At 42.0% G+C, this 72,089-nt stretch overlaps 1 long non-coding RNA gene across 1 annotated transcript; it reads right to left on the bottom strand.

The window, feature by feature from the left end:
* Positions 1-18,681: 18,681 nt before the first annotated feature.
* On the bottom strand, positions 18,682-31,600 carry LOC129038585 (uncharacterized). Its single transcript, XR_008503179.2, has 8 exons — positions 31,505-31,600; positions 26,504-26,681; positions 26,212-26,373; positions 24,847-24,951; positions 22,758-22,869; positions 21,594-21,750; positions 21,005-21,249; positions 18,682-19,144 (listed from the first exon to the last, which is right to left on the bottom strand). It is a non-coding gene; the product is annotated as an uncharacterized LOC129038585 (long non-coding RNA).
* Between the last annotated feature and the right edge of the window lie 40,489 nt (positions 31,601-72,089).

Below are 72,089 nucleotides of genomic sequence, written 5' to 3'. Positions count from 1 at the left end.
AATTTAGGTGTTCAGTGGTCCAAGGAATGCTAGAGCATCCCTTCCAAAATAAATAATAAATTATTGCATTTTGCACATTCTGCCAACAAAGAAGGCCAGAAACGCCTTGTTCCAGTGATGGGTACCAAAGACACATTCAACTCTCTCCTCACACATGAGGGTCAGTAGAGTAGACAATGCAAGTATTCTTAAAAGCACTCCCACTCAGAAAGGGCTAGCAGTAATCTGACTATAAACAGAAGGACTGCAAGCCATCTCATCCAAATGTATCCGTAACTCACTTCCCCTTACCAGGATCCCAAAAGGCTTCTGCTGCTGCAACACCACCCAACACGAGAGGAAGTTAGAGCGCACATTTTTCTTTAAAATTCTGTCCAAGTGAACAAACACATTGCTAGGGCCCCTCCCAGGTCCTTGGAAGGGGACTGTACAAGTGAGGGAGCCTGGGGATTAAGCATTGTTAGTTTCTAGGTCCATTCACTCATGGCTGGGAGCCAGGAGAATGAGCATGAAAGTGGGACTGGAGGAGGGTGGTGTCAGGCCAAGGCTGGAGCTGGACAGGAGTGCTTAAGGTTTAATGCACTACCCAGAACGTCTTTTCTATTCCTCTATAAATGTTTTCACCCTATGACAATTGCCAAGGGCTTTTTGTTTGTTTATTTTATCAAACTAGGTTCCATCAAATACTCTTGTAATTAGGAACAGTTGGTGAAGTGCAGGCGCTGGGAGAGGAGCCGACTCTCCATCCTCATCCAAAATGAGAGTCATGGAGACCAAGAGTTTGGCTCCTTAGCTGCTGCTCTGGGTGGGAATTAGAAATATCTGGACATTCTTGCCATGGTCTAAAATTCAAGAGCTCTAGACCAAGCCATGGGAGCTTGCGGCTTCAGCTTTCCTCATCTGCAAATCGATGATAATTACTAGTCAGTGACTGCTAGATGAATGGCACTATTGAACTGCAAAATATTAGTATTATTGCTTTTCCTCTTTGATCTCATGGGGCAAGATAAATTTATGACATCATAATTGTTTCTATGGCAGCAAATCATATTGTCCCAAACAGGGGACTTCATGACTTCATGGCTGGATTGAGAAGAAGAAGAAATCAGATTGGGAGTGAGAATTTTGCTCAAACATAAATATCTTCAATGCTAGCACGGGGAATAGAGCAAATTACAGACTGGCAAAATTGCTTTTGCTTTAAATGTTCTTCTCACAAGTTCATCCCAGTGCAAAAGCCCCTTTCCAGGCATGTAATTTGTGTAATGATGCCTCCTTGCTTGAATTCACAGAAGGCTAATGGTGAAGCTCATCTATTTCAGGGAACAACACTTCAGCAATGTTAATACTAATTGTTTTGCAGCAAATATCTGGGTTTCTGCTGTAAGCAGTTTTGTTTGGCTTTTCTATTTGTTTGTGTGTGTTTTTACTCCCTCAATGTTTTATCTCTACAAATATATTTGAAATAAACCAATTTCCAGAAAAAATATTCAGTTTTTATCATCTGAAAATCTGTCAAGAACTCTCTTTCCTCGCTAGAAGCATCTGCTTTGTCTCACTTAGGTTCCTATTGACTTTATTTTCATATTTCTGGAGTTTATTGTTAGTTTCTGTTTATTGCCTGAAAAGAGCACAAAATGTCTAACTTTGAAGCCATTTAAATTGACTTCAGTTTCATTTAACCATACACCACAAACAATGACTTGGGATTTTAAACTCTAGAGATCTCTCTCCTCCTCCTCCTGTGCTCTCTCTCTTTCTCTCTCTCTCACCTCCCTCCCTGTTTTTCTCCCCACTCCCTCTACCTTCTTCCCTTCTCTTTCTCTCTCTTCTTTCTCCTCCCTCTCTTCTCTCCCTCTCTCTCTTTCCTTTTCTTTATATACAAACATTTCCAGTACCTTCTACCAGTGATCTCCTCCTCTCATCCTTTTAACCCTAAAATTTCCAGAACCTGCAAGTTCTTGCTGATTCATAAACTTCTTGCCGAGGACCTCACCCAGGAGCACCATATGGCATCAGTTTTCCATGCACCCTGGAAATTCACTGCTTCTTATCCAGGCCTCTCAGTGACCCTTCTCTGCTCTTACTCTGGAAACTCCATCTGTTGAATTTCTCACTATGACTCCACCAGTAAGTGCAATGAGATGGTCAATTTTATGTGTCAACTTGGGTAGACCATAGTACCCAGTTATTTAATCAAACATTAATCTAGGTGTTGCTGGGAAGGTATTTTGTAGATGTGGTTAACATCTACAGTCAGTGGACTTGGAAGTAAAGGAAATGGCCTTTAATAATGTAGGTGGGTCTCATCCAATCATTTCAAGGCCTAAAAAGCAAAAACTGAGGTTTCCCAAAGAAGAAATTCTGCCCTAATACTGACACATCAACTCCCACTTGAGTTTCTAGCTTACCACCTGCCCCACAGATTTAGCACTTGCCACATCCCCATAATCACATTAGCCAATTCATTAAAATAAGTGTGTGTGTGTGTGTGTGTGTGCACGCACGCGCATGTGTCTCAGAAGAACCCTGACTGGAATACACACATAACAAATATACTAGGTGTATTTGTTACAATGATGTGCTGAACACTATGCCATGGGAAGTATAAAGAATGCATAAGATGTCGTCCATTTCCCCCAAAGAGCTTAAAACTCATGGGAGAACCAAGATTAACTGTGTCTGAAACAACAACAACTTGTTAAAAATTATAAACATAGGGTTTAGATGTTTTGTGTAGACGCCCAGGAGCTCAGCAGAAAGAAAGCCCAGTGAAAGCTGGAGGAGTCAGGGACCATTTCATGGAAAAAGTGAGTGTTGAGCTGACACGCCCTTGCTTCACCCTACTGTCAATTTGACTTCCTAGGAGAGGCCCTTATTTCAGAACCCTGGGATCCTCCTCTCTCCAACTTCTTCTCCATGCTCCTACACTCCACCAACAGAACAATCTCTTATGACACCAGTTTCATGCAAGTTTAGATTGAGGAGTGATATGGTTTGGATTTGTGTCCTGGCCCAAATCTCATGTCAAATTGGAGGAGGGGACTGGTGTGAGGTGATTAGATCATGGGGGCAGATTTCCCCCTTGCTGTTCCCATGATAGTGAGTGAGTTCTCATGCGATCTGATTGCTTAAAAGTGTGGGGCACCTCTCCACCTCTGCCATGGAAGACATGTTTGCTTCCCCTTTGCCTTCTGCCATGATTGTAAGTTTCCTGAGACCTCCTACCCATGCTTCCTGTACAGCCTGTGGAACTGTGAGTCAATTAAACCTCTTTTCCTCATAAATTACCCAGTCTCAGGAAGTTCTTTATAGCAGTGTGAGAATGGACTACTATAAGACATCAAGAAATCTGCTTATCTGGATCTGTCACTAACTTGCCCTGGGTGCTTGGGTAAGGTGCTTGAACTTCAGTCAACCTCCAAGATCTCTAGATCTCTAAATTCTAGGATTGCTTTCTACCACATCAAGCCTACACAATCCACCTGGTGTTTGTTGGGACTCTCCGTAGGCCATTCTTAGTCTGCCTCTCCAAAACCTTGCTTTCCAACCTCTCCAGATGCTCCCTGCCCTGGCCAGTCTGGTCACCTCACTGTCCCAGAGCCAGACTGTACTGATTCCCACCCTTGTGCCTTTGTCTACGTTAGTTCATTTTCATGCTGCTGATAATGACACACCCAAGACTAGGTAATTATTACAGGAAAACGGGTTTATTGGACTTACAGTTCCACATGGCTGGGGAAGCCTCACAATCATGGTGGAAGGGAAGGAGGAACAAGTTACATCTTACATGGATGGCAGCAGGCAAAGAGAGAGCATGTGCAGGGGAACTCCCACTTATAAAATCATCAGATCTCATGAGACTTATTCACTATCACAAGAAGAGCAGAGGAAAGCCCTGCCCCCATGATTCAATTACCTTCCACTGGGTCCCTCCCACAACACATGGGAATCCAAGATGGGATTTGGGTGGGGACACAGCCAAACTATATTACATGGCCTTTCTTGCCTGGTGCCTTCTGAACTGTGCAATGCCTGTGCAAATCCCCATATCCCCACTGTGCCAGCTCAACACTCACTTTTTCCATGAAATGGTCCCTGACTCCTCCAACTTTCACTGGCCTTTCTTTCTGCTGAGCTCCTGGGTGTCTAGACAAAACATCTAAACCCCATGTTTATCATTTTTAACAAGTTGTTGTTGTTTCAGGCACAGTTAATCTTGGTTCTCCCATGAGTTGTAAGCTCTTTGGGGGAAATGGACATCTTATGCATTCTTTATACTTCCCATGGCATAGTGCTAACATAAATCCAACAATTTTATCTCCACTGCACACTTTCTCATGCCTCTGCAGCATTTGGCAGTGCCAAGAACTCCTTCCTGAACTGCTGTCCATGTCTTCTCCGACACTCTCTCCTCCCTTCTCTCTTGACACTCCTTCTCTGGATCTCCTCGTCTGCCACATCAGTGTAGGCGTTTCACAAGAAATGTCTTCTCTTCCCTTATTAGAAACATCCTGGCAATCATCATTGATCTGTTGCCCTTAACTCTCACCTTGGTTGGGGAGAAAATTGCTTTGTACAGGTCTGCCTGTGGTCATGATTTCCAGGCACATATGTTAACTCCTTACTGGAGCTGTGAACTTTCCACCTGGATATCCCACCAGCACCTCTAACTCACTGGGACTGAAATTAAACACATCCCTTTTCTTCCCAAATCTGATTATCTCCTCCTCCCTATTTCTGACTTGGAGATCAGACACTTGGGTCCAACATCTCAGCATTTGTTTGTTACCGTTTCTTCTTCTTCACTCTCCATGTTCAACCAGATGCTAAGCTCTGTTCATTCTCCCTCACCAATATCTCCTCCACCTCCCTGTGCCTGCATTTCCGCTGCTACTTCTGCTGCCCACATTTAGGCTGCCATGTTCTCTAGCCTAGCTGATGATCCTCTTTTTATTTCTCCTCTGCAACCCATTTAGAGGCTATGACTAGATTAACATTCCTGAAACACAGCTCTGATGCATTATTTTTCTGATCAATGTTTTTAAATCTCTTCCCAGTGCCTTCAACATGAAATTAAAAGTCCCTGACCTCTCTCTTCCACCTTGCTTCCCATTCTTCTCCCTCATGCACTCTAGGACCCATCTGAACTCAGCTCTGACTCTTCCCCTCACCAGGCCTGGTTGTCTTGCTTCTGGGGTGTTCTGTTCATGCCATTCCCCCTATCCGAAAGGCCTTCCTCCCCTAGGATCTGCTTGTCCAAATGCCACCTGATTTTCAAGGCCCATCTCAAATATTCCGTTCCCTGAAGTCTTCTCTAATCCAAGTGAAAGTATTTTTCCCTCTTTTGCATTCTCATAAACCCTAACTTTAGACTAATTATTTTCTGCCTTAAATTATAATTCCTGAACATGCTTTTCTTCTCAGCCTAGATTACAAACTCCCTGAGGGAAAAATAGGAAACTTTATACCACACCTCCCCTAGGTATTTAGCATGGTGTTTTGCAATAAATACATATTTCCTTAATTAATACATTCTGAAGGAAGAACCCGTAGGACTTGGTGTTTACTGGGGAAATAAACATAAATAGAGGAATAACAAGAACTTGAAAGTTTTGAAGCTTAGCTGAGCAGAAGGGAAATCATGACACTGGTAGGGATAGTAACTCTGATGGGGAAAGCAATTTGGGAGTTTAGGTGACAGTAAGTCATCTCATGGAAACGGCCACCAGGCAGCTAGAAATATGAGACTAGCAGGGAGCATAGATGTGAGACATTTGGCTCTGAGAATCCATATGATCCCCAATGAATAAAGTGGAGAAAGAGAAAAGTATGTGTTAAGAACCTGAGCCTTGAAAAATAAGAGTATGGAAAACAAAGAAACCACAACATAAGAGCTAGAGAAAAGAACTAAGATTGTGAAGAGGACAGCATTTCCAGAAAGAGATGTCAACAATGTTAAATATAGACGCTCACTGAACTGATGTTTACTGAGCACCTACTAGGTGCCTGGTTCTTTTGGATGTACTGGAAATAGAATGGCCAGGAAAGGCCTCACCATGGAGTTGACATCGAAGAAGAATGCTGGACGCGAGGGAGCAGGCCATGCAAATGTCTGGAGAACGTGTGTTCCAGGCAAGGAACAGCATGTTAGCTTCCTATGGTTTCCATGGCTAGATATAGTGTGAATCTCTGGCTTTTGATGGTCAGCCCTAAGGGCGGCTCCTGCAGTGCTCTCTGTCACTTATTGGCTTTCACACATGGATGAGGGATTAGGTCTTTGTGATTTTCTATGCTTAGGGGCCCAATATGGGAACCACGTTGGGATTTACGGGTTTTTCTTTTAATGGTGAGTTTATGGCTGGATCCTTGAGGACTACTTTGGACACTGTCTAATTCTTCTTTGCTTCTTCAGCACTGATTGTAGTAAACGGTGCTCAATATGTGTTCAACCAGTGTGGACCATTTTTAAATGGACTATCAAAGAGAGACAAAACTGGACACTAAAGTGGAAAGGGCCTATTTTAAACATTAATAACAATTGCAATAGAGAAAAGAGTCTAGTGTGAACTGAACTCACCCTTGATTTGCAGATGTGGCTGGATATTTCAAAAAGGGATTGAGGGAGTAGAGGCTCAGTAGAGTCAGAGAAGTGAAAAATTACAAAAAGCGAGAAGGAGGTGTTGATCCACGTGAAACCCACCTGGATTCGCTAATTGGCACTTATTGAAATTAGATTCCTACCCTACTACAGAGATTGGGTGAGTGGGGCCCTGTCTTTAGGTGTTGGCGGGAACAAACAGTAAATTCTTTTAGTAGCCTTGAGTTCTCTCAGGCAGGTGCTTTATGGGGGCTAGGGTCATCTGAGGGGTGCAGCCTTGAGTTTTTTGATACTTTGTTAGTGTTTGTTCAAGTGTTTATAGATCAAGGTTGAGGCCCAGTAGAGAAGAGGGCTCAGGGGAGTCTGCTAGTTTGGTCAAGAAGAGAATTTTTGTGGGGACAATGGTTGCTGCTAAAAGAAACTAGGACAAGTCTAATAGAAATTGTACAAAAGGTATTCGCATGTAATATACTTCTTACTTCTGATGTGTAAATTTTCTTTTTTTTTTTTTTTCTTTTTTTTGAGACAGAGTTTTGCTCTTGTTGCCCAGGCTGGAGTGCAATGGTGTGATCTCGGCTCACAGCAACCTCCGCCGCCCAGGTTCAAGCAATTCTCCCGCCTCAGCCTCCCGAGTAGCTGGGATTACAGGCATGTGCCATCACGCCTGCCTAATTTTTTTTGTATTTTTAGTAGAGACGGGGGTTTCTCCATGTTGGTCAGGCTGGTCTCGAACTCCTGACCTCAGGTGATCCGCCCACCTCGGCCTCCCAAAGTGCTGGGATTACAGGCATGAGCCACCACGCCCGGCCTGACGTGTACATTTTCATAACTCTGAAAATGTCTCTGTAAGTTTGTGTATTGATAGGGCAGGTGGATTAGGCCCTGAGAGTTAAGGCCCTTTAAGCAAATGCTTGGGTCCTTGATCTAATACTACTGGGAGGAGGAAGCACAGGTGAAATTGAGAAAGCCCCAAGCACCATTATGTGCTCGTAGCTTAAAACACAACAGCAAAACATGGAGGATTTCTACGTTGAAGCTTGGTTAAAAGGCAACAGCAGGCCAAATCCAGTTATTACATCAAATATGTACTGCAAATCTATCTGCCTTCAATTGGTTGAAGTTACAGGAAAATGTATTCCCTCATTCCCTAACCCTCAAACCCCTTGCAAAACACTTCCCACAAATTCCCATCCCCAAACAGCAAAGTCACGGGCCATGAACTGTGATGTTAGCCTTTCTCTAAAGAATCTCCTCCTGGCTCCTGACAGAGTTTGGAAGTCATCCTCTGGCCCCATTCTTCGCTGGGAATGAGCGCCATCAGCCTGTGCACACATTTGGCCTGCGCATCACCCTTAAGACTCAGAACCTGGCTTCAGAAGAGTGAGAGGGGCAGAAGACGGAAGCGGAGAGCAGGGGCGAGGGCAAGAACCCCCCGGAGCTGATTGCTGCTCTGTGGACGCACCAAGGTCAGGGGAAGGAAATCTTCAATAGTCGACAGCCTCAGGTAGAAATGGAGAGCAGGCCACCTCTAGGGAGCGGCTGTCAATGAAGAAGGGTGAGCGGGAACCCCTGACCTCCTCACAGCGCCCGGGGACATTGCTCTTCTCTCCCACTCTCCTGTCTTCAAACACACACACACACACACACACACACACACACACACACACACACACACCCTGCAGTAAAAGAGTCGATGCTCTTCTATGGGAACTCTCTGGTTGAAACCCTAAAGGCAAGTGAAAGGGCTTTTTAAAACCAATCCCAATGATCCGTTTGAGGGAAAAGAAATAAGGCAATGTTTGGAATAGCATCTCCAGCACTGATGGGAGTAAGTGGTGCCAATGAAGTGAAATCCTCAGCTGTCAGTCCTGGGCTTCTCTACCAGGCAAAACAATGAGAAATGTCTACCTCGCCTTTGTTCGTTGGAAATTTGATCAGAATTCCCATCTCTGCTATTTTCCTTCTGTACTCTTAACCAAATGCAAATTCTCAGGTTCACGCTAGAGGTCGCTGTTGATCACATCCGAACCTCACCTCCCAACGCAGGCGGGAGAGGCAGGCCCACCGCCGCACGTCTTCACTGCAGTGGGAGCAGCCTGCAGGCTTTGGTGGCAGGAAGATCAGTTTGGCCACACCCGGTTCAGGTACAGCGCATCGGCCTGCGAGGACGTTGCTTTTTATTTCACAGACAAAAGTATAAAACGAGGATAAAGCGGATCATTAAAGGTTCTTCAAATTAATTTGAATTTTTTAAGTACTGCATAATTTATGACCTTTCAACACTTCCCTTCCCCTCCCTGTCTGACCCCCCAAACATATCACCTCTTCCCCCACTTCCATTAAGCAATTTGAGGAGCGTACAATATGAAGGACTTGAATAAAAGCCCATGCTTAAATATGGACCGTACCTGCAGTTAGCCGCTATCACTGACACCACTGGGTTTGTATCCTTCCCAGCTGGTTCTACGCCCAGAATATAAAGCAGCTAAGAAATAAAATGACAAGACAACAGGGCCGATAACACTGTAAGCAATTACAGCCTCTCTTGATGCTGAGATTTCTAAAGACGCCACCCAAAGAGCAGTATTCTAATCGAAGGCCATTATTAGTGAACCAGATCTCTGCCTGGCTGACTCCTATTCTGCCTCTCCTAATTATATTCATCTGCTCCTTCTTTGGTCCTAACTTTGGAAATTGCTTTCAGCACAGACCAATCCCAAAGTCGAGCTGCAAGCCAGAGCTGAAATAAAAGTCGGCAGTATTATCATTTTGAGGCAAGTCACGAAGTATTTATTGTTTGCTGCATTTCCACTTCTGCCCTTGACTCTAGCTAGACCCAAAGTAGAATTGCAATGATGATGCAGTGACATCACACACAGACACTGGTGCAAAGCAGTGTCTCATTCAACATTAAGATCGTGGCACTGACGGCAAGGCTTAGAAAAATTCCTGAAAGATAGGGTCCAGAGCACTGGTGTCAACTAAAAAAGTTTATTGGTAAAGAGTGTGGCTTTGACAGCCCCCCACATGGGAAGTGAGCAGAGGCTGCAACAGCCTAGCAGGGGCCAGGATGCAGCCACAACCATGGCTTCTGTGAGGAGGCTTATTACATGAAAGCAGCCGAGAACTTATTACAAGAGGCAGCTTACACTTGGGTCCCAGGCGGAGGTGCTGTCACTGAGTAGGATGAGAGGAAAGGAACCTCTAACAGTGTTGTAGCGGGAGGGACATGGCATAAGTGTGGTTTAGAGAGAAGGAATCTGACTGTACATATTTATTTATTTATTTATTTAGAGGGAGTCTGTCTCTCTTGCCCAGGCTGGAGGGCAGTGGTGCAATCTCAGCTCACTGCAACCTTTGCCTCCCAGGTACAACCTGGGAGGTACAACCTCAGCCTCCCAAGTAGCTGGGATTACAGGCACCCACCACCGTGCCTGACCTAACTTTTGTATTTTTAGTACAGAGGGGGTTTCACCATGTTGCCCAGGCTGGTCTCGAATTGCCGACCTCAGGTAATCCACCTGCCCCAGCCTCCCAAAGTGCTGGGATTACTGGCATGACCCACTGTGCCCAGCCCACCTTTTTAATATTGTGGTAAAATATACTGCTATGTTCTGAATGTTTGTGCTTCCCCCAGATTCATATGTTGAAATCTGACCCTCCAATGTGATGGCATTAATTCAGGGAGGTGACTCAGTCATGAGGGCGGAGCCTTCATGAATGGGATTAGTGCCCATATAAAAGAGGCCAGGCAGAGCTTGTTGTCCTTCTGCCATGTGAGGACACATACAAGGCATTGTTTATGAGGAACAGGCCCTCATCAGACACCAGATCTGTAGGTGCCTTGATCCTGGACTTCCCAGCCCCTAGAACTGAGGCTGTTCTGAGAGCAATAAATTTCTATCATTTATAAAATGCCCATTCTAAGGTATTTTGTTATAGCAGCCCAAACTAAGACATATATATATATATATACACACACACACATAATAAAATTTACCATTTTAATCATTTTTAAGTGTTTAATTCAGTGGCATTAAGTAAATTCACAATGTTGTGCAACCATCACACCACCCATCTTAAGAACTTTTTTATTATCCCAGACTGGAACTCTGTAGCCATTAAAAACTAATTCCCCATTTTCCCCTCTTCTCAGTTCTTGGCAACCACCAGTCTGCTTTCTGTCTCTGTGAGTTTGACTATTCTAGGTACCTCATAAAAGTGGAATCATACAATATTTGTCCTTCGGTGTCTGATTTATTTCACTTAGCATCATGTTTTCAAGGTTCATTCATGTTGTAGCATGTCAGAACTTCATTCCTTCTTAAGGCTGAGTGATAGCCCATTGTCTGTATGTACTACATTTTGTTTATCCATTCATCTATCAGTGGCCATTTAGGTTGTTTCCACATTTTGCATAGTGTGAATAATGCTGCTGTACATACTGGTGTGCAAGTATTTGAGTTCCCGATTTCAGTTCTTTGGGGTGTATGCCTAGGAGTGGAATTGCTGAATCAATAGGGTAATTCTGTGTTTCACTTGTTGAGGAACTACCCAACTGTCTTCCACAGTAGCCACATCATTTTACGTTCCCATCAGCAAAGCACAAACGTCCCAATTTCTCCACGTCCTTGACCACACTTGTTATTCTCCTTTTGTGTGTGTGGGATAACAGCATTTTAATGGATATGATATGGCATCTCATTGTGGGTTTGATTTGCATTTCCCTAATGACTAGAGATATTGAACATCTTTTCATGTGCTTGTTGGCTATTTGCATATTTTCTTTGGAGAAAATACCCATTCAAGTCCTTTGACCACTTTGAATAGCCATAACACTTTTAAACAGAATGCTTCTGTCCTGACTCAGCCACTTCCTTGCTGTGTGACCCTAAGCTAGTTACATAATTTCTCTGTGCCTCAATTCCTTCATCCCCAAGATAGAAATAGTAGTATCTATCTCATAGGATTGTATGAGGATTAAATGAGTTTGTATCTGTAAATCATATTGAATAGTGCCATAGTAGACACTCAACTAATGTTAGATTTATCTCTACATAAGGTGGCTTGGAAAGGGGAGAGAATGGGTGAAGGGAGCAGTCAGGAGACAGTTTCCTGCCACCAGTATTGATGAGAATGGCCTCGGAGATCTTCTAGACCAGCGCCCTTATATTACAGGAAAGGAAAGAGATAAAAAGATAACTCCTATGCCCGGTATCAAGGGGGACCCTTAACACCACCTCTCCAACGTCCAATACTCTTTTCACCACACTTAGATCTTTCTCTCCTCTAACTTCTGCTTAAGACTGAAACCTCGTGTTAATATCCTCATGGGATATGACTTGAACATCTTCAAAACCACCTTGACAGCCTGGATTGGCATCACAAGCTTGTATCAATGCGCTTGCAAAAAGTTGTGATTCCTGAGGATCAGAGTGGTAGCTGATGTGAGCAAGAGGCAGTGAGTGTTGCCTCCAAAGTGTCCTTTGGGAGAAAACAAGCCCCAGTCTCTCCTCAGTGTTCAGCCTCTCTAACTTTGCAGTCAGTGTCACAGGTTCTTAATGACCTGCTCCCACCTTCCCCTGTTACCTCCTACATATGCAGGAGAAACCAATTAGAGTAGTGACTTGGGACTACGAGACCATCTCTCTCAGAGAGACCACTCTTAGGACCCCCACAAAGCACCCCAGTATGCAGGCAGCCTCACCCACTTCAGACGATGCTCTTAACTGAACAGAACCCTGCTTATCTTTGTGCAACTCCAATTATTCTTGCCTGCCAGCAGGTGTAATAATGCCAACTGCCTCTCAGCCCCCACGGTGGCAGGTGCCACAGAAATAAGTGGATAAATGGACAGAAAATGAACCGAAGCTACACAGTCTGCCAAAGGCTTTCACAGCCCCTTGGAAACAGAACACCTGGCTTCACTGTCTTGTGAATCAATATGGCCTTTTCTCGTAGTACCTAAAGCTGAAATTCATCTCCAATTTCTTAAACTGTCCTTCTCCAGGAGCAGAATTCATTTACCATCTGCTTTACAAGAATCTGGACACTCTGTGTTTCTATCTTATTATAGATTCAGCTAATATGATTTCTCCCATCCACCATCCCTAAACAACGCAACATGTGCTTTGTCTTTGACTAAGCCCCACAGCCTTCTCTCCATACAGGGTGCTTTCTGATGATTCACATCAAATTTCCTGTTTGGTTTCCTTTATGGGTGCATGGCTCCTAATGTTTTTACCCATCTTCTCATGGCGCATCCGGCCCAGGAAGCTTTACTGCGCTTGTTAGTTTAGCAGCTGTGCTTCTCCTCTGAGGCTACCCCAGGCGGGAGGCAGCTGGAGAAGGACAGGATAAGAAATTGGAGATGAACTTCATTGTTGTTGTTATTGTTGCTCATGCTGTTGTTTTAGAGAGAGGGTCTCACTCTGTCACCTAGGCTGGAGTGCAGTGGTGTGACCATAGCTCACTCCAGCCTCAAACTCCTGGGCTCAAGGGATCTTCCTACCTCAGTCTGCTGAGAAGCTGGGACTACAGGTGCACACCAACACAACCAGCTAATTTTGTTTTAACTTTTTGTAGAGACAGGGTCTCACTGTATTGCCCATGCTGGTCTCGAACTCCTGGCTTCAAATGATCCTCCTGCCTCCCAAAGTGCTAGGATCACAGGCATGAGCCACCACACCCAGCCAACAATGTTTGGATTATTTTTTCTTCCTTATACTTTCCCCATTTTTTTTCTCAGACTTATAATAGTGAGTTTCTATGACTTCCAGAGTCCTAGATACATCTTCTGTGATCGCATATCCAATGAGCACAAGAAAAATCAACAAGATCCATCACCAATGCCTCCCCTGGACAGTGGGATAAGGCCAAAGAAACCACAGCACAAAGGGTGGCCCCCAAGTCTTCGATTTTAAAAAAAGAAGTTAGAGATTTTGTGTTTGCTCAAAGCAACCAGAAAGAATGATGAACCCCACACACAGAGACAGCTGTGCTATAGACGAGTGTTTTTCAAACTGTGCTCCCCAGAAATGCCTTGGGAGAGAGAAAAGTAGAAAACAAGAGAGAAGCAGGCTCTGGGGCTTCCTCCCATAATTCAAGCAGAGCAACCTGAGCTTAGCTGTTGTACACAAGCTTTTTTGGAAAAAGGCTTCTGTGGCCCCAGACATACAAAACCACTAATGTACTGTAAAGGTCGCTGTCGTGGGAGGCAGGGTCCTGGTCCCATCTTACCTCTATAGCCTTTGGCAAGACACTAAGCTTCTCAGGGCCTCCCTGGCACATCTGAAAGGGTGAGGTGTGGACTAAGAGATGGCCAGGATTCTCCAGTTTTATGATCTTCTCTTCAACGTTATTTGTAACCTTCAGATGACTGTGTCAGTTCCAAGTTGGAAAGACTCGGGACTGAATTCTAGTTCAGCTACTCTTCAGCTCTGTTACCTATGGTCGGGGGAGATCTCTGTAGGCTGAATGACCCTGTATGACAGATGCATCTGAATGTGTGCTCCCAGCTATGGAATCCAGGAGTGGCCAATCCAGAGATTTATTCCTTGTCTATGAGTAACATCTGAGCCCCTAACCCATCCCATGGGACACGGGCCATACAGAGGATTGAGGCCCGGAGCCTCAATGGACATTGCGAGAGGCAGAGGTCATTAAGGGGAGGGTGTTAGTGAAAATGCTGTATAAACTGCATGATGTTTGCAAGCAACTGTGGTTCTCCTACCCATCCTGCTGCCACCAGGCCGTACAGATATCTTGTCCAGCCCACTGTCATTGACTCTCTCCCTGCATGTGATCCCCTAATAAAACCCCAAGTCTCGTTTTCTGGCTCTGGGTCTCTTCTTCAGCCTCTTGAACCTAATGCCTTCCCTACGGAGGTTAACAACAGCCTCCTCCTCCCTGAAGTTCAGTTCACCCTCACCTGTAATCACTAATACTATCAATGACCTTGAAAGATTGTTGTGAGGATTAAAAATAACATATAAAACTTTTCTTGGCCCAAATTAGTTGTTCAATAAAGGGTAACTATGACCTACCATGATTTTTATGCATGCAACATTTAACTCAACCAACCCAGTGCTAGGACTTTAACTTATGGGTATATGTGTAAAAGTTCATCAAGTTGTTCATTTGAGGATATTCATAGCAACAAAATGTGTAATACCAAAAAATAAATAAGTAGGATGTGTCCATCATCAGATGGTAAATAAACAAATTATGCAAATATACCTGTTTGTATATTTGCATTTTATAACCGTTGACAGGTTTTTAAAAACTGATTTATCAAAATTGAGATTGTAGCCTATCCTTTTATTTGTTTAACCTCTTCATACTTCTCTGTATTAAAGGTGAGTTCAAAAAATACTATTCTTCATACAAGCATTTTATATTGTGTATCTATTGGTTAAAATAAGTAAACATTGATGATGATGAGGCTGACGATGAAGGTGGCAATGGGTCACATTCAGAGGATACAGGAATCCTGGGATGCCTTTCGGGGCAAAATGACCAACAAGGATGAGGCTCTGCAGATGGATTTTCTCTGGCCAGTCCTTTTTTCTTACCACATCCGCTCCACTTGATGAATGACTTGGTCCTTCTTGGGATCTTCAATAAAAATAGCTCTCTGACCCTTGTTTTTATTTTTCTCCATTCGACAGCAGAGAACTAGCAGAAAGGAGAGTTTAACATTCTCACCATATCTCAAAACAGTTAACTGAATGCTCAACTGGACATCACTAGGGTTTACTCTCAAGACATAAGCCTGACTTCTCAGTTTTCAATGTGGGTTTCTCAGCAGTTGGGTTTGAGCGTGGTAAGACTCTAGAATCCCCAACCAGATGATCTGTCTCACCTAACAGAAAAAGGTGATGCTGCCCTTATATATGAAGCTCAGATCTTTGAGGTGTCTGTTTTGTTCAGAATATTTCTTTTCTAACCACCTTTAAAATAAAATATGTATTCTTCAGACATACAGGCCAGTGCTAACCAAATATTTTCATCATACAGATTAAAACCTCTAGAATATTGAGCCAACACTAGTCCCAAAATGCAGGATTTCTGGTCTAGGAAACAAATTTACGAGTAGGTCATCATATTGTTTGGTCCCCTTCTCACCTGTGAATGCCCGGCACATACACACATTGAATGTCATACTATTTCCTCTGGTTTCAGGGCTCCATTACAACATCCTGTCACACCTGATTTCTTCTGAAGTGTGTCAAGCTCTGCATAACTTCTCCTTCTTCCCCCAACACCCCATACCTCTCAAAGCCTCCTACCCCTACCCAAACTCGAATTTCTCCCTCCTCATGTAAATTTCAGAAGGCAAGTAAGCTGACTAGCTCATTTCATTTACAGTGTGACTGACTGGTGGCCTGATACTTTTCTCAAGGGAAGTGAAGGTCTTCACAGGGGCATTTCATACAAATCTTTACCCTGCTGAGATTACAAATCCTCTGTGTTTCCTTTCTTCTTGCCTAACTCAGCAGAGAATTAGATGTTAGCACAAAATCTGTTGTAGGAGGGGTCCTGAAGGGGTCCTAGGATCTCAGTTTATGGAGAAGGCAGCCTCTTAACCCTGGCCTGTTCTGGGATCTCAACTCCTTTCTACTTTAAGTATCATGTGTTCTTTACTCCCTTTATGCCTTCATTTCCCCATAGCCCAGAGCCCATAGGTTCTTATCCTCTCTCATTCATTTCCATTCAAGCATGCATTCACAGGCATTCTCCTGCTTGGTATTAACCCACTTGCCATACTTTCTCTTTCTGGTGGCTGTTTGGTTATCTGGGCTGATATCTGAAGGACTCATTTTTTATGACCATGGGCCTTTCTGATGCCAATCTTTTATGTATAACCATGCATCCCTGGGTTTGGGGAATACAGTGTAGAGAAAAGTAACTAGTAAGTGAGCTAAGCGCACCATTCATGAAATCATCACTGCTGCCTGTGCAAGAGTTCCTGACATGTCCTGGGTGTACTCTGGGCAGCCAATACTTTCCTCCTGCCTCTGCCACTCTCTACCTTCAAGGGTCTTCCTGCAAGGACCTCTGCCTCCTGGCTGTCCTGCCGCTCCACTAGTTACTTTGTTGGGTTTCTATGAATCACAGTCTAGAAGTGGAGTCCTTCTTCCACTAGTGCTTAAAGGACTTTATTATTCCAAAGTGTGAGACAGTTGAGCCCAGTCAGTGGCTTGGAGCTGCCAATGGAACCACTTTTTCATTTGAGTAAAATTCTTATCTTTTTAGTTTCCCTTACCATTGGAACATAGCACATGTCCTCCAGACTAGGAGATATTGTGGAATGCTGGCTGTGCAAACTATCACCAAAGCAACCTGTTGATAAGTCAAAGCTAAGTTTATTGCTTACGGGAGTAAAGAAAAATACTGTTCCCCAGAGTCTTGGAAGCAACTTGAGAGGAGAGGGCTGAGAAGGCATGTTTATTAAGATTGTAAGATCTAGTTTTAGGTAGGTCTTTCAATGCAGGCGTATGGTTAGGTTTGAGCAAGGATCATGATATTATAATTTAGGATTGCTGGAAAAAAAAACAAGGCAGGATTTTGAGGCAAGAGGTTTCAAGAGTCTTAGGATGTAAAATGTCATTTGATGTTTTATCTTAAAGAGTAGATAGGTCTTTCAGGTAGTCCTGCTAAGGTCAATGAAGTTATCTGTAACTTCTTTCTCTCTGGCGAGAGTTGCCTGGAATAATAAAGTTACTTTGATGAAAGCAGTAGAATAAAGTCATGTGTAGACAGAAGCCTGTGTAGAAGGTTTGATTCTCAATAGCAAGAACACCCAATAGTGCTGTCCTTAATTACATCCCAACATTCTGATCCCATACAGCCAGCCCATGCTTTCTGCAGAATCTACAGACCTAAAAGTTTCAGCCCTTCTTCTTCCCTCATAGTGGGTCCTTCCCCATCCAAGTCTCTGCATGTGAAGTGGCCTCGTTGTCTAGGGTGACATCCGAGGTTTGTTGTCTCACAGCCAAGGAGACCAAGGACGCAGACACACAAAGAGTGAGGTTAAGAACAGAAGTTTAATAGGCGAAAGAAAGAGAATAGCTCTTTGCTCAGAGAGCGGTCCCAGAAAAATGAATTGCCTATCTGTAGTGAAATGCAGGGAGTTTTATACATGAGCTGGTGGGGAGGTGGTGTCTGATCTACATAGAATGCGAAAAACTGGTTAGGACCAGGTATGCCATTTGCGTAGAGTGCGGATCTCTGGCCGTCTCCACCCCAGTCTTTTATTATGCAGGCGGGTTTTCAGCCTGAGCTGCACCATGTTGCCCACTGTACACATGCTAACAAAAAAGGGAAGATGGAGCTTCCATGGTGGACATGCCTGGCCCCCCAGGTAGCCCTTTTCTATTGGCGCAGTTGCTGGCGTTCCCTGGTGCAAACTCTCAGCTTCGTTGTTTATGCTTGCAGCTCGATCTTTCAGGCTGCTCTTTGTTAGAAAAAAAAATTATTTCTGGGGCTGCTTTTGTTAGAAGGGAAGTTCTCCTAAGGACTCTTTTGCCCTCACTATCTGCCTAAATATTTTCTATTTCCTGTATCACATGGAAAGCAAAGGGTTCCTATCTTCATTCCCAGCTCAGCCACCCACTGTCTCTCCTTGAAGCTCATTAGGATCTCATGCAAACAGATTTCCTTCCAGCCTTTGGACAGGCCCTGACATGCCTGAACCCACATGCAATAGGCATGCAGCATAGTCCCTTGCTCTACGACTTTCCCAGACACTTGAAGATTTTGTGTAAGGAGCAGAAGGTGAAATTTGGGCACCTTCTAAAGTGGCACTAGGGTTTAAAGGACCACAGAAAATAATCAACATTCATTACTTTCATTACCAAAGGAAATGGGACAGAGATTGCTAGATATTTACCAACAGTTTTACTCCCCCTTTCCTAATACAGAGGGTCCTCAGCTTACAATGGTTCAACTTCCAATTTTACAACTTTACAATAATGCAAAAGCAATACAGATTCAGTAGACACCATACTTCAAGTGCCCATACAGCCATTCTGTTTTTCACTTGCGGTACAGCATTCAATAAATCACATGAGATATTCAACACTTTATCATAAAATAGGCTTCGTGTTTGATGATTTTGCCCAATTGAATGCTAATATAAGTATTCTGAGCATGTTTGAGGTAGGCTAGCCTAAGCTATGTTGTTTGGTAGGTTAGGTGTAGAAAATGCGTTTCAATTTATGATATTTTTAACTTACAATGGATTTATTGGGACAGAGCCACATTGTAGGTTGAGAAGCATCTGAAGACAGTTACTGCTGATAACTGGCTGCCCAGCCAGAGACCATGTTTCCCAGCTTTGTTTGCTTCTAAGTGTGGCCATGTGGCTTGTTCTCACCATTGGAATATGTGCAGAAATGTGCCTTCTAGATCGGAACTTCCTATTCTCTTTCCATTCTGCCCACTTGATGCAGATAATGTAAGATCCAAGGGATGGTAGGTAAGACAGAAGAAGTCTGGGTCTCAGGATCACCCAGGGAAATGCCATTTGCCATGTAAAAACTGAGGAAGAAATAAAGTTCTATTATGTTAACCATGAAAAACTGGTCTATTTGTTACAACAGCTAACAAAAGAAGTAAAATGATCATAACAGTCCCCTAAGGAAGAAAAATGTCCATCATTGTTTTTAACTGAAGAATCACACCCAGTGAAAAACACCAGGTTCAGGCTTTGGGTAACCTTGATGAAGAACCAGAACAAATCAATTTGGCTTTCAGCACATTAATAAAGTGGCAGGTATGTATAAAACGTGTCATTAGCTGATCGTATTTTGAGAACCATTTTGCTTCTCAGGATAGGTTTGGGCAGCTGTGAATAGGCTTATAGTTTTCATTGTTTCCCTGCTCATAGTAATACACTGAGATTATTCTGATTTGCCAACTTAAGACAGAAAGAAAGATAGCAGCAAAGTTACATTGGAGCCAGAATTGCCTCAATACCTAGGTCATTTTTTCCTGAAGATGGGTTTGTTGCAAAATCAGGAGAATAATCTCCCTCCCAGGGCCCTTCTAAATAGTACCATCATGGCCTAGAAGAACTAATGTCCTTGCTACACAAGAGCCTTTGCAACAGAGGAGCCCTAACTGCCAGGGCTGATCTTGGAATTTTGCCTCCCTCAGTCAGGTGTTCAAGTTGAATCAAAGAAAAGAAATACAAATTGCCCTCCATGAGTATGCTAAAGGCTTCTTCTGCCTTATGTTTCTATCATGTTCTGGAGAAGGACTCAATGTTGATCCAAGTACAGAAACCATGTCAGGTTGCTTGGATAACAACTGTAAAAGGGTTTAATTATGCTGGTTTGGGGTGGGCCCCAGCCCAGGAGCATTGCTTCTCTGTGTACATCAGCACTGAGTAGTGTGCATTCTAACTCTTTCACCACAACCATATGATCCATGCTAAGGCATTTGACCACCTTCTCCACCTGCTCTGCCATTTTCTGTAAAACAAGATTATTAAATTTAATGGAGGAAAGGTAGTTTATAGATGTAAAATGATGACAGACTATAAATATGAGGGGAATATAGAGCAATCTGTATGAACACTACATAAACGCTAATTAGCCCTAAGGCTGCGATGTTTCTTCCTACCACAAGGCAAAAGAACACAATGGATTTAGACAAAATCTTTAAAAAATTTTCCTTTCTCAGTAAAACCTTTACATGGAAAATAAATGTAGAATTTGGCTCAGGCATCTTGAGTACAAAAGGATTCCACAGGCAAAATAATATGAGAAGAAGCTACCCGGCTCATACTTGCTCATTCATTAGTCAGAGCATGCGAGCTCTCTGGAAACTGGTTTTGTCACATTCTTATGTGAGGAAGTCACATGGGCTCCTGCAGCACATTTTCCTGTGTGAGTCCTAGCTTTGATGGAGGTATTTGTGGGCAAGGCCTAATGAGAGGGTTGACTTTTTGAGGTTTAGATGGCAGTGAGGAGAGAAGCTAGCTTCAGGGACTGAAGGGCCGGGAGGCCTTAGACAGACTTGGCGCTAGGAGCTATTTTCATATAGGAGCTCCTCTACCTTACTGATGTGATAAATGCCAGGGAAAATAAGATCCTCATGGAAGAAGCCTGGTTGAATGATCAAATACAGCAGAGAATACTCATTAAAGTGCTTCTCCTTAAGGCCACCTCCACTCGGTTATTTATGCCCCTTAACTTCCAGGTAGTGGTTCAGATTTTACTATTTGAGGAGCACAGGGAATGTCTTTGTGTTTTATTATTTCTCATAATGTGAGATTTAAATATATATACACCTAAATTTGCTTTTGGTTCAAGTGTACTTTTTTGTCTTAAAGTTTCTTAAAAATAAAGAGCCTTAGACCAGTAGAAGACCTATGAAATCAGAGACAGATCTCACCTTGCACAGACTTTGTGGTATTCTTCCCACTCTTCCTGAGCCATGGAGTCCTCCCCTCTCCTCCTGAGCCTCAGAGTCCTCCTCTCCCCTCCTGAGCTGTGGTGAAGAGCAGCTCAGGTGCTCCTACTGCACACCTTTCCTGCTCTCCAAGAGTGGCAGCCATGCAATGAGAAAAAGCGTCTGTTCCTGTGGTTTGTTTCAATTTGATAGAGTCTCACTGAAGCTATCTCGAACAAACGTGATTTCTTGTGGGGTTACATGGAGAAACAAAAAAATAAATGGGCTCCTTTGCTTCATCTAAGAACAGAAGCTATAACAGAAGCTTAAAAGCACCTGCCTTCAGGGATGCTCAGTGGACCCCATACGTAGGGATTAGCGGACCTTCACTCCCAAAGCTCCAAGAACTGCCAAAACCCATGTCAGATCGTGTCATTCCTCTGTTCAGAATGCTCTGGTGGCCCCCCATCTCACCCAGAGTAAAAGACAAAATCCCCCCCATGACTCACAGGCCCTGTGTGATCCTCCCGCCCCTGCACTGCCCCATCTACTGCCTCCTCCTCAGCCACCCTGCCCTGGCCATGCTGCTCACCTTGTAGTCCTTTCACACTCCAGGAATACTCTTGTCTCTGGGGTTTTGCACATGCTGTTCTCTGTGCCTGGAATGCTCGTCCCAGATATCTGCTTATCACTTCATGTAGGTCTTTGTTCACAGGTCAGCTGAGTGAGGCCTTCCCACTCAGTGAGATCTAAAATTGTAAGCTCACACTACTGTAACATCTCTTATCCAACTTCCCTGCATTCTTACTTAAATTTTTTATTATGAGAAATTTTAAGTATACTCAAAAATAGTAAAATGAACCCCTATCTATCCATCACCAATCAGTTGTCTAAGTTTTACCACTCTTGTTTCATCTATTCTCCCTCCATTTTTTTCTACATTACTTCTAATTTGCCCCAAGGATTTATCACTACGTGATATATATTTCTTACTTTTCTTTGTTATTTTGTCTCCTCCACTAAAATGTCAGCTCCATGAGGCCTTGGATTTTTGTCTACTTTGTTCGCTGCTGTATCCCCTGTAGCCAGCAGAGTGCCTGACACATAGTAGGTGTTCATGAATAATGGCTGAATGAATGAATGAAGCAATGAAGCAGTTACTCCGCAATGGCACCTGTGTTTTTCCCTACAATCTCCACACCATCTGACCAACACAGCCATGAATGCCTCAAGCACCCCTACTCTGATTCCACCCAACGACTGTCAGCCACAGCACCCACGTATCCCCCTCCTTGACTCTCAATAGTCCAGGGACACATACACAAAAGGCAAAGCTAGATTGGCCCAGCTCTCTGGGTGCCATGTCACAGGACTCTGGCAAGTCTGTGAACTATTACCTTCCCTGAGGTCTTCTGGCCACCACTGGTCATGTAATACAAAAGTGAGCACCCAACAGGGGCCACATGGGACATTTCCCTTTGAAAGGGGCATGAGCGATTGACATTGACATCTTTCTTTCACCAGGCAAATTTGTTAGCAAATTTGATGAGACTGTTAAGTGGGTAGGTAACTCTCTGGGCAGCCTCTATTCATTGCAGCCTCTATTCATTCTCTGGGCAGCCTCTATTCATTGCAGCCATCCTTGCATTTACTGTGCATCTCATTGAACAGGTTTTTTTTTGTTGTTTTTTTTTTTTTTTTTTTTTTGCCAGGCTCCACCTGTGAGGGAGGGAAGAATGCACAAGGAACAGCTTACCTGGTTTCAATTTCTTTCTTTCACCATTTTCAAGGTTGTCAACCAGCAAAGTCCTTCAGGCATCAGACACTCTCCAATTAAGCCTTCCATAAAAACCAGGAGACGTTGCCAGCTAGGATGACAAGTTAGAAACCTGCAGGACCAGTACTATGCCAGCACCCCAATGACGGCAACTAGGATTGCTTCGCAGCTGCTCCCTGCCAATAGTGCTTCCTGTCTACCTGTCAAAGGGGTGTGGCTTCCTCCCCGGCCAAGTCCTGTGTAAACTAAGTAATGATCAGGCAAGAAGAGATCCAAAAAAACCCATCGCCACATCAAAGCATATTCCAGGGCTGTTGCATTCTTTTCAATAAAGACTATTTATTTTTACAGCGGCTGGGTGCCCCTCACAGCCCTGCTGCACCTGGCAGCCATTTATGACAATTTTAAAGGCCATCTTGTTTTCAAAGTCACTTTATAAGGTTGTGGAGACTCAGTAGCTGTGAATTCTAATCCAGGTTCAAAATATTAAATTGGTAGTAGGTCCTCTGCTGGTTGCTGTATCTTTTATCAGTGAGCATATTGACCAAGACATCATATGGGTATGTCCTTTTCTCTAGATTCTTTCAAGAATGGATTACAAGGCCAGACACGGTGGCTCATGCCTGTAATCTCAGCACTTTGGGAGGCTGAGGAGGGCAGATCACGAGGTCAGGAGTTCGAGACCGGCCTGACCAACACAGTAAAACCCCGTATCTACTAAAAATACAAATATTAGCCAGGCATGGTGGCACGTGCCTGTAATCCCAGATATTCAGAAGTCTGAGGCAGCAGAATTGCTTGAACCAGGGAGGCAGAGGTCACAGTGAGTCGAGATCATGCCACTGCACTCCAGCCTGGGTGACAGAGTGAGACTCCATCAAAAAAAAAAAAAGAAATAAAAAAACAACAGTGGATTGCTATTCATCTGGTATTGTCTGGTATAGCCAGGCTATGTTTAAAGTATTGAAATACTTCTGTACCATTTTGTAAATAGCCAGGGCCCCCAAGTACCCCCACTCTGAATCTTTCACCATCTCAGCTACCTCAATCCTTCTCTCAAGACCCTCGGATCTAAAGGTTTAATGCTAGCAGGAACTACAGGTGCCCATTCGGATTGGTCAGCACTTGTATTATACCAGTTGCTAATATTATGACTATCACTCCTACTTCTAAGCTAAAGTCAGTGGCGACAACTAGTCCTCATTTTAGACAATGTCACTGCTCCTAATTTGTAGAGAAAGGGATGCAGTAGGATTGGGATTAGACCAAGGTCCAAATCCCAGACAGCTGCAGGACAGCTGGAAACAGAATTAATCATTCAAGTAGTGATGCTATAAGTGTTTCCCTCTGCTTTGGATGTCTCTCCAATAGAACGCTATCCACAAGGATAGGAATTTTTGTCTGATGTGTCCACTGCTGTATCAACACTCAGAACACGCTTGGCACACAGAAATTGCTCAATAAATCAATACGGCTCTTGAATGAATGCATGAATTCCCTGATCTGATGGCCCAGTTGTTGCCTAACTTGATAGACCTGAGAGAATCTAAAGCTCTTCAGGGTTTCTCAGTCTGACATTTTTTTCTTAACTATTTAATTTCTTTATACCTCAAGACATAGAGGCAAGCACGTCATCACGCATAACCCTGCAGAAGTCTCCAGCACACAGTGATGTGATGGTTGCAGCCTTCCCCTGGGGCCTATCAGGCATTCTAGTTTCTCCAAGAGAAACTGATTTCCATTTCCAAAAATTAGCCTCACAAATGACAACATTTTGATCAATTCAGCAGAAACTGCTCTAGGATCTCAGCCAGCACTGGTGAAACAAAGAGAGGAGAGCAGCACTCTGAAATCACGGCTCTGTCTCAGCCACATCATTTGTGACTTCTTGTCCCGAGGAGCTCCAGGGTCATGGAACGGTGTCCGGGGCCAGGAGGAAAGGCTGGCGGCCAGCCTTTGAGAGCTGGAATAAGGAAGCTCACATTTTTTAGTCTCTCAAGAAAGGCCACTCATGGAGAGGGGGAAAAGTGTTCAGGTTTGGTTCTCCAAGTCACCCCTTATCCCTTACCTGCCATCAAGCTGTGCTCACCGGGGATGTGTTTCCTGTCATCAAGATCTCTGTCGGTGAGGAGTGAGGATTGAATAGCAAAGGTATGAAGTCTCTGAAGGAAAACTTGGAACATGTGACATTTGAAAATCAGCTTTCTTCACTGTTTACAAGACTATAGGGAGAAGCGTCAGCCCACGAACACACATTCCAAGCAAATCCACATTTTTCTCTTGACTTTAGTTTGGGGACCAAGGTGACTTCCAACACCATTCTAAAATGAGATCCATTCTCTACAGAGCGTATGTTCTAAGACGAATTTTATCTGTCTATATCGATTCTAATCACAACACATATGGTAAGTGACACAACTTACTGTGCCTCACATTTACACTCTGTTTTTAACCCCTTTCATCCCAGCATTGTCACGCAGTTTGCTAACTTTAATTAACACCCCCTCACAAAGTAGGGAGTATCATTATCCCTATGTAAAGTCCTGAGAAACCAAGTCACCCAAAGGCACAGGCTGAGTCAGTGTGAGAGGAAGAGTCTGAATTCCTGACCACCAAATGCTTGGGCCAGTGGCCTGGCCTCACACCCACTACAGAGGCATTCTTTATTTGAAGCTGCTTAGTTCAACCTAAGGCTAGCTGGACCTTCTCTGACATCTCATTCTCATTCCACAGCCAACAAGGCTGTTGCAACCCAGGAAATGTGGAGAACGGGGAAAGGAATGGTTGAACACATGCGTTAGAGAACTTCTGAGGACCTGAGACAGTGTCGAGAATCTGGGACTGATTTGGGAGTTTTCTCTTGTGAATATTAGATGGCAAATCCCAGGCTGCATCCCTGAGCCTTCCTGACACCTCCTGCATCCTCAAGGCACATTGGCCCATGCTCCCCGCAGAGCCTCCCTTCTTCCACTATTACCTCAATCCTATATCACCCTCTGTAAGCACCTCCACCCCAACTTTACTCTCTCTTGCTGGCAGTCCTTGCTCTGAGCAGAACTTCCTCAGGGACAGGATGGAGAAGAGAGAGGTACCATGTCCCTCCTCCTCACACACTCTCCATCATCATTCTCATCAACCGAGATGTTAGGGGAAGGTACCATCACTAGTGTGATAAGTCTAGATTTCCTTTCTCACAGACACCCACGTGGCTGTTCTCCTCCTAACCCTATCCAGCCAACCTCTTCAAGACAGCCCTTTCATATTTAACGGTGCCAAGTGACTAAATGTGAGCCTTCACCCTTTTCTTCTGGGCATTCTGCTTGCTATCACTCCCCTCCTTTTCCTTTCTTCTCTACTCCATATATGCCTTGCCTTCTTCTGCAAATCCCCAGATCCAAAACCTTTGCCTAGAAGGCCTGGCCCTCCAGCTTACCTTCTGTATATGGAATCTCTCTGGCACTCTCTAGAAAAGGAAGCCAAGAACCAAATCCATGGAGACCAGCTCTCAGAACATGGCAGATTGCACCATGTGGACGAGATACACACTGACGTCTGGGAGTGTCTCCGCTGAAAGTTACAAAGACAGCATTTTCCCCTGAAGGAGGAGAAACACAAGGAAGTGGAGGCCCAAGAAGTTTTCATTCATCTAGCGGCAGCGTGGTACAGTGGCTAGCGAGGGCCACAGAGCCTGATGTCCTGAGGCTGAATCCTGGCTCCACACTTACCTTCTGTGAGACTTTTGCGTTATTCTTCCGTTGGTGCTTCGGTTTATTCCTCTGTAAATTTGACTAACCTCAGAAGATAATTAAGAAAAATAAATTACTTAAGGCATCTGAAGTTCCTAGAATAGCAATTACTTCTCCATAGTTGTTAGAACCCAACAAGAGCTGGCCTTCCAGGGATCTAGAGGGGCAACAGATAAACAGATGTTCATTGTAGTGGTCATAGCAGTGATAGGAATGTGCGCAGGGCATGTTCGTTTGCCTTTGTGTGAAACAGAAAACAATCCCAGCCCAAAGGCATATGCTAGATGGTACAGCTTGAGCTGGCATGCAGAAATTCACTCCCTCAGCAGGGTGACTTTATGCAGTGAAAACGCTGCACAACTGTACATGGTAGCACTGATGAATAGCATTAAACCCATGCTTGGAAGAAAAGGGAATGGTCAGAGATAGGCTTCAAGGAAGTGATGCCTGAACTGATCCTCATTAGGGATTCATTCATCAAAATGGACAGGGGACATTCTAGGCAGAGAGAACAATGTAAACAAAAGCAAAGAGGCAGGGAAGTGTGCATTATATGCAGGGAAATACAAATAATGTGGTACTGCCTCGAGCATGAGTCAGGAGTGGTAGACCACGTGCCAGGCATGGGCTAGGCAATGTAGGGTGTGTCCATCATGCTCACACCAGCCCCAATATTCAACTCGATTCAACCAAGAGAAGATGACCACATGTTCAATGTTTTCTACTGAATCTGGGTTGAATGTGGTTTCAACTTTCTTTCTCTGTTCTACTCTAGGGCTTCGGGGGGTATTACTAACAGCTGGCATACTGAGGACAAATGATCCAACAACAGTCTTGGGCTCCCAACCTTCCTGGACATCAGGATTAGACTGGAACCCTGTTTCAGGAGAGTGTCTTGCTTATTTACCAAAAACATTAAATGGAAGGTTCAATTTTTTTCTACCTTCTCTGGTCAACAGCTTCCTTTCAAGTTCCAAGAGGGGCTTACTCGAGTTACCTCAATAAAAGAAGAAATTGATCCACTCTGAATGTATTATAGAATAATACTGCATAACATCATACATTTCTTACATGGTGCAATTCCACTGCAAATGAAATATACCATGTCATGACAATGTGGACATTCTCAAGTATAACTTTGCCTTGGAGATCCAACTTGTACTTAGTATTTTATCAATCAAATGCCCTGAATTTAGTAAATTATTTATTTTCTCATTGTGCAACTATGGAAAGCAGAGTGAATATTTCCATGGCAGTAATATGAGCTTATACACAAAAACATAAACCTAGATCTGAAAACTCCTTGATCCCTCTCAATCTAGAATTTTCATCTTGGTCCAAGTTCCTTTCAATAATCTCATTCAATTACTTAAAAAACATTTCTTGAGCATCAAGTGTTGGTCACAGGAGATATGATCTGAGCTTCTAATCTACTAGAGAACTCCAGTGCGTAAATGGATAAACTACCAGCTGATTCATAAAGTGATAGAACAAAAATATGGGTAAAATATATGGGAGTCAGAGAAAGATCAGTTTGGCAGGCAGATTTGGGAAAGTCTTCATAGAAGAAGTGGCTTTTCAGCTGGTTCTCAGAGGCTTCGTGAATGTGGAAAACACTTCAGACAGAAGAAAGCACAAGGTTGTGAAACATCTGGTGTTTCAGAATAAGCCATTCCATCAGAATGACTGCGGTGAAGGTTTGAGTACCAGGGTGACATGAGCTGAGCTGTAGCTATAGGTCATAGATTGAGATAAGTCCTACAGTCCCGTGGTCAGGTTTGCTTTTTGGAAAGATGTTTCTGGTGTCTTCATTTATTTCAGTGTGTCTTCGTTTATTCAGGCTGCTATCACAGAATACCATAAACCAGGTCACAAACAGAAATTTATTTCCCATAGTTCTGAAGAATCAAAAGTCTAAGATCAAGGTGCTGGCAGATTCAGTGTCTGGTAGGGATCCACTTCCCAGTTCATAGAAAGCAACTTCTAGCTGTGTCCTCACGTGGTAGAAGGGGGAAAACAGCTCCCTGGGGCCTCTTATAATAAAGGGCACTAATTCCATTCATGAGGGCTCTATCCTTATGATCTGATCACATCCTGAAGGCCCTACCTCCCAATACCATGGCATTGGGGATAAGGTTTTCAACATATGAATGTTGTAAGACACAAACATTCAGACCCTAGGACAGTGTAAAGGGATGTGCTGGAGAGGAGTGCAAGTCAAAGCAGGGATTCCACGGATGGAGCCATTGTACCACCCAGGCTAGCAGTGGTGATGGCCTGACCTAAGACAACACTGAGGGGATATTCATGGGCTAGAATCCTCTGGGTTTTTGACTGTTTGGCTACAGTGGAAAAAAGAAGAATTCAAGAATGACTGAGTTTTTTAACCCAAGGAACTGAGGAGGTAGTGACACCATGAACTGAGACTAAGAATATTTAAGGTAGAGAAGTTTTGAGATAAAAGGATTTTGTCTAGGTTGTATTCATTTGACTGGAAGCCATCCAATCAGAAATATCCAGTTGGTCATTGGAAATATTGATCTAAGCTTAGGAGACAGATCAGAGCTGGAAACAGAGGTATGGAAATTATGATAGGTTGAAACATATGAAATTACCAACACTTGATCACATTTTACCTGTAGAAAAATGACAATTGCATCTGGGATAATAGTTCACATGGGAAAATATACACAGTGAGAGAGAGGAGAAGAATACCAAGAGTAAGATAGGACCTGGAAAACATTGACTTATAAAAGAGAGCTGAGAAGGAGAAACTGTGAAGAAAATTGCAAAGAAATGCAACAGGCAGGAGATGGAGTTTACAAGGGAAATTTAAGAGGGAGTAGTGATATAGAAGCCAGAGTAGGAGGGCTTATCAGAAAGGAGTGGGTGTTCAGAGCCTCAAATGCTGCAGAAGATACAAGGAGGAGGACAGAAAACAGGACTCTGAATCTGGCAGTTGGGAGGTGACTGCCCTGTCAGCAGGAATTTCACCTGAATGATGGTACAAAAATTCAACTGTAAGCGGTCGAGAAGAGAGGGCTGATGGCAAGATTTTATTTTTTTGTGTGTTTTGTTTTTTAAGGTTCAGGGAAATTTGTACATATTTGTTCATAAAAGGAAAAAGCCAGAGAAAATAAAGTAATTGAAAATATAAGAGAGAAGGAATAATTGGGAGAGCCAGGTCCTAGAGGCTCAGGGATAGACTTGAATGTGTAAGAAGAGAGGTTTTCCCCCAATAGAAGGGACGGGGGGACTTACTACAGGCACTCTTATACCTCTAACCATCTTGTGCATTTTCAGCCATGCATTCAGATCACATTTATTAGTGCTATTATGTTGTCATGGGACAAAAGTCCTTCTCAAAGAGAAAGATGCCAGAGATGTTAATTACCAGGACTTCGTTCCAAAGTCGGTTCTAATGCCTTTGATGTATTCTTGGGCACACCTACCTTGAAGGCTGCAGCATCATAACTAATCCCTCTCTATTGGCCATTGAGGGCTTGCCTTCCCAGGAAGAGTCATCTCCTTAGAAGACCTCAAAAACCATCAAGTTGTTTGTTGAGAACTGAGGGAGGGTTTCAGAATTTACTCAGGCTGCCAGCCTTAGAGGAGGTGTTTGGACTTTTTCTCTGGCTCTAATACTAGTGGTCTCAACTCCTACCACTGAGAAGAGTTGGGGCAAAGGGCTTCCTTTTGGTTCCAGTTTCTAACAAAACCAAAGGGAGTAATGCATCATCCAGGAAAGTTGGTGTTTTGCTTAATCAGGCATCACCAACATAGACACTGTCTTAAAATCCCCAGCTAATCCTGCCCTCCTCATCACTCTGAGGCCAAAGTGCTGGGATTATGTTGTATTTATTTTTGTCTACTCAGTTCATCTAATCAGAATAGTAGGAGAAACAGGGCTAGGAACATACATCTCCTCATTCTTGGAACCTAATAAGTGAAAGACCCGGCAACCCAACCCTTTTACAAAAGTACTTGCAATCCATTAGGCAAGGGACCTAAGCTGCCAGTTGAGCTTCCCATGGACTGGAAACATGGTAAATGTGAGCTCTTTGTCACAGGGAGACCTAATAAGAGACCAGGGGCCAGGCGCGGTGGCTCACGCCTATAATCCTGGCACTTTGGGAGGCCGAGGCGGGCAGATCACGAGGTCAGGAGATCAAGACCATCCGGGCTAACACGGTGAAATCCCGCCTCTACTAAAAATACTAAAAATTAGCCAGGCATGGTGGTACGTGCCTGTAGTCCCAGCTTCTTGGGAGGCTGAGGCAGGAGAATCACTTGAACCTGGGAGGTGGAGGTTGTGGTGAGCCGAGATCGAGCCATTACACTCCAGCCTAGGCAACAAGAGCGAAACTCCATCTCAAAAAAAAAGAAAAAAAAAAAAAAAGAAGAAGAAAGAGACCAGGAAGTTTACACGCTAAACTTTTCATAGATTACCCACATAACACTTCACAGTTATCATAATTGTCTGCTTACAGCTCTCTGTCTGGTACAAGGACTCTGTCTATCACAAGAGATGTTCAATAAATGTCTCTAATGAATAAGTTACTGAATGAATGAGAGGTGTTTCCAAGTACACCTTTACTATTTACCCAAATAAGAATTTAGCTTGCCTTGGTGTTTGTGTGTACACAAAGAGAAAATAAGGTAAGTCTTTCAGAAAGTACCTTACTACCCATTTCGGATCTAAGATGGTGAAACCAGTTTTTAAAAACAGATCTTCCAAATGCGTACACGTGCATATACATATACAGCTATACATAAGTACATATATGCTCAAACACACACACACACACACACACACACACACAATGAGAAGTGCAAGCATCGGTAAGACTATAGCTTGGGGTAAGATGACCTTGGATGCTTAAAGGTCATCCTTTACTGACACAATTTACACCCAGTAGCATCAAGAGAGTTTGTACTCATGTTTTCAGATAAATAAAACAGCAATAAAAATTTTCTTACATTCCAAGAAATTTTGACTTTAGCTCCTGCCTTTTGTTCCATTCAGATTTTCTCCTTTTTTCTATAATCTTCCACATGTTTCTCACACCATTAAGTGATTTTGTTACTATGGAAACCACAGAGTCTGCATAAAGCTCAAGTGTGATGTCAACTTAGAGAGTGATTTGAAATGTGTCCCATGGCCTGATAAAAAGCACTTGGAAGAATGTTGTGATGTGTCTATATAAACACATATCTGGGAATAATACACCTTTTAAAAATACAGGTGGGTATATGGGTGGGCAAACATGATTAATGAACAATTCACTTACAGATACTGCTCCAAATGAAAATAAAGCTTGGTTAGGAAATGCCAGGTTTATAAAATCATGGTAATTATGAGTTAGAGCATGCAGAGTTTATCCCTCACATGCAAACTTTGCCTTGTTTGTGAAGTACTTAAATCCTAGCTTTCTAAAAGAGCTTTCCTAGAAATATTTTAAAACAGCACAGTGAAACATCTAAGGAGAAAATTTTAGGTGACTTTCTGCCTGGAGGGGAAAGATAAAGAAGCTCTCCTCTTGGGGTGGTTTCTAAGCCTCTGGGTCCTTAATTCTCCGGCTGGAGATCTTGTTCTCATTTCCTAGGCGAAGTCCTGCGTTCAGACTAACACATATGTTTCTGATGTCGTCATCTGGCCGTGAGTCTGTACATGATTCAGTGGCAGTGGAATCTCCCCTAATACTCTGAAATCACTTATTGCACTGATAACAGTGGGGCGGGAGTGGGGGGACATGGAGGAGACTGGGAACCCTCGACCAAAAATCTCCCTAGGCTGTCTATTTGAGGACAAGCCGCAAATCTGTGAGAGCTGTCAGACGACAATGTAAGTGGCATGGAAGGCGAGCTCTGCTCCCTCCTCCTCTCCTCCTCAGCCGCCCTTCCTTCCGTCAGATCACTCGCAAACGAGTCATCGCAACAACACTCCCGAGAACATTCTTGTTGGGTAATAAGAAAGCATAATTATATACTTCAGAGCTGTTGAGGTTTTCTTCTAGTTTCAAAACAATGAACATCCTGTGGAAAGATAGCGCCACTTGTGAATAAGCTGAGATTCTTTCCCCTGAACAACACACAGACAGTGGTTTGGAGGAAAAACCAGAGGACGGCCCTATTTAATGATTTTATTCCTTGGGTAACCTAACCTCATTGTTCTGTGGTACTCTCAGGAACAAGCTTCGGAAAGCATAATTATAAGTGTAATATCTTCAAAACTAAATATTGCATTCTCTCCGTCTGTCTCTTTCTCTCTCTGCACACATGAGGACACACACACATACACACACACACACACACACATACACTCTGAACAGGCCATCTAGTGCTGAGAGAAATGGAGTTGTTTCTAAGTTCACAGCGGGCAAAACTCGAAACTGACTTCGGCAACATGTTATTGGTTTATTCACGTATTCCTAGTTCTCACCTCAAGCATGATGAGTGAAGATGTGGAAGGGATTTCAAGTGTCTCCATAAGCGACATGGTGGTCTTTCTGGATTTGGAATCAGAGTGAAGCTCCATGAATGTGCAGAATTATGGGCTTTCCAGAGGCAGCCATTGGTTCCTGTGATTATCATCCCAACATTCCCTCAGAGTCCTGCAGAAAGTCACAAGAAATAGTTGTTGCTGGGGCTGAAGAAAACAACATTTAACATTTCAAAAATGCCAGTCCTTTCAGTGCTCCTGTTTACTAATAATTGTCCATATGACTTCACAGGTGAGGAGATGGAGACCCAAAAAATGCCCTGGGCATTCCTATCTCAGCCTTTGCTCAGACTGAACTTCCAGAGCCCAGACTCTTCACTTATGGCTAAATCAGGCCGTCCTTCAGAGAAGGCTGAGTTGCTTGTAAACCATCATGTAAGTGTGGCTCCTTGAACCACAGCCCACTAAACTCTCAGTTCCACTGAGATGGCCTCAGCAAAACATGCTTCCAAATAAAAACAGCACATTGGTGATTTTATAAGGCTTAGGTCAAGTTCTTTTGACCACATGGACCCTGTCACGCGGAAATGAAAATTGTCAATAGCTGTTAGAAAATAACATCCCACAAGAGGAAGCAAAGTATTCTGGAGCTCACACAACCACTAGCCACTGCCTGACTCTAGACCACAGACTCACGGAGATTCTGAGGCAGACACTGGGGATTTGATTCATTTTACTTTGGTGATGGTTTGGGACATATGATTTTCCTTCCTGAAAATCTGTTTTCTGGCAGTAAAAACCAAACCTAGGGGAATGAGTCATTTTTCCTCACCCAACTTTGGGTTCTGCTTCTCAACCAACTGGGAAATTTTGGAAACTCCAGTTTTTATGAGTGTGCAAGTGTGTACATGAGTACACATGCACATGTGTGGATGGGAAAGAGAGTGAGAGGGAGAGAGATTGATTATGGGAAGGAGTAGGGAATGAAGAAAAATATATTTATCCCAGAGCCAATTTCTACCTGATAATTCATATTCTTAGCCTGCAGCCTTGAAGATGGCTGTCATTTTATTGGCACAAATGACTTGCTATGCAGTTTGCTGAGTAAGTGTTTTTTGTTGTTGTTGTCATTTTTTTTCTTTTTTTTTAGTAGGAAAAAAATCTCAGCCATGTGGGGAAAATACCTTGGCAGATGGAGCACATCTATTCCAGACCCCAGGTCCTTAACAGCCAAGAATCTTACTCTCCTTTGTGTTAGGCCCATTCATTGATGGAGAAACAAACGCCAAGAGTTTCCCAATATCACTGCTGAGGATTTCTGAAATGAAGAGAAATCTGGACCATTGCAGAGAACTCACTTGAAACAAAACATCTAATGTGCTTGGCCTTGAGGTTAAGAGGGCTCTTTACCCAGATAAACAGTAACCAAGGCTGAGCCCTGTACAAAGTGACACTTCGTCTCGCTTGATCTGAGTGTGCTCTGAGCTCCAGCAATACAGGAATTAAGAGAGGTTGTTTGTAATTAAACTCCTCACACAATGAACCTCACTCTTTAAATCTGAAGAGAGACTGAAACAGTAGTACTAGATTCATAGGTAACCAAGCATTTTCATTTTGTCCCAAGAGCAGAACATGAATTTATTTGGGAAGGCTTTTAATAGAATATTTTGATGGGGGTGAGAAACCTACCTGTTCTCTTCAGCATCCAAGTCTCAATTTTCACAAACACTCAATTAACATGCACATATATGCAAATTCTGTTGCATATTTTGGATCACGTAGATAGCCACTTTTAGGAGATGAAGACATAGATGACTCCTCTCCAGAGCTGATAATCTACCAGAGGCAGAGTTGATACATGTGAATGGAAAACTAAAAATACAAGGGTAACCACTGTGAGGTTAACTCATCAGGGTAGAAGCAAATAAAATGTTTTTTTGATGTGTTTATTTATACAACAAATATTAATTCAGCACCTACTATGTGTCAGGCACTGTTCAAGGTTTTGGGAATAAACAGAGACCATAATAGACCAAAAAAAAAAAAAATCCCTGTCTTTGGATTATTAGATCCTAATGAAAAGAGTCTAACATAGGAACAGAAAGCCAAATACTACATGTTGTAAGTGGAAGCTAAATATAAGAACTTATGACACAAAGAAGGAAATAACAGACACTGGAGTCTACATGAAGGAGAGAAGCAAAAAAGAGAACTATTGGGTACTAGGCTTAATAGCTGTGTGATGAAATAGTAAGTACAACAAACCCCTGTGACGTGTGTTTACCTATGTAACAAACCTTCACATGTACCCCCAAGCCTAAAATAAAAGTTAAAAGAAACAAAAATTGTGTAAAGTAAATTTACCTTAAAAGAAGGAGTCAGGCAGTAAAATGTAAAAAATACATTGAGATGAATTACATCAGGAACAATTATTATTTTAGAGAGACAGTTAACAGCTGCCTGACCATCGCTGGATGGTCGTCTGACACTCCTGGTGTGTGTGTGTGTGTGTGTGTGTGTGTGTGTGTGTATCGGGGGGCGCCCTTTCCAGCCCTGCTCGTATCTGAGTAGCCACCTACTATAATATTTTCACATATCAAAAAATGGATTCAAAACCTCATCTCAGTCTGAATGTATGAATTTTCTCTTTGTCCAACAACTATCTAAATTTGATACTACTTTTGCATGAATGTGTGCATGCCTCCTTCCCTTCAAACACACTACACCCATCAAATGAGAAATAAAAAACTAAATACAATTCTTTGCATTCATATTATGTTTTTATTATTATTCATGTCTTGAATATGTATTTAACAAGTATCTATTAGGTGCCTACTCTGAACCAGGCACCTTCCTAGGCCATGGAGATGCCGTGGTGAGAAAGACAAACCCTGTCTTCATGGAGCATACAGTCTTATCCTGTGTTAAAAAACTTACCTAACAGACAAATGGTCCTCATATCCAATGATTAAAAATAGAATGGCTAAGATGAACTATTAAAAAAAAACTAAATTATCAGACTTACTATTCTCAATCATAACCAAAGAGTCTATTGAGACATCCAAACCAATTAATGACAATACAATTGGTAAAAAAAAGATTCATAGAAAACTATGTTGCTTAAACAAAGATATTAATTATTTCTGCGACCACAGTCAGCAAACTGTGATCCTGGATCACCGTTTGTAGGATATGAATTTATCCTACTACGTGCCAGGCACTGTTCTGGGAGCTGAATAAGCAAGCCTGTAGAATTAGCTGATGTTGGACAGGAAAGCAAAGGCCAGATCATGGAGAGCTATCCAGTCCACTGAGAAGAGTGTGCCTGCTGGAACATGGGCCAGGGATTATTCTAGTTGTGTTCTACCGTACAGAGAGGCAGTTCTCAACCCAGCTGCACGTTATAACCACCTAGGAGATTTTTTTTTTAAATTCCAGTTCCTGGGTCCTAGCCTCAGAGATTTAAATTTAATTGGTCTGGTGTGGGGCCAAAGCATCAGTATCTTTTAAAACTCCCCAAGGCATTCTAAACTGCAGCTAGGGCTGAGAACTACTGCTGTGGAAATTTGTGGCTGAATTTACCTATTCATCCATGGATAGAAGCAGCCTAGAGTAACTATTTTTTCTGAAAATAACCTTATTTTTTTCTTATATCCAAAGCAACATCTGCTCATTGTAAACATAGAAAAGAGAAACGTCAACTGAAATCCCACTTCCCAGAGATTTCTGCTATCAACATTTTGGTGTATTTTATTACTGGGTACATGTTTGTGCTCCTTTTCCCCAAAATGGAATCAAGCTTTTCTTGTCATCTAATAATGTTCTGTAAAGAACTATTCAGTGTCAGTATTGAGGACTATTTTGACCTTGCCCATAGATATGTCTCAGCTCTTCTCATGCAGAAATGGCATGGTTCTGTTCAGGCAGGTGTGTTTGCATGGCTTTTAATTTTCATTAAAAGGGTCTTAGTCATACTGTCTACCTGACTGATTATCCAATAACATTTCTCTGCCCTTCATCAATGACAGAGGGTATCCATACTCAGAGGTTTGCCTTGAACTCTCCTTTCTTATACTTTTCAAAAGCCTGATTGCTAGAGATAGTATCTATAGAGAATTGCCTGAAGGACACAGATCTATTTATTCTGGTATGTATTCTAAACTTTATCCTTGCGGCATGCCAGATCTCGGAGGATTGCATACACATAGCACACAATTTAACTCCTTGTAAAAATGCTTTTACAGGATTGAACTTCAGCTGTACATCATCAGCCTATATTAAAAAGCATCATAGGAAACAGTTCTCTGAAGTTTATTATTATATCCATGATGAAAGGAGATGCATTATTATGGTAGACATCACTTGCTTACACCACTTAGGGTCCCCTTTATGAGAATCCACAGAAGTGCTCAGGGAAGGAACCACAGTTTTTATGTATTTCCTCTATCTCATGGACCTCGCTACTCTTAATTATTTGTTTCCATCTTTCCTTTGGCTGCTAGGAAACTCGGTAAAGTGGTAGCCCCCAACTAGCAATTATGCATTTATGCATCTCCTCTTAACCCCAACTTTATGATATCTCTACCTTCATTTTCTCTTCACCCATTTTCCCTTCAACTTTATATTAATTTTAATTTTTTATGTTGGATTTTTTTTAAGTCTTTGTAGGAGGGTGGAAGATGGAAAAAGTAAACAAGAAAGGTAGGAAGAGAAGAAGATATCAAAAGAAAGAAGAGAGAACGAGAAGTGTGATAGGGAGAGAAGAGGCAAGTAGGCAGAAAGACAAGAAAGGGCAGCCTAAAAAATGGGCAAACATCTGTGCTGCAGGAGTCTTAAGGAGGAAGAGATTCGTCTGTTTCTGACTGTGCTGGTCCAGTGAAGGCCTGAAGGGGCTAATGATAATCGCAAGCTCTCACAGACAGCCCACCTTTGTGGGGTTATCTGCCAGGTACTTTAAGTGCATTATCTCATTTAATCCTGATAGCAAAGCTTTGAGGAAAGCACTATCAATATATCCATTTCTCAGATTAAAAAAAAACGGAAATGATTTGCCCAAATTCACACTGGGAGTGACGATGCTGGTTTTCAACCCAGATCTACAACCTGTAGTTTAAGGTTAATCTGGTTCTTTTTAAATAAGACTTTAAAAACTTTTTAGAGAAATCAAAACTCCAATGGAAAGATCTTTCCTTATATCAGCAATACCTTACCTTACCATCATCTTTATGTGTGTGTGTGTGTGCACATATATGCACGCAATAAAGGATGACTTTCCCTTTCATCCATCTATTTCCATCTCCCAAATAAATGTAATCTTATTGAAAATGAGAGCAGGAATGGGGCAGGGGGAAATAGTACAGACTGGCTGGCAGGAAGAGCAAGGAGGAAAGCCAAAAGGACAAAGGGAAAGCTGACAAGACAGAAGGAAAAGAGTGAAGGATGGGAGAGCAGAAGGGAAGAGGGTCTTGCAAAGAGCTGAAAACTTGACTGAAGGCCAGGGAAAAAACAAAGACAGTCTTGGCAGGAAGCCTGGCATGAGAAGTGGCAAACGAGAGCTAAAAAATAACAAGGAGGTGCTCAGATAAAGATAAAGTTCTAAGGAGAGAAAGACAGAAGGCTTTTTCAACCTCTCCTTTCTACCTCTGGGTCCACAACCCTGGACAAGAGACAGAAAAAGTGAAGGGAAGAACCTAGTGCCTGCCCTAAGTCCTCAACCCTCCAGTCAAAACCCAGCTCTTCTATTTCAAAAATTGGAGATTGAACTATTTGTCTCTATTTTTAGTAAAGATAATTTTTTCTTATCTCCAATTTTGCAATTGTTTTATTAAATCTTAGTTTCCCAGTAGCTCTAAGATCCCGGTAAAACTCAGTATTTTTTTAAATCTCTAAGTCTCTGAGAGAGCTTTATACTAGTGCACAGATGAAGATGGACTTAGGGACTTTCAGGGGCCAGTGGACAGCTGCACTGGGCAAAGCAGGACTCTATTCACGAATGCACCAACACTAAGCCCGTTGCTTGGTGGTTCCATTAGCAGTAAAGTAAAATCTCATCATTTTTCTATGGGTAGGGAACATCATCTCTATTTCAACTGGGTCTTTTTAAAAAAAATTATCCCAGTCACCATATATGTGGTCATAGAGTCAAAAGATTCCATGTAGGAAAGCACCCCAAAGCCCAGCATTCATACCCTGAATGAAAATAATGACAATTCTTTCTTCATCCCTCCAATGTTTTATTTTGAAAATTTTCAAACCCACAGAAAGGTTGCAAGAAAAGTACCATGAATATCTATATTCCCTTCATCTACATTGGCTTTTTGTTCATATTTTGCCACATTTATGCCTTCTCTCTGTGTGTGTGATACATACACATACGTACATATACACATTCATTTTTTGCTGAATCTTTGAAACTTTACAGAGTTATTTGCAGATATTATAACCCTTCACCCCAAATACTTCAGCATATATCTCCTTAGAACAAAGACACCTTCTTTCATAACCACAGTATAATTATCATATTCATAAAATTTCACAACTGATATAATACTATTATCTAATATACAGTCTACATTCAAATTTATCTCAATAATGTCTGTTACAGCTAAATTCCCCCAATCTAGGATCTTAACAAGGAGCATCATTGTATTTGATTGCTGTGTCTCTCTATCTTCCTTTAGTCTAGAAGAGCCTCTCCTCTTTTTGCCTTTTTTTAAAAAAAAATTATGGCATCGACATTGTTTTAAAAGTCCAGGCCAGTTGTTTATTTTGCAGAATGCCCTCAATTTGGATTTCTCTGGTTGTTTATTTGTGAATAAATTCATACTAAACAATAGAAATATTATTAGGTTGCATTATATGAGACCGTCATTTTTGTAAGCCAAAGTCAGTCAAATATCAGCAACTTCATATGATTGAAATTAATACACAGAGGGTGTGTGTCCTTCCTATTACATCCCACCTGGGACACACGATGCTTGTTTGTGCCATAATTGGTGACGTTAAGTTTGACCGTGTGTTTAGGAGGTGTCCCCTAAATTTCTCCATTGCAAAGGTATCTTATTCTCTCCGTAATTAATATGAAATCTGTGGGGAATACTTTGAGGCTGTGTAAGTATTCTGTTCCTCCACAATCTTTCACCTCTGTATTTTATTACCCACTGACGATTTTCACCTGAATCCATTGCTATGTCGAATTTAAAGTGGTAATCTTCTGTTTCTATAATTGTTCCATGTTCACTAGTTGGCATCTTTTACAAAGCTTTTTACCTCCCCTCCCCACTGTTTATAAACTTTTTTAGTCAGTAAAGACTCATGGATTTTTTTTTAAATTTAGTATGTTATAATTGATTCCTGCCATTATTCATTATAATTTGTTCCATATTAAAAGTACTTCTTTTTAAAAATTACCAAGTCATTCTTGCCTTTCTAATGCCACTACATTTTCCCCTTTCAATGTACGTTACCTGCTTTGCCAGTTCTAAATCTACATCTCCTAAGAGGCAGTTCCAGAATTGCTCATTTATAATCCTGCATTTATTTTATATTCTCCTTATCCTCTTACAAAAACATCTTCTTTAAAGAAATCCATCTATACTTACTCTATATTTAGTTAGGAAGTCTCCTTCCTCCCTTCATCTCTCCTTCTGTCTTTCCTCTCTCCTTTCTCCTTCTCTTCTTTCTTCTCTCTCTCTTTCTCCCCTCCTCCTCCTCCCCCTCCTCCTGACTCTCTCTCTTTTCCAGATCTAAGTTCTTGCTTTGTCGCCTAGGCTGGACTGCAGTGGCAAAATCATGGCTCATTGCCATGTCAACCTCCCAGGCTGAAGAAATCCTCCCACCTCAGCCTCCAAGGGTGGCTGGGACTACAGGTGTGCACCACCATGCCTGGCTAATTTTAAATTGTTTTGTTTTGTTTAGTTTTGTTTTTGTAAATATGGAGTCTTGCTATGTTGCCAAGGTTAGTCTCAAACACTTGGGCTCAAACAATCCTTCTGCCTCAGCATCCCGAAGTGCTGGGATTACAGGAGTGAGCCACCACACCTGGCCCTCTTTCATTCTTGCTTGCTTTTTCTTCCTTCCTTCCTACCTTCCTTTCTTTATTGTCCCAGATATGTTTTAAAGTAGCTGCTAGGCCAGACAGTGTACCCAGTAGAGTCCCTGAACTTAGTCTAATACAAAACAAGTACATAATATATGTAGCTATAATTCAAGGTAGACCAAATGTAAGAAAGTAATAAAGTGGCTAAAACACTTTAAAAAGGAAGACTTGTACAATGAGTAAAATCTGGACATGCGGTACATTGGAAGACAATAAAAGTTTAAAAATGAACACTATTCTAATTTAGTCTCAAATAAAGTTCAATTTTTCATCTAATGTTGCAAGTTCACCAGGATTACCCATATTGCACATATGGGAGATACTGTACATGTAAATGCCACATTTAATTTCTAATGCACAAAAGTCTATTACTATAATTTATCCCTTCCATATAAGACCTAGAACATTGTGTCTGATGACATAAAGACTAACAAAATAAAAAATTAAACTGGGTAGTTTATTCTGACCTAGCTTCCAATTCACTAATTCTCTCTTTATCTTTGTCTGGTTTTAGCCCATACAATGGGCTTTAAATTTCAATTATTGTTTCTCTAGAAGTTCTATTTGGTTCTTTTTCAAAATTATTTATCTATTTTTTAAATTTTTTATTTTTAGAAAAAACTATTAAAAAATTCATATGGAACCAAAAAAGAGCCCAAATACTCAAAGCAATCCTAAGAAAAAAAAAAGCTGGAGGCATCACATTACCCAACTTCAAACTATGCTATAAGGCTACAGTAACAAAAACAGCATGGTACTGGTACAAAAACAGACACATAGACCAATGGAACAGAATAGAGAACCCAGAAACAAAGCCACACACCTACAGCCATCTGATCTTCAACAAAATCAACAAAAATAAGCAATAGGAAAAAGACTCCCTATTCAATAAATGGTGCTGACATAGCTGACTAGTCATACGTAGGAAAATGAAACTGGACTCCTACATTTCACTACATACAAAAATTAACTCAAGATGAATTAAATATTTAAGTGTAAGACCTCAAACCGTAAGAATCCTAGAAAAGAAACCTAGGAAACACCATTCTGAATATCAGCCTTGGGAAAGAATTTATGACTAAGTCCTCAAAAGTAATTGCAACAAAAACAAAAATTGACAATTGGGACCTAATTAAACTAAAGATCTTCTGCACAGCAAAAGAAACTATCAAAAGAGTAAATAGACCACCTACAGAATGAGAGAAAATATTCACAAAGTATGCATCTGACAAAGAACTAATATCCAGAATCTATAAGAAACTTAAACTGAACAAGCGAGAAACAAATAACTCCCTTAAAAATGGGCAAATGACATGAACAGATACTTCTCAAAAGAAGACACACAAGCAACCAACAAGCACATGAAAAAGTGGTCCACATCACTGATCATCAGAGAAATGCAACTCAAAACTGCAACAAGATACTATCTCGTATCAGTCAGAATGGCTATTACTCAAAAATCAAAAAACAACAAATGCTGGCAAAGCTATGGAGAAAAAGGAATGCTTGTACACCATTGGTGGGAATGTAAATTACTCCAGCCACTGCAGAAAGCAGTTTGGAGATTTCTCAAAGAGCTTAAAACAGAACTACCATTCAACCCAGCAATCCCATTACTGAGTATATATTCAAAAGAAAACAAACTGCTCTAACAAAAAGACACATGCACTTGCATGTTCATTGCAGCATATTCATAACAGCAAAGACATGGAGTCAACCTAGGTGCTCATCAACAGTGGACTGGATAAAGAAAAGATGGCACATATAGACCGTGAACTACCATGCAACCATACAAGAATGAAATCATGTTCTTTACAGTAACATGGATAGAGCTGGAGGCCATTATCCTAAGAGAATTAACACAGGAACAGAAAACCAACTACCACACGGTCTCACTTATAAGTGGGAGCTAAACATTGGGTACTCGTGGATATAAAGATGACAACAATAGAAACTGGGTGCTACTAAAGGGAAGAGGAAGGCAGGGGCAAGTGTTGATTAACTAACTATTGGGTACTATGCTCAGTACCTGGACAATGGGATCATTCATGCCCCAAACCTCAGCATCATGCAATATACCCGGGTAAGAAACCTGCACACGTACCACCTGAATCTAAAATAAAAGTTGGGAAAAAATGAATGGCAGCCAATGTTCTATCATTGACGGGTTGTCTATGAACCGCTATTTTTATATGACATAATCTAAAATATCTAGTCTACTAGTAAACACACTTCAAAATCTCACACACAAAAAAATTAATTTTCTTGTTCTATGTAAATATTTTCAAGCTTGTCTTATTTCTTGAAACATAATAAGCATGATGGTTTTATATTTCTCAAATAATAATCTATTATTTAAGGCCTTTGTAGATCTATTTCTCCTGTCTGTTTTTTCTATTGGTTCTATTCCGTCATGGTACCAATTCCTTGTGTACTTATGTTTTTACTATGAGCTGTTCATTTTTAATGGAAACTTATTTGTGGGACTTCTTTGAGGCCTGTTACTTTCATCCAGAGAGACACTGCCACTGCTTCTACCCAGCTTGCCAAGGCCACCACCAATCCCAGACCACCTTAATTTAAATTTAGGTTGACTTTTTTTAACCACCCAAATAATATAAAATTTGTACTTAAAAAAAAATGCACGTGGACAGATTTTTGTGGCTAAGATGTGTCAGGGCCAGTTCCCCTAACACTGGTTCTGTTCAGGACAAAAGCCACATTCCTTGCAGTCCACTGGAAGTGGAGGTAGGAGTGACGTGTTCATTTCTGATTAACCTGTACCTCGAGGGTCCAGCCCTTTGGGACCCCAGTTTGATGGGTGGGATCTCCCATTAGACATTCTACCTTGGTTAAGCCCTGAGCTTTTTTTTTTTGTCCTATGAATCCCTTCAACCATCACACACACACAAAATAAAAATTTAAAAACTTTACTGGTTCAGCAGTCTGGCAAATGCCTTTAGAGCAAAAGTAGTTTTCCTCTCAGACTATTTGCTTTCACTAAGATTGGCCTGATAACTCTTTACAATATTTTTTACCCTTCCATGTTTAAAAAACATATATTTTTCTATACTGTGTTATCAAGATTTTATAATTGCTTTTAATAAAAGCATCCAAATACCTAGCCTACTGTACTCCAAGAAATAGAACTCTAAATCAACAGTAACTGCAGTAACTTCTCAGACATCACTTGATCATTCTATTTAAAAATGCGAAAGTGCTTGCTTAAAACGTTTCAATTCCATAAATATCCCAAGTTGTTTACTATCAGTGATAAAAAGTTATTTAAAATACACTCAATAATCTCAATAATAGGCATGTGTTCTGGCAAATTCTAGAAGATAAGACTTTAGACACTGGGCTTATAAACATTTATTTTTTACAATAAAATCTAAACCTCTTGCAACAGCAGAAAATAAAGTATCCTGGATAGTTGCATTGTTTCAATTAAGCAAAAACTTGTTATTTTGTTTTACTTTTTATTACTAAAAGCTTCTTCAATGTTTAAGTACACATTAGTTAAATATCCAAAGTACCATTTAATGATTCAGAATCTTAACAATATTTCTTATTTAAACTTATGAAAAGCATTTTAAAATCTCCAGAGTACCCTCTAGAAGTTGTTGTTCCAAAAAATTCAAATAATATACCTCTAATACATAGCATATCTAATGTTTGCTTGCCATTTGTCTGTCATCCAAGTCAAAAGGTGAGAGACAGCAAATAGTGTTTGGCTAATTCAGGATAATAAATTAGGTGTTGCTCCAGTTAATTCTGGTTTCATTTTTAAACAATTCCTATTTTTCTCACAGCATTGTGAAAATGGCCAGTATTAATCCTCTTCCATAGACCAACAAACAGAATATTACACATTGATTCAAGTAGTAAATAATCAGTTCAATGTTAAGATGGCTGAACTGTGCTTTTATCTCCCCTGACACAGCTTTTGAGCAGAATTCAATTATTTTTAAAACCCTGAAAGAAGGGTGGGGTAGTAAGTCAACTGGCAAGAAAATCTAACATATAAGCAATGAAGTAGGACTTGGGAAATCCCATGACTCAATGGATTTGTTCAATAACTATTTACTATGCACCTACTTTGGAAAGGCACTAGACTCTGTGGAAACACAGCGAACAAAAGAGAGTTCCTGCCCTCAAGGAATTTAACCTCCAAAGGTGTTCTAAGACTCTTGTAGGTGGCCAGTGGGGATAATAGCTTTGCTTTTCCACCACTTTCCCTCCCATTTGTCTTCCACTTGCTCTCTGCGATTGGCCCTGCTCCATCCCAACCCAGGGTGCAGTTTGGGGAGTAGGAAGGGCACAAGGAGGCCCCATCACCCCAGCATCTGCCTTGTTGACCAAGACCCCAGCTGGGTCCCATTCCCTCATCTCCCTCTCTAGAAGCCCTTCCTGTTCCTCGTCCCAGAGCTCACATATTAGTCTGTGGTGAAATGCCCTGTGGAGCCTCAGTCAGGGTTTGTTCTGAAATGTGGATGTTTATAGGGATGGTCTTACATGAACTAAGGTACCACCGAAGGCAGCAGAGGGCTCCTGGCAGAGGCAGGACCACTCTCAAAGGGGTTGGTGTCAGTGCAAATGCCAAAGTAGAAAATGTGAGTGGGCTTGCTCCTAAGCACATAGAAGACACATCCTTACGTCCTGGAGATGCCTAAAACTAACTGCAAGAAGTCTCAGAAGGAAAGCCATAGTCCTTATCAATCAGTGGAAGCAGCAAATCAGCAAAATTGGGCATTAAGGTTATTGCAACCTCATTATTAGCCAAAGCTAGTGAGAACTGGGGACATTCAGAACACATATGCTGACTTCTGTCTCTAACACATAAGTCAAAAAGAGAAAAGGGAATTGGAGAGGGCTGAGGAAAATTCTGAGAGCCTCTTACACTCTAATTCTCTTTTAAAAGGCCGTGTAACCGTTTCAGAGTTGAGTGTATGAGATGAGCTATGAGATTGGGTGAGCTCTGTCCCACAATGGAGTCTTTGAGGAAAGGATTTGGTTAGAAGAGATAGTTGGGAAATCAGAAGAAGCAGGTAGCCTAGTTCTGGATTAAGTCAGAAAAAACAAACAACAACAAAAACAAAACACAGGCATTCATTAGAACCAAAAAATATGCTCAAAACTTATTTACATTAGCGGGAAGGCTGGACTCCCACCCTCAACAGGACCTTGTTCCACCATCACCCCGTCTGGTCCCGTTCTCACCCCTTAATCCTCTCACCGCCACAACTTCCCACTTCATTTTAACCCAACAACCAATTTACAAATTTTCGGATCGTGGCTCTCAACCTTGGCTGCATATTAGAATTACCCGGGGAGCTTTCAGAAACCCCAATGCCCAGGCCAATTAAATCAGAAGTGAAACCCAGACATCAGTAGATTTTAAAGCTCTCCTGGTGATTCCGGTGTTCAGCCAAAGTTGAGAGCCACTGTTTTAGGAGCATAACTCATTAATAATAAATGCCTAGCTTTTCATCAAAAGCAGAATGTCAAAAAGGAAAACAGACTGGTGGGGGATGGGGCAGGAGTGGAGTGCAGAAGGTAGGCTTTTCCATCAGTAATGACAGACAGCGTGTGTGTGTGTGTGTTTGTGTGCATGCGAGTGCACGTGCACGCGCTCCCTCTTTTAAGAGCTCATTGAAATTTACAGCAAAAATATTGAGACCTAAAAAGGGAAGTACACAAAGGTGATGAAATACAAAGAATAAACAAATGTGGAAAAATCCTTTTTGCTGAAAATGAAAGAACTGACATTAAAAGCAATCTTGAGATTGCATTTTATAACCACCAGTGTAAGAAGAAAAATCTTAAATGACAACTCTGATGAGCTTGCAATGAAACCAATATGCTCACAAATTCTGATGGCATTGTAAGTTACATGTTTTAAAATATCCTTCTGGATAGCAAATGGTAGCATGAAGAAAATTATAAAAATGCTTGGACCCATGGACTCCTAGAGGTTTATCTTCAGGAGGTATTTAAACTGGAGCAAAAAGATACAGACTTGGAAACTATCTCTGTAACTTAGTAGCAAAAAAAAAATTGGAAAAAAAAATTTGCAACATCAGAGTAACGGTTTAATAATTCATGAACACCATGCAGCCATTAAGCTGACATCTATGAAGGCTCTGTGGAAACGCAGGAAAAAAACACTCCCTTGAGGGGGCCCTGCCCCAGGCTCAACACAGCCTGGCCTCTCCACGGCTAACTGCCTGTGGGGGCCCATCCTGAGAAGGAAGCTGTAATTTGACCTGATTCCCCAGCTTCCCCTGAGAGACCTCTGGAGGTAGCTCCTGTCAGGCCTCACGCCTCTGTTTGTGACCTACCAGCACCACAGGGAGCCCAGCTTCCTGCCACCTGGGCCCTTATCCCCAGGGCCCTGAACATACCCTCATCTCAGTGAGCCCCTCTACATCTTCTTCCTCCCAAAGCTCTCAGTCTGCCCTCTGACACCCACAAGATGTCATCAGCAAAGCCCCCTGTATCTGCAACTTCATCTCTGAGCCTTCCCTTGTCGCACTCACTCAGTGCTTAGGAGGCATTTTGGAAATTTGAAACATTAGTCATCAAAATGATTGCGTGCTGCTTCCACCAGGGTGATAGGATTTGCTGCAATGAGCACTAACAGTCCCTCACAATGAAGAATCGCCTTGTATCCTGCCGGGCAGTCCCACAGTTTAGAAACTGCTTACCATTATCTGAACCTATAATTTAACCCTAGTCTACATAAACACCCAAAGTATTTTTCACACACTTTCAAAATACACTGAATTGTCCAGACATCAAGCTTCTGTGTACACTTCTGTGCACTTCCTAAGAGTTGTATACCATATCAGAAACTCGCCCTGGAAGGCAGCACACCTCTAACGTCTGCCCGTGCACCTGTCACACTGCAATGTCCCCTTCACAGGTCCACAGTCATAACTAAACATTTCTATATGTCTACATGAAACCATCTTATTGTAAGTTACTTTCCCTTTATCTTTGCATTAGAACACAGCTGGAGAGTTACAGAATATTTTTTAGAAAAGGGGAGCACTGCGATGTAGAGGAATGAGCCCCTAGCTTCCCTTGTAGCTCTTGAAAGTGAAGTCTGAGTTCCTCCCTGCACACCTCTTGCACAGAAATTCAAGCTGGTGTATCTCCGTTGTGGCTTCCAGACCATGTCTCCTCTCTCTTCTATCAAAACTCTCACGTTTTGAAAAGAAAAACATGCCATCAGACCATACCACCCATATCCCGTTCTCAATGCTTTCAACTACTGACTTCGGGATCACTCCCCTTCATTTACTGATTTTTCATCCCTGGCTCACTGTCTTCCTTTCTACCAATACTTCTGTGATCATTCCTGGAAACTTCAGCCTTTACAGGGACAATCTACCATCACCCTGGCTTTGCAATTCTTTAATCTCCTCACTTCGAAAGACCACTTTTCCAATCTACCTTAGCAACCACTACCATGGCTATACCCACAGTCCTCATCATCACCAGGAACTGCACCTCTAAAATCTCTGGTTAAATCCTCCTCCCTCTGACTACCACCTCCTGTCCTTCCAGATCCCTTACTCTACTACCCTCCTTCCAACAATTGTTAGACCCCATTGGGACTTTCAATTTATCGTTCTCATCATTTTCCCACTATCTTCCTCCGTCTGCACACCTGCCTCAATCCACCTCGTTACCCATAAGGTTATGTTTTTATTGTTTCTTGATCCAGTTTTGATTCCATAGGACACAATTCTAGACACACACACACACACACACACACACTCTTTTGTCACTTACTCCCTCCATTGTCTGGCAAAACCCTAATCCCAGTTAAACACTCCACTTCCAGCTGAATGAAGCAGAGGAAAAAAGCACACGACCATGCAAATTGTCAATCTTTAATTTATGACAAAAAATTCCAGGTAGGCCCTTGGCTCATTTAGATTGATAATAGGATGTTGACTTTCTTACTTTTTAAGACAACTCTTTCACATTTTCTCCTTTTCTCAAATCACCAGCACCATCTCCTCTCCCCACTCTCTGATGATGATCTAGTATTTTATTTCATTAACAAAATAGACTCAGTTTCATGAAAATCAGCTCCTCTTTCCACTATTAAATCTAACAACCTACATGCATCTGTATCTATACGTTACCCCTTTAAAAATGTAAAAAGGATGAAATATTCATACTCATATAAGACCAACCCTCACTTGTGAACCGATTCCTTCCCATCACTTCCGTCACTTCTTATCTGCTTAGAGCCTTTGCCTCAAAAATTATCCCTCTCTCATGAATCATCAGTTTCTCATTCCCAACAGCCTACAAATATGTTATGTTTTCCTCCTTTACTATGTCCTTCTCCAGCTATGACTCCATATCACTCCACTTCTCTGCTCCTGCTCACAGCAAAACTCCTTGAAAGTTGTCCCTGCATGTCTTCACTTCCTCACTTCTCTCATTCTCTCTAGAATGCATTTTATTGAAATTTTGCCCTCACTACACTACTGCAAAAGCTCTTATTAAGATCATTAATGGCCTCCATCTTGCAAAACCCAACAGTCATTTCTCTGTCCGCTATCTTACTTCACTTCTCAGGAGCATTCTACATAGTTGATCAGGTCCTCCCCCCCTTTTTTTTTTTTAAGATGAAGTCTTGCTCTGTCACCCAGGCTGAAGTGCAATGGCACGATCTTGGCTCACTGCAACGTCCGCCTCCTGGGTTCAAGCGATTCTCCTCCCTCAGCCTCCCTAGTAGCTGGGATTACAGGTGCACACCACCATATCGGCTAATTTTTGTATTTTTAGTAGGGACAGAGTTTCACCATATTGACCAGGCTGGTCTCTAACTTCTGACCTCATGATCCACCCGCCTCGGCCTCCCAAAGTGCTGGGATTACAGGCGTGAGCCACTGTGCCCGCCCAGGTCCTCCCTTCTTAAAGTACATATTCATTGTCTCTAGAAAGCTACACTATGCTGTTTCTTCTTCTACCTTACTGGTCATTCCTTTTTAACTTGTTGCTTCTCTTCTGCTCAACCTCTAAATGTTGATGCCCCCTAAGCTTAGTCCTAATCCCCTTCTTACCTATCTATCCTGAGATCTGTGGCATTAAGTATCACCTACAAGCTAATGGCTCCCAGTTTTATATCTCTATCACCAACACTCTCCTAAGTTTGGATACATATCTCCTGCTGTGTATCTGACATCTCCTCTGGTGCTACCTAACAGGCATCTCAAACTTACCCTGACCAGGGCAAAATGCTTGGTGCTCCCACACAGTCCACTCCTGCACTAATCTTCCCCACTGCCTTTCATGGCACCATCATTCACCCAGCTGCTCAGATAAAAAAAAAAACCAGGAATCATCTGAAACTGCTCTCCTTCTCTCATCCTCATATGCCATTCAATAGCAATCCTTTTGACTCTACTTATCAAAATTATTGTTTACTAAGGGAAACGCAAACACTTAGCATCTTTTTGCTACCAGAGTAAATGTGTGAGGCTCAGACCACCAGTGAGTCCAACCTGTCAGAACTCACTGAATCCTGGCCATCTGCAGACACCCACAAAGTTGCTTATTACCTAGATGTTTCAGTCATCTGGTGCTATATAAAACACCCCAGAACTCAGTGGTTTAAAACACAACACTTACTTATTTGCTGACTACATTTAAGTCAGGGAGCTCATAGAGAGGATGGCTCATCTCTGATCCACAAGGCATCTGCTGGGGAGCTTGCCCAAAGCTAGAGGATCTACCTCCAGGGTGGTGTCATTCACATGGCTGGCAAGTTGATGTTGGCTACTCAGCTATTACCACTAGTGACCTCATTTGTCTTTATGTGGGCTTATCACTGAAGCTTCTTGGATTTTCTCACAGAAGGGTGAGTTCCAAGAAGAGAGAAATAAAAGTTGCCAGTCATCTCAAAGGACAGGCCTGGAATTGTCACTTCTATTGTGTTGAACAGTCCCAGGGCTAGCCAGAATTCCAAAATAGACTTCTTCCCTCATTCAGGGAGAGTGACAAAGAATTTCTGGCCATCTTTAACCCCCACACCGGCCCTTTGAACTGCATAACCAACCTGTAGCCCATTTGATTCTTTAGAAACGGTGGTGTGCTTGTACCATTTTAACAACTGCCTAGAGGGAAGCAGGGAATGGGAATTGATTTATAGTATTTGCCAATTTCCATGGAGTACATTCTCTCATCATGGCTGATTTGAGGCTACCAACATGAGATCACTGAACACAGAACTGGGAAGAAATGCACCCAATCTGCTCTCTCAAGTCAGTATAAGCTTGCTCCAGAAACAATGTGGATCCATTGAGAAGGAAACCTCTGCATGGTGTCCAGGCAATAAATGTTTATTGAGGACCTACTATGTACTGGGCATTAGGAACACAGAAGTGGCCAAAACAGATCCAAAAGTCCTGCACTCAAGAGGCTTGATCCTAATAAGGGACTCAGATAATAGGTAACAAAGTGCATACCACAATGATATGTGCTATTAAGAAAAAATAAAACAGGGTAGAGTAGAGAGGGATGAAGGATACTCTTTGAAGATAGGGTAATCAGAGAAGACCTTTCTGAAAAGAAGACATTTAAGTAGGATAGCAACTGATAAGTCAGTTGAAGCTAACTAGATGCTAACTCCCTTATAGCACTTGCTGTGTGTCAGGCACTCCTTTTATCAGATTACACCTATTAATTCATGAAATAAATTTCGTAAGAAAATTTCCTAAATTTCCAAAACATGCTAGGGTTAAAGCCAGACTGAGCACATGACACATTTAACCCAATAAAAAATAATAATGTTACAGCCATCCAAACATATGTCTAGGTTCAGAAAAAAAAATGTTGAAAGGGGCAGGAAATTTGGAAAGGCAGTACAGAAAGACAAAAGCAGACCTTCCCACATTCTCGGGAAGAATGTGATTTGGACTCTCATCCAAGCTCATCCTCTGGCAGAGAAACCAGTTATGAAAGGACAACCTAAAAAGAGCGTGAGGAAGTTAACTTAACATGTGTGATTCAGCAGTTTCAGGGAGAGTTTACAAACTGTCTTTAAATATGATGTTTACTATTCGGCCAACAAGGGCATAGACCTTACAGAGCCATGCCCAAGAAACCTGCCTTAAACATGTGATGTGTTTTATGATCCAGGCACTTTCACATTTATCCTCAACAGCCACCCTGTGAAGCAGCTAGGGCAAGAAATAGCCTCTTTTCACAGATGAGGAATCTTGGACTCAGTCAACAAGAGAGTCAGGCTCTAAAGCAAATTGATTCAATAAATATGTCTTCAGTGCCTGCAATGGACCAGGCATGATGCAGAAGCTGGGGGTGAAACTGTTCTTCCCCATCATTTATCCACTGTCCTGGGAACATGGGGAATGTGGTGCCACATCCTCACGGGCTCCTGCACACATGGACAGGGGTAGCACACCCTGAGTGATTCATTTTTCAGGCAGAGGAGGACGCCAGGGAGAGGTAGGGCCCTTTCCATGTGTAGTAGTGGATGTTGAACCTCACACACTTCTGCCTTAGCCCCCTCCCTCAGCAAGAGCAGAGACAAGCCACTCCCAACATTTCACCTGCCCCATCTGTAAAGCAACTTCAAAACTAGTTTCCCTTATAACTAAAAATCTTTCTAAAATGCTATACCAAAAACAACGATTTCATAATCACCATTTCTGACATCCTGAGAGACCTCCCCCTAAAAACATGCTGTTGTTGCTCTCAATCAAATGTGTCAGAGCTGGAGCAGGAAAGAAGAGCCACTCCCTGGCAGAGACCCTGGGGCTGATGAAAGTTTTGACTCAGTGGGTCAGAGGGATGCATCCCCAGGGAAACCATCTAAGAGCACTGAGTTGAACCAGGTGTCAGAAGTCCCATTCAGCCTTTTAAATGGTTAAGGGGAGGCTGTGATCAGCAGAGTGAAGGGCTGCTGAAAGATCAAAGGCACCAGAGAGCAAGAGAAAACCCAAGTCGGCCGTGAATAAGAAATTGTTTTCTTCCTTAAGAAGCAAAACATGCTAGGGTTAAAGCCAGACTGAGCACGTTCAGGATACAGCAGATATGGCAGGAAATATTTATGTGTATGTGGAGCTGGTAGTGGGGTGGAAGAAAAAATTAGTCTATATAGTCCATAAACATTAATCTCCTCTGGAACTGTGAAGAAAATGATTGGAATTAGGGTCTCTATTTTTTAAAAGAACTGATGTTAGAGGAGGTAAATTGTTGAAAGACTCTAGATGAACAGAAGCAAAAAAAATAAAAATCCCAAATATTTTATTCTCTGGTCTAGCCATCAAAGAATGTATCCTTTATCTTAAAAGATGGTTATCTAGTTGCTTGAAAGCCTGGGGAAAGATCTGAAAATGGCAAAATGCCTAATATATAGACTCTCTTGGGAAAAGAGGAGGGGAGATAAGAGGTTTTCCTATCAATGGAATACTAAGATTGACTTTCAGCTGGGAATCCAGCCAATTTATTACTTCTTTCCCATTGTGAAGAAATACTATAAATGGACACAGTAAGCTCCAAAAAAACTGGTTGGAGGAAAAGAAAAAAAAATCAAAACCCAAGTGTAAAAAGACAGGCAAGTAGGATCAGTTTGCTGGGTTCCATCCAAGTCCACCTAATTATTGCAGGAGGCTTGGCTGGCAGCTTGACATCAGGTAGGCGGTCCTCAGGTTCCCCGGCCCAGTCGGCAACTTCCCACCTGCATTGGGTGGGTAACAGGGCACCGCATCAACCTCCTACAAGTGCTCGGGTTTTCTGTTTCTGTGCCCCAAGGAGAGCCCTCCCAAAATCTAAGTACATTCTGCTTTTTAGAATTGCTCCTTCAGGAGAACAGCCAAGACCCGGTGGCTCTTTGTTCCTGCTTAGGCGCAGCTACACACAGTCCTTTCTCCCCCTCCTTGGCCTTGTCCTCTTTCTTTTTCCACTGACTCCACCCAGAAAAGACTGTATTTCATTGTCTCTAACTAACTCAGTTACGCTTTCCACACCAAGAGTATTATTTCAGAGAAAAAGATTATAATACTCTGTGGCATACCCAGAAACATCTGGAGAGAAGGCGTATGGACCTCAGGCTTACTCTCATCACCAAGCAAGCACAAACCCAGAGGGACTTTCTTTGCTACATTTAAGTGTTAAAGGGAGGCATCTTCCCTCTGCTCATTCGCCCTTCCCTACATCTGCTTCACTCCCAGTCTCACCCTATGGCAGCAGAGTGCAAAGGGAGCTGGCGGGCCATGCCATCATCTCCTCTGACTGACCCTGAAGGATGCAGGGTGACTCTTCGCTGCAGCCTGGGAGTCCAGGCATAAGCGGATTCCCAGGATCTGGACGGTGCCCATGGTTTGCCTCCCTCTTCCTCTGTGTCAATCAGTCGGTCCTCCTCTGCCAAGCCAGCTGTCTGCACCTGGACATCTCTGTCATTCTGCTCCCTCGCTCTGCCTGGCAAGTAGCCAGGTTGGCAGTGTCCCTGCTGGGGCCTGTGCTCCATTGTATGGGCAGCCAGCTGGAGCTAGGTGGGGGTAGCAACACTCTCATGGGGCCTCTGGCCCACAAATGCCTGAAGCAGCCAACCATGTTCTGGCTTGACCTGGCTTTAACCCAATGGAAACTCATCTTCAGGCTTCCAGGGAGCTTCAGAGGCTGTGCCCTAACCAAATGGACAGGCCTATTGCAAAGTATTTCTATTTATGCACAATGTAGAGTGGATTTACATGGGTAGGCATATCTGGAGACCAAAGTTGATATTCTCCTCCGTCATGTCTAAATAGTACCTTCAAATGTAATTTTAAGTAATCAACAAAAATAGTAGATATTTTTCAATAATCTTTACTCCATTTAAGGTTCTAGGACCTCCCAAAATTCACTGAATCTCTCAAAAGCCTTCACAGAGCCACATTTTCGAGTACCAGAATTACACTGTGGTACATGATGTCACAGGTCACACAAGTCCACAGCTCCTTATGTCAAGGCTCTTTTGGTTATAAGCAACAGAAAAAAATCTACTGGCTTAAGCAGGAAGAGGGAATTTTATTGTAAGATGCTTGCATAACTCACAGAACCAAATGAAGAATGAGAAGGAAGGAAGGAAAGAAGAAAGGAAGGAAGGAAAGAAGAAAGGAAGGAAGGAAAGAAGGAAGGAAGGAAGGAAGGAAGGAAGGAAGGAAGGAAGGAAGGGAGGGAGGAAGGGAGGAAGGAAGGTGGGGGAAGGGGTCCTGACGCCCTCAGCTAGAAAAGGTCACTGCCCTCTCCAAATGCATTGCCATTGTCCTGTGTTTTCGTTTTATACTGCTGTCATAAAAACTACCAGAAATGCAGTGGCTAAAAGCAGCAGAAGCGTATTAGCTCACAGTTCTGTAGTCAGAAGTCTGGCATGAGTCAACTGAGTTCTTAGCTCAGGTGTCCCCCAAGGCCAAAATCAAGGTGTCAGCCATGCCAGGCTCTTATCTGGAAGCTCTGGGGAAGAATTCATTTCAGGCTCATTCAGGTTGCTGGCTGAATCCATTGCCTTGCAATTATAGGAATGAGGTTCTTGCTTACTCACCGGCTGGGGGCCTCCATCAGCTCCTAGAGGCAACTGCAGTTTCCTCTCGCATGGCACCTCCATCTTCTGGTCAGCAATGGTGTACCAAATTCTGCCCATGCTCCAAATCTCTCTGACTTCTGATGCTTTCAAGGACCCAAATGACAGATCAGGCTCACCTAGATTATCTCCTGATTTTAAGGCCAACTGTTCCATGTAACACAATCGGGAATAATCTCTCATCATCTCATCATATCACAGGTAGGGGATAGGATTAGACATGCCACCTACCACACTGTGACTTGGCTCCAATAGCTTTGAGTCCCTGTCTGTGTGTGTCACATTTCAAAGTCTCCGGAGAGAAAATCTGATTGTCCAGTTTGGGTCAGGTGTCCATCCCCAATCAATCAGCTATGACCGGGGACAGGCTGGGTATAAATCAGGGGTCAGCACCTGATATCAGCACCTGAACATCAGCAGCTGTTCTGAGAGAGAAAGAAAGACCATCGGGAGATGGGCACCGATCACAAGAGGAATCCTGCTTGAAGAAATAAATAGAGAAGTGACCAGAGAAGAGAACCCCATTCAACATAGCTAAGCAGACAAGCCAGACAAGAGGTCTAAGGGGAGCATAGGCACAGCGGAGGGCGCATATTTGATCTTTGTATTTTCCATCCGGGTTAAAAATGTGCGGCGTTGACACTATCACAGAATAGAACTGTGACTTTGTTAGTGAGCAAGTCCATTTCTGGGAGTCATATGTTTTTCCCGTGAGAGTTGGGGATGTGGGGATGTATATGCTCCCCTACCTCCTCCCCAAGGGAGAGGGTCTATAACAGCACCCACACAAGCAGGGTTAGTAGAAAGCAGTCCAGAACCAAGTAGAAAATCTTTGGATTTATTAGGGAGTTTTCATATCTTTTTTGCCACCCCCAAGAAAACCAGGATTTGAGGCCATTATCCTTTGATTTTAAAGACTTGAAAAGTGAAGCTCCTCCTTGACATGATACAAGGCTCTTGGACAAAAGCCCTTAGGCATGATTTGATAGGTGCTTTTTCTTATGGTAATAGTGACAAATGAATACCCCACTTTTGCATAGTAGCACTTCATACTTTTCAAAGTAAGAAGACATTCATCGTATTTTATACCGTGTAAAGACTGTTTGGGGGAGAAAATGTACAGTGGGCTACATTATCTAGCGTCCACCATGTGCAGAGTTTACCAGGAGAATCAGAGAGATAAGAAAGAAGCAAAGAGACCTCATGGTACAGTGGATGGAACAGGACCAAAACAAAAGATGTGTGGAACTGTGTTCTATTTAGAATAAGACGGAGCCTCTGCAGAAGTGACACAAAACACTCTAAAAATTACAAAGTCAAAATGGAATTAATTTTGATTCACTTTACAAGCCTACATGTCCTACTACACCTGATAGTTATGATGAACGCAAATGGAATCAGAGCTCCGCGACCTTTAAGAATGACATTCTCTGCTTCACTTCAGCTCTCACCACTAGTCCATTCCTTATGTAAGCTGTCCCTCCTGCCTGGGAAGTGTTCTCTTATTCCTTTAAATTGTTTTCCTTCCTGTCTTCAAAGTTCTTCTTCAATGATTTACTCCTTTCCCCCACCTCCCTCTGCCTATCTATTTTTTATTATTCTCACCTTACCAGTTATTATCTGAGTATCAACCATTGGCCACCCACCAAAAAAAAAATGTATGTGCCATCTGAACTTAGGTTAGACACACATAGAGGAGCTCCACCAGCCCAGAGGTGTGGTCTCATCCTGGGGGATGACCAGAGGGGTATTGAAAATGCCTTCATCAATACCAAGTGCATATTCTTTTTGTTTTGTTTTTGACAATTTAAGAGACAAAAAAATTATCGTCTCGGGTGTCGTTAGTTCCTAGTGATATTACATGGTGTCAAGGAATACAGCCTGAACAACTTACATTTGGGGGAATTTATTAAAAGTTTGTAGTCCATTGTACGATCAAATTTTTTAAGCATTTTGACTTCGTAATTTTAGAGTGTTTTGTGTCACTGCTAGGGAGGCTCTGTCTTATTCTAAATACAACACAGTTTCACGTGTCATTTGTTTTCATCCCGTTCCTTCCACTGTAATGCTTAAAATTTTTGAACTTTTTTAAGACATTAAAAAAGTATAGGCCTACCATTTTTCATACAGTTTTCCATTATGGCTAGTTAACAAGTTTATCAATTATTTTATTCAACTCCTCTAAATTCTTTTTAAAAAATCTAACTTGATCTGTCAAAGACCTTTTTAAGAAATTGGAATTGTGGTGAAATACACATAACATAAAATTTACCATCTTAACCATTTTTAAGTGTACCGTTCAGTGGCATCAAGTACATTCACATAACTGTGCTACCATGACCCCATCCATCACAGAACTCTTTCCATCTTGCAAAACTGGAACTCTATCATTAAATTATAATTCCCCATCTTCCCCTCTCTTCAGTCTCTGGCAACCACCATTCATTCTGCTCTCTATCTCTAGGAATTTGACTATTCTAGGTACAAGCATAACTCAGAGATATTGTAGGTTCAGTTTCAGACCATCACAATGAAGCAAATATGTAATAAAGTGAGTCACACAAAATTTTTGGTTTTCCAAGGCATATAAAAGTTAGATTTACACTATACTGTAAGTGTGCAGTAGCACTGTCTAAAAAAAGTACATACTTTATTAAAAAATAATTTATTGCTAAAAACTGCTGACACAGAGACACAAAGTGAGCACAGACTTGCTCAATGCAGAGTTGCCACAAAGCTTCAATTTATTTCAAAAAAAAAAAAAAAGGCAGTATCTGCAAAGTGCAATAAAGTGAAGCACAATAAAACAAGGTATGCCTGAACTTCATGTAAGTAAAATCATGGAATGTTTTGTCTTTTTGTGACTGGCTTCCTTCGTTTAGCATAATGTCCTCAAGGTTGATCCATGTCATAGCATGTGTCAGAATTTCCTTCCTTGTTAAGGCTGAATAATATTCCATTGTATCTATCGACCACATTTTAATGTATCCATTCATTACTGGTGGACATTTGAGTTGCTTCCACATTTTGGCTACTGTGAGTAATGTTGCTATAAACATGAATTGAGTATACAAATATCTGTTCAAGTCCCTGCTTTCAATTCTTTTGAGTATATACCCAGAGGTAGAATTGCTGGATCATATGATAATTTTATTTTTAATTTTTTGAGGAACCACCACAATGTTTTCCATAAAGGCTATACCATTTAACATTCCTACCAACCATGCACAAGCTCTCTAATTTCTTCATATCCTTGCCAACAGTTGATATTTTCTGTCTGAATGTTTACACAGTAGCCATCCTAATTGGTATGAGATGATATCTTATTGTGATCTGTCAAAGACTTTTTGAGAAGTATATCAAAATCTTCCACTACAATTGCGATTCTGCTCTTGAACTCTAGTAAACAATTGTGCCTTTTATATTTGATATTATGTTTTTTGTGCATAAAAGTATTACATATTCACATATTTGTGCAAAAAGTTAGTATTACATAGACATAGTATATTTTTGTATCTTATTGCCCGGCAAGTTGCTTCTTAAATCCCAGCAGAGATTGAGGATAGGTGCTCACATTGTTGCTCAGTGCCTGGAGTTTGTGACCCCTCTGGTTGTCTTTTGTTCATTACCTCAAATAGAAGTTAATATTAGCACTCCGCTCTTGAAAGGCCATCTGAACATCAGGCCATCTGAACACGCCATCTGAACATCAGAAAAAATAAGCTGACTGCAGTTGGCATTGATGTTCCTCTAACTCTGCAATGAGTACTTGAGCACAGCCAGACTTTGGTCTAGGTGCTAGAAATGCAGCTGTGAACAAGATATACACAGTTCCCACTTTCATGGGTCCTACAGTGGAGAAGGGAGACATTAAATAAATAACTGTACAAGAGAAGTACAGGTGTTAAGTAGCACATAAAAGAAAGATCAAACCTAGTTAAGGAGCCAGGAAAACCATCCCTGAGGAAGTTACATGTAAACTGATCTGTAAAGGATTATGCATTCGGTCAGTTATGGAAAAGCTTCCTGGCCAGGAGTGTGGACTCTAGAGCTGGACTGGCAGCACCCAATCGCTGCTCTGGCACTTCTTAGCAGGGCTGTAATGGACAGAATGTGTCCCGCTCCAAATTCATATGTTGAAATCCTAACCCCTAATGTGATGGCATCACCAGGTGGGACCTCTGGGAGGTCATGAGGGTGGAATGGAATTAGTGTCCTATAAGAAGAAACACAAGAAGGATGATTCCTCCCTCCTCCATGTGAGGAAACAACGTGAAGCTGGCCACCTGCAAGCCAGGAAATGGCTCCTCACCAGACACCAGATCTGCTGGCACCTTCATCTTAGGCTTCCCAGCCTCCAGAACCATGAAAAATAAAGGTTTGTTGTTAAAGCCACCCAGTCTATGATAATTTGTTACAGCAACCCAAACGGGCTTAGATAAGGACTCTAGGTGAGTTATTTAACTTCTTTGTAAATAAGCATTGCAATCATTGATGAATATACATACCAGTTTCCGGCACATAGAAAGTACACAATGAATGTTGATTATTCAGTAACCAAACATGAGTGCTTACTGTGCACCAGGCGCTGTGCTGAGAGCACAATGATAAAAATGGACATACAGTCAGTAACAGACTGCATAACAAAGTTTCAGTCAATGACAAACCACATATACAATGGTGGCCCCATAAGATTATAATGGAGCTGCCCTATACAAGTACGTCATTTTTTGTCTTTTATGACATATTTTTATTGTACCTTTTTACGTTTAGATATATTTAGATACACCAATACTTACCATTGTGTTATAATTGCCTACAGTGTTCAGTACAGGAACATGCTATACAGGTTCATAGCCTAGAAACAACAGACTATACCAAATAGCCTAGCTGTGTATTAGGCTATACCATGTAGGTTTGTGTAAGTACACCCTATGATGCTCATACAATGATGAAATCGCCTAATGGCACATTTCTCAGATGCATTTCTCAGAACATAGCCCTGTCATTAAGCAATGCATGCCTGTAATCATTGCCTTTATAGTATTAGTCAATGGAGTACACCGTGATAGAAAACAGACCTCCAGAAAGATTTTACAGCTTTTATCTAAAGCCTCTAAAATGTCCCTACCCTTCACCTCAACAATTACATGTCTTGGAATTTATCCTAAAATGACCACAAATGTATGCAAGGTTTTAGCTATTTCTAATACTGAAGAGCTGAGTGCAACCTAAGTGTCCCACAGGAGATTGGTTGTATTTTGACGCGGCCCATATGATGGAACGTCATGCAACCATTAAGAAGAGAGAGATGAAATTCTATTTACTGACATGAGATGAAATTTAGTATCATGTGTGAGTACCTTTTGCTAATAACGTTAACTAATCCATAGGAAGCAAGAGTGAAAATATCTAAACCAAGGTGTTAATAGTAATCATCTCTAGGTGAACACACCAGCTAGGAATGAATAGAAACCAACTCTGGCAAACTTGGCGGGAAGGGAAGACTACTGGAAGAAGCTGGAGTACGTTAGAGAAAGGAAAGACAAGCTGAACAACCAGGCTTTGGTCAGATAGAAACCAGATGGATCTGGAATCCAGGTAATAGAAATAAGAGGACAGTCTCTGTTAAGCTATGCCATTGGTAAAAGTCAACTCAATCTAGTGTGTGTGTGTGTGTGTGTGTCTGTCTGTCTGTCTGTCTGTCTGTCCTTCTGTTTTCAACCCCCTCAGATTCAGATCTCCAAGAGAGAGAGTCTGGATTGGCCCAGACTAGGTCACTGTGATTGGTGTTGCAGCGAGACCAAGAGCGCATGCAGTAGAAGAGCCACAGTACCCCAGGGAGTGGGGCAGGGGAAAGGTGAAATCAACAGCTGTCCGCTATCATGGGATTTTGGGCAGAGTACTTCCCTTTTTTTCTTTATTCATCTGTATTTTTTAATTCTTCTGTATTAGACAGATGGTGCTTTTATAACAAGAAATTTTATTTTTATAATTTAAAAAACCTCAGAATGCAAATAAGTCAAGTTTCCTGAATGGGTTATTTCTCAACCCGTTGTCTTCTTTAACATCCTGCTGCTGCATCTTCCATAGCAAGTCCCATCCCCCTTGCCCTACACAAACCCTACACCTATTTATCCACGTGAGTTATTTATTTTTATGTGGTTATATATAAATATAACATAATACAATGAGTACATAACACTCCAAATAGGCCATCATACTCCATTTCAATAAAATGATGACAAATCAATTCTTGAATTTATTGCCTAATGAGAGTGGAATTTTGCAAAATAATCGCTAAAAATTATAGCAAGCATTTACCAAGTGCTTGTTTTGTGCCAGAGACTAGACTGAGTCTTTTACGTACATGATGTCACTTTAATGTAAAATACATGATTTGCCAAAGCAATATTTCCTTTCTCCAACATAGCATTCTTACTAGATTCTGTCTTTTCTGAAAATAGATCCTTCCTCTCCCAATAACCTCAAGGCATTCCATTCATATCAAGTATTCTATATAAATTCTCTCACCCATCTGTAAGAGCAAAATACAGGATTGGATATTACCTTTCTGTAGAGTTGAGGACACTGTAGATGGGTACTTTCCTCAAAATTACACAGCTATCAGTAGCATGTGATCATCTCTCCATTTATTGAGCTAAAGGTATTGGGTGAGCTGTTCTTTTATTTAACAGACCTATTTTGTGGTCCTACTTTGTGTCAGCCATTCATGCAAGAAATCAAAGACTGATTCTTTTGTGTACATCCATACTGTATGTGCCCAGGCTGTGCTGAGCACTGGAACAAGGCAGATCAGTCTCAGTCCTCAGGAGGCAGAAGCCCTGCCTGCCCTCAGGAGTTTAAGTTGGTGGGTAAACAGCAGAGTATTTGCAAGCAAGGCATTTGGCTTAAGAAACGGAAGTGAAAATTATGTTTGAGAAATTTGGGTGTGTGTGAAAATGATGAAATGAGAACAAAAATACAGAAAATACATGTAGTTCAAAGGAACTCTTGGGAGAAGATGAAAGTAACATGTTGTATATAAGGAAATGAGAAAGTAAATCACAAGCAGATATAATAACCTCAAAATATTGCCTAAGCCTGGGTAACAATAAAAACACACACACATACACCCTCATGCAGGTGTCTTTTTTACTCTGGAATGTACTACCCCTTGTTAGGAGAGACGCTCCTGACCCACTGTCAGTGACTGTATTTTCAATTACCTTCCCTTAGTGATGGGTTTGCACAGTCCCAGCTACACTCTTCAGGCCACCACATAACCAATCTCAACTTGTAAAGGCTGATAAAAGGTAAAATGATGCAGCTGCTACAGAAAACAGGATGATAGTTCCACAAAAAAAAAATTGCACATGGAATTACCATGGGATCCAGCAATTCCACTTCTGGATATATATCAAAAGAATTGGATGCAGGGACTTGAACATATATTTGTACACCCACATTCGTAGCAGCATTATTCACAATAGCCAAAAGGTGGAAACAAGCCAAATGTCCATCAACAGATGAATGGATAAACAAGGTGTGGTATATCCATACAATGGAATATTATTCAGCCTTAAAGAGGAGTAAAATTGTGATACATGCTAGAACATGGATGAACCTTGAACATATTACGCTAGGTGAAATAAACCAATTACAAAAGTACAAATACGGCATGATTACACTTAAATGAGGTACATGAGGTACTTACAGGAGTCAAATTGATAGAGAGACAAAGTAGAGTGGTGATTACCCAGATGTAGGGGAGGAGGTGATGGGCAGTAACTGTTTAGTTATTTCCATTTGAGGTGATGAAATCAAGTCCTGGAAATGGATAGTGGTGATGGTTGCACGACAATGTGAAAGTGACTAATGCTACTGAATTGTACACTTGAAAATAGTTAAAAAGGTAAATTTTATATTATGTATATTTTGCTACAATAAAAATGTTTTTTTAAAAAAAAGACTAATAATGAGATCACAGGGGAGGCTGGCACACTAGAAAGAAGAACCACAGTGACCTCTAATCATAGTATCCCAGGGTTAAATAACTCTAATAGTGTGCTTCCCAGACACTGTGAGTACTTTAAAACCATTTAAATACAATCTACTTTACTGTAGACTCAATATCTTTTTTCAAATCAACTTACTTTATAAAATCAATTTCTACTTTGCCTTTGTCCTAAGCGAAGATGTACCATACATGAAATCATGGGTGTTGTGCGCCATTCTATTTTTTTCTAACACACCCTAATAACATGTAACTTAACATAATAGATATTGATCAGCATATAACCTAAAATTATGTTTTGTGTCACACTTTGGAAAATACCACATGTCAATAACAATATTGTTTCATTTTATACTAGTAGTTATGCAAATGACTACTAGTTTCTAAATCAAATGATGGAAAAAGAATGGGTTTGAAAACGATAAGAGGTAGATTTTAGAGTGGTGCATCCATCAAGGTTCAACAGGGAATCAATGGCACACCCAAATTAGACGAATTCCAGGAGAGTTTATTTACAAGGGGACTGTTTACAAAGATGTGAGTGGGTGTGGGTAGGGTGACCATCAGTCCCAGTTGCACAGGACAGAGTGGTTTCTACCTATTATCCTGCTGTAATAATTAATAACACTACCTTTATTCTCAAGGGTGCCCCAGCTTGGATAATAAGTTACATGATTTCTCTAAGGAAAGGGGAATCACAAGGGATCATACAACAATCCAGGGTGAGTAACAGTGAAGCAGTCACCAGCTCTAGACCCAAAGGGATGGGGGAGGGAGCAGTTACTGGAACCCAGGAGGAAAGTCTGTCTAGTGGGCCCCTCAGAAGGAACTGTGCCTTTGGTGGAGGGATACAGTCAATTCGAGGCAACATTGCAGGGAGAGAGCCAAGGAAATAAAAAACTAACCTCATCCTGCTCTTTGTTCTCATCTCCTGCCAGAGCTCCCTTTGGGCAAGCCAGAGAGTGAGGGTGTCTATTGATACAGCCTCGATGGATCAGTTTTCTGGGCTGAGAGCAGAGTGGAGGGTAGACAGTGAATCTGGAGGACCACTGTTTATGTTCTTTGACCAAGTCCTTCAACCTCTGAACACCAGTTTCCTTACCCTTCACATGAGGGCCTCATTCTGGTCATCTCTAAGGATCTCCCAGTTTCAACACTGTATGAAAAAGGAATACTTATTAGTCTAACAAGAATTAGGGGAGATTTCCTTCTGTCGTCTACTCAGAAGCATTCTTTCCCCCACCTGAGGTACGTTTAATGTTAACAGGAATCCTGTTGACCTGATGAATGGGAAGAGTGTCCATTAAATGACCAAAACGCCTAAAGCTCTAGGAATGTTAACCTTGGTATGCACCTCAGGAAGATCTGTCCCCCTCTTGCTGAGGCAGCCAATAAGCAGAGATAGACACAAATGTCATAATATCTCCCCTTTAAAGGTAAATACTATTTTTAATGCCAAATAGATGAGGAACAGCGAGGAGATGAAAAGGAAAGAGGAAGATGATCATTACCACTATTGAAAGTGACTTCCACCACTTCCTCTAAGGATGCTACCTCATAATTACTACTGAGCAGAAGTGTAAGACACTGGCTGGCTGCCTGGGACAGAGACTGAGCAAAGGGATGAATGTCTACATCAGGGAGCCTGCATCCATGGGAAGCCCAGGACTCTGATGGGCCTTCTGCCTGGAACAACACACTTCATTCTGCAATGCTTAGTGCTTACTGAGAACTGGCACACACGTTAATTGCAGAGTACAAGAATTCACCAATGTAAAGGGAGAGAAGGGTTTTCTCCACCAAGAAAGTTAATACTACGTCAGGTTCATTTTATCCAGAAATCCAATACACTTGCAGAGCTGCAGACTTTGACTTCTTGACCTGAACAGATGGGAGAGGTGACCTGGTGAGGAGGTGAAGAAGTGGGCATAGAAGCCAGACTGCCTGGGTTCAAATCCTGACTCTGACCTCACTAGCTATGTAAACTTAGCAGGTTACTTAACTTTTTTGCAGTTTAGCTCCTCATCAATAAAATGAGGACTGGTACCTTCTCCTAGGACTGTTATGAGAATTAAAGTATTTAATAAGAAGCCAATAAACTTAATGAAAGCAGAACAGTACTATATGTGTTTAATAAAATAAATGTTCCAATGGAAGGGCAAAGAATTGTACCCAGAAGCCCTCAAACTTAACCATAAGGTGGATGGCACAGTTGCCTAAATAAAATGGAAAAGATAAAGGTAATTTCTACTGGATTTGAGCAAGTTCCCAAGTAAATCTTAAAAGAAATTTCCTATTACCTTTTTTCTGTGTTTTTACAGATGTTAAGAAGTATATGGCCTATGATTTTCATCCATTACAGTTGTCATACATCTATATTTATGTGTATATAAATAGACACACACTATGTGCTCAAATTTTCCTAGTGCATAACCTATTCTCTGAGGCATGTCATTCACTCATAGTGAAAAGGGTAATGAATCCAAAAACACATTAGAATTTTGGTTCTATGGTTTTTTTGAGAGACCTTAGATAAATCTAGCTTTGGGATATGTTTCACCATCTGAATATGAGATGATCTCTCAGATTCTTGTGGGGATCAAACGAGGTAATACAAGCAAAGCACTTAGAACAGTGACTCATTTTTAAACAAACAAAAAGAAGCTAAATTGATGGTGTGAGACTTTGAAGACAAAAGGCACTATGGCTTCCCTCGTACTCTTTCTCTGGATCACTCTGGGGGAAGCCAGCTGCATGTTGTGAAGCCGCCTGCAACATCCTATGGAGAATTCCATGCGGCAGAAATCTGAGGCCTCCTGCCAGCTGTCAGCAAGGAACTGAGGCCTCTAGCCAACAGCCAGGTGAGTGCGCCATCTTAGGAGCAGATTCCTCCAGCTCCAGTCGAGCCTTCAGATGACTACAATCCTGGCCAACATACTGACTGCAACCTCCTGAGAGATCCTGAGCCAGAACCACCCAGCTAAACTGCTCCTGGATTCCTGTGCCATAGAAACAGTGTGAGATAACATTCGTTATTGTTTTAAGCTGCTAAATTTTGGGGTAATTTATTACACAGCAATAGACAACTAACATAATAGGGGTTGAACTCCTGGTCTACCTACATTGGACTCAGAATAATAACAAGATGAACCCAGAAATTTGAGAATAAGATTATATAGAATAAGATGCTAAACTGAACACTACAGGAAACAAGACTGAGTGCTATGAGGTGATCATTCTAAGGTATGAAAAATAAGCTGGAGAAACAAGACATCAATTTGCCAAAAAGAAAGTAGGGTTGGAGCTTAGTGTTTATTAAACTATGCAGCAAATAAATAGGGCAGCAACTATGTGCTACACACTGAGCTAGGATATTGAGCCACAAAGACAATTATCTCCACAATGATTTCTGCCCTCAAAAAATACACACAGCACAAGTAAATAGAATTACAACATGAGCGATAAGTGCTCTCTGATAGTACCCTACAGTTTTTGGAAATTAGGGAAAGCTTCCCAGACGACGGAGTATCTAACAGAAACAGAAGGTTGGGGTTGCATTAGCCAAGCACAGAGGAGGAGGTGAAGTACAATGATCTAAGCCAAGGAAATAGCACATGCAAAGCCAGGATGACGAGAAAGTACAGCACACGACTGGAGGTTTGGACTGAGAGTCCAGGGTGGGGAGAGATAAGGATGGAGAGGAAAGAGAGGCTGGATCCTGTAGACCTTATAAGCCCTTTAAAGAGTCTGCACTACATCATAAGTAAGGGAGAGCTACCAAACGGTTTGTTTTTTGGTTTTGTTCGTTTGTTTGTTTGTTTGATTTGAGGCAGAGTCTCCCTCTGTCACCCAGACTGGAGTGCAGTGACATCATCACATGAACAGATCCATTAAAATTATTAAAATGTATCTGTCTTTATCCTATTCTCTCTTATCTTTTTTAGACTTTTCCTATTTTCCATGGTAGATACTCATTTTCTTCCTCTCTCACCACACAGTTCACCGCAGCTTTGACTTCCTGGGCTCAAGTGATCCTCCCGCCTCAGCCTCCCTAGTAGCTGGGACTACAAGTACACACCACTATGCCCGGCTAGTTATTTATTTATTTATTTTCATGTCTTAGTAGAGACAAGGTCTGGCTGTGTATCCCAGGTTGGTCTGGAACTCTTAACCCCAAGCAGTCCGCCCGTCTTGGCCTCCCAAAGTGCTGGGATTACAGGTGTGAGCCACCACACTTGGCCCCAAAGGGTGTTAAAGTCAAATTTTGGTAGAATAAGAGCCAAGCACAACACCATTCAAATGTATAGTGCCACCCAGTTTACAAGGCCTTCAAAGATATGCTGTCTCCTTAGTGCTTACCCCAGGTATGTATTATTTTAACTCCAATGCAAGGCACAAGCAACTGAGGCTCAAGAGTTTCAATGCCTCACACATTAATTGTAAAAGGTAGAGCTGGAGCTTAAAAGGAAAGAAGGAAGAAGCAATTAAGGAAAGGCAAGTAGCTAGGGAAGCCGTCTGGCAGGACAGCACGAAGAACAGTATTATATTTTAAAAGCCATCTTCAACTGTCTATTACTGTAATAGGACTTCCCTTAAAAAGCATGTTGCTACAGTGGTGTGAATGTATGTGAATTTGTGTAAGACCCACTGTAACTACAAAGAACTAGAAAGAATTCTGACAGGTTGCTACTGCTTTCTTTATAACAGCATGTGTCCTGAGAGGTGTCTCACTGTCCCTGATCTAAAGTGGTATAATGATGACACACATGTGATGGATACAACTCAGACTTCATTTGTGCCCTTCATAGCATGTAATTCCACTGCAGGTGAGACCAGCAATGCCTCCCAGTGACACAGGCCCCCTGCCCAGCTGGCCCTGCCTGCCTCCAGCCTGTTACCCACTAGGGTGTGTTCCTGTCTTGGTGTGCAAAGAAAATAAAAGCAGAAGCATGCCTGCTAAGCAAAAGGATGGTTTAAAAACCCTTAACTGGAAAAAAAAAAATCCTTAGCTGCATTCCTGAGAACACTGTTGATAATTTTCTCTGAGGCCCTTCATTTACATAATTTATCCAAGTATACATTTTCAACTACTTGTAAGAATTTCAACCAAGAATCTTACAAAACAGCAACACAAAATTCATTAGTCTCAATAACTGTTGTAATGAGTAGTAGATTGTCCTTATGGCAAATCAAATGTCTGGATATATGTCTGAGGTTGTTTTAAAGGCATATCGCTTCTCATTTTTCTTTAATACTTTAGTAGTGAGAGAGGAAGAAAATGAGTATCTACCATGGAAAATAGGAAAAGGCTAAAAAAGATGAAACAGAATAGGGTAAAGACAGATGCACTTTTAAAACTTTGATGGATCCGTTAACATGTCGGCTAAAGAAAACTACAAATAAAAAATGAGTTCATTCATAATAGAGAAATCCCTTTGATAATATCTTAATCCTCTAATCAGTCTCAGTCTCAGAATCACTAAAAATGGCCAACCAGACTTTATATGCAGAGTACCACCTAGGAGTTAAAAAATTGAACTAGTATCTGATTAAGCCTCTAGACCTACCTCCCCATTTACAAGAAATACAGAGGGCAGAGGTACAAGTTAAATGACACAACAGAGAAGCAATTAGCTAATTTCAGAATATGGCACATTCTCCAGGACAAATGACCTGTTTTCTCCCACAAATCAATAGCATGAGAAGAAGAAAAGAAGGAGTACTGAAATGATAGAGACAGAAGAGAGATAACCAAATATGATGTATGGACCTTGTTTACATCTCGAGCCAAGTGAACCAACTATAAAAAAGACATCTTTAAGACAATCGGGGGGGAGGACCCAAGATGGCCGAATAGGAACAGCTCCGGTCTATAGCTCCCAGCGCGAGCGACGCAGAAGACGGGTGATTTCTGCATTTCCATCTGAGGTACCGTGTTCATCTCACTAGGGAGTGCCAGACAGTGGGCGCAGGTCAGTGGGTGAGCGCACCGTGCGCCAGCCGAAGCAGGGGCGAGGCATTGCCTCACTCGGGAAGCGCAAGGGGTCAGGGAGTTCCCCTTCCAGGAGTGACAGACGGCACCTGGAAAATCGGGCCACTCCCACCCGAATACTGTGCTTTTCCGACGGGCTTAGGAAACGGTGCCCCAGGAGAGTATAGCCCGCACCTGGCTCAGAGGGTCCTACGCCCACGGAGTCTCCCTGATTGCTAGCACAGCAGTCTGAGATCAAACAGCAAGTCGGCAGCGAGGCTGGGGGAGGGGCGCCCGCCATTGCCCAGGCTCGCTTAGGTAAACAAAGCAGCCTGGAAGCTTGAACTGGGTAGAGCCCACCACAGCTCAAGGAGGCCTGCCTGCCTCTGTAGGCTCCACCTCTGGGGGCAGGGCACAGACAAACAAAAAGACAGCAGTAACCTCTGCAGACTTAAATGTCCCTGTCTGACAGCTGTGAGGAGAGCAGTGGTTCTCCCAGCACGCAGCTGGAGATCTGAGAACGGGCTGACTGCCTCCTCAAGTGGGTCCCTGACCCCTGACCCCCGAGCAGCCTAACTGGGAGGCACCCCCCAGCAGGGGCAGACTGACACCTCACACGGCCGGCCAGGTACTCCAACAGACCTGCAGCTGAGGGTTCTGTCTGTTAGAAGGAAAACTAACAGAAAGGACATCCACACCAAAAACCCATCTGTACATCACCATCATCAAAGACCAAAAGTAGATAAAACCACAAAGATGGGGAAAAAACAGAGCAGAAAAACTGGAAACTCTAAAAACCAGAGTACCTCTCCTCCTCCAAAGGAACGCAGTTCCTCACCAGCAACGGAACAAAGCTGGATGGAGAATGACTTTGACGAGCTGAGAGAAGAAGGCTTCAGACAATCAAATTACTCCGAGCTACGGGAGGATATTCAAACCAAAGGCAAAGAAGTTGAAAACTTTGAAAAAAATTTAGAAGAATGTATAACTAGAATAACCAATACAGAGAAGTGCTTAAAGGAGCTGATGGAGCTGAAAACCAAGGCTCGAGAACTACGTGAAGAATGCAGAAGCCTCAGGAGCTGATGCGATCAAATGGAAGAAAGGGTATCAGCCCTGGAAGATGAAATGAATGAAATGAAGCGAGAAGGGAAGTTTAGAGAAAAAAGAATAAAAAGAAACGAGCAAAGCCTCCAAGAAATGTGGGACTATGTGAAAAGACCAAATCTATGTCTGATTGGTGTACCTGAAAGTGACAGGGAGAATGGAAACAAGTTGGAAAACACTCTGCAGGATATTATCCAGGAGAACTTCCCCAATCTAGCAAGGCAGGCCAACATTCAGATTCAGGAAATACAGAGAACGCCACAAAGATACTCCTCGAGAAGAGCAACTCCAAGACACATAATTGTCAGATTCACCAAAGTTGAAATGAAGGAAAAAATGTTAAGGGCAGCCAGAGAGAAAGGTCGGGTTACCATCAAAGGGAAGCCCATCAGACTAACAGCGGATCTCTCGGCAGAAACCCTACAAGCCAGAAGAGAGTGGGGGCCAATATTCAACATTCTTAAAGAAAAGAATTTTCAACCCAGAATTTCATATCCTGCCAAACTAAGCTTCATAAGTGAAGGAGAAATAAAATACTTTACAGACAAGCAAATGCTGAGAGATTTTGTCACCACCAGGCCTGCCCTAAAAGAGCTCCTGAAGGAAGTGCTAAACATGGAAAGGCACAACCGGTACCAGCCACTGCAAAATCATACTGAAATGTAAAGAACATCGAGACTAGGAAGAGACTGCATCAACTAACGAGCAAAATATCCAGCTAACATCATAATGACAGGATCAAATTCACACATAACAATATTAACTTTAAATGTAAATGGACTAAATGCTCCAATTAAAAGACACAGACTGGCAAACTGGATAAAGACTCAAGACCCATCAGTGTGCTGTATTCAGGAAACCCATCTCACGTGCAGAGACACACATAGGCTCAAAATAAAAGGATGGAGGAAGATCTACCAAGCAAATGGAAAACAAAAAAAGGCAGGGGTTGCAATCCTAGTCTCTGATAAAACAGACTTTAAACCAACAAAGATCAAAAGAGACAAAGAAGGCCATTACATAATGGTAAAGGGATTAATTCAACAAGAAGAGCTAACTATCCTAAATATATATGCACCCAATACAGGAGCACCCAGATTCATAAAGCAAGTCCTGAGTGACCTACAAAGAGACTTAGACTCCCACACATTAATAATGGGAGACTTTAACACCCCACTATCAACATTAGACAGATCAACGAGACAGAAAGTCAACAAGGATACCCAGGAATTGAACTCAGCTCTGCACCAAGTGGACCTAATAGACATCTACAGAACTCTCCACCCCAAATCAACAGAATATACATTTTTTTCAGCACCACA

The sequence above is a fragment of the Pongo pygmaeus genome, chromosome 5 (assembly GCF_028885625.2).
Source record: "Pongo pygmaeus isolate AG05252 chromosome 5, NHGRI_mPonPyg2-v2.0_pri, whole genome shotgun sequence".
NCBI classification, from domain to species: domain Eukaryota; kingdom Metazoa; phylum Chordata; class Mammalia; order Primates; family Hominidae; genus Pongo; species Pongo pygmaeus.
The sequence above is the reverse complement of the archived record's forward strand: the minus strand, read 5'-3'. Positions and strand labels throughout refer to the sequence as shown.